This window comes from Bombina bombina, chromosome 10, assembly GCF_027579735.1.
Source record: "Bombina bombina isolate aBomBom1 chromosome 10, aBomBom1.pri, whole genome shotgun sequence".
NCBI classification, from domain to species: domain Eukaryota; kingdom Metazoa; phylum Chordata; class Amphibia; order Anura; family Bombinatoridae; genus Bombina; species Bombina bombina.
This window is the reverse complement of record NC_069508.1, coordinates 182,713,994-182,774,941: the sequence shown is the minus strand read 5'-3', so window position 1 is coordinate 182,774,941 and position 60,948 is coordinate 182,713,994. Positions and strand designations below refer to the sequence as shown.

The following is a 60,948-nucleotide window of genomic DNA, read 5'->3' as shown; positions in this document are numbered from 1 at the left end:
ACAAATAGGTAAATACAAAACATAAATTTCTGTAGCACTAGCAGTGCATTAGCTGCCTACTACAGGGTAATATACTTAGGCAATAAAAAGCTATTTGGCTACCAGAGAAGATTGTAATGCTGTGCAATTCCCCTATGCACTGCAGACAATGAGTTGATAAAAGGAGCACAAGTTGCCTGTGCTGCCCGGGGGAGGGCACAGCACCCACAGACTGTGACATAAGAGAGATGCTTCAGTAAGGAGAGGGAGGGGCAGGCGGTGCTCGCGATATTTCCCGGATATAAAGCCCTTAGAAGGCTGAAGCGTTTCTTCTTCTCCTGCACTGACTGAGCTGCCTGAAGCACCCAGTAAGTAACCGCCAGGCTGATGCCCTGAGACCTAGCTATGTAGGGAGCTTAGTGGCACAATGAATGAATGAATGAACTGCTGGGGGAGTAGCATGACATGGGGGGGAGTAGCATGACATGGGGGGAAGCAGGGAGTAGCATGACATGGGGGGGAGTAGCATGACATGGGGGGAAGCAGGGAGTAGCATGACATGGGGGGGTTACACTGCTATGGGGGGTTACACTGCTATGGGGGGTTACACCGGGGATGGGTGAACTTGAGCAGCTTCTCATTACAAGGAGGGCGCTATTCTCCTACTCCGCCCAGCATCACCCCATCCTTGCAGCACCCTATGGGCACCTGTGTGACTGAGCGTCCGGCTGTAACGTGATGCTCCAGTAACACACAGGTCTGGTCCCGCTGCAGTCACGCGATGGGATTTCCTGTATTATCCTGTGCTTGTTGGGACCTCAAGCTTAACCCCTGAGCTGCCAGAGTGTTTTGTGAATGCATTTGCAGCCTAGGGGTTAAACGTTTTTAGTGTGCTGGTTACACCCCCGTTATTTATCTTTTTCTCCCGAGTATAAGAAATACATTTGTAATATTGCAGATAGTGGGCTATAAGCAAACTTCACTAAACACCTTCAGGTGTAAACTTGTTGTAGGGTTTATGCAATAGCTGGCACGCAGCCAAACGTGTTCATTAAAATGAATGAGATTTTACAACACCCAGTTTGCAGCATAGAATGTTCTAGACTCTTTAGTGGTTCTGAAGGACCTTTTATTTTGTGGGGGGTAGACTACATCTTGCAATTCTTTCTGGTAAGCACATAAGCAGTGTGTGCTTTAAACCTATTTTTATGCTTGTGTTGTGTATTATTCACCTATAGAGATACAGGAGGCGTCTTTATTAGCCAATGAGCAGTTTCCCTATGGATCAGTTGCACACAAACCTATATTGCTGTTAGTTTCAGACACTCCAATGCTCATTGGTTTTGTCTTTGCACTGTTAGTGTTTTACTTATAAAGCTAAAGGGGATTTAAAGTAAAAATTAGAGGGACAGGAAACCCCAACATTTTTTCATGATTTAGATAGAACATATAACTTTCCAATTTACTTCTATTATCAAATTTGATTTGTTATCCTTTGTTGAAGGAACAACATTGCACTACTGGCAGCAAGATGAACATATCTAATCAGCCAACCACAAGAGATGTGTGCAGGCACCAATCGGCAGCTAGCTCCCAGTAGTGTAGGATATATATTTTCCTAACGCATTTAAAAAAAAAAGAGTAATTTAAGTGTCTTAAAACTACCTGCTCTATATGAACAATGCAAGCGTCATTTTAACTTTCCCATCCCTCTAAAATCTCATGATTCAGAGTATGCAGTTTTAAATAACTTAATTTTATTTCTATCTGCTTTGTTTTCTTGGTATAGTTTGTTAAAAAGCATACCTAGGTAGGCTCAGGAGTAGTATTGTACCATTGGGAGCAGGTATTCTGAGAATATAGAGCGGTGAACACCCACGCAGAGTAGAGACTTTCAGAGTTTTTTTTTTTTTTTTTTTTTTTTTGACAACTGTGGAACAGTGATTGCCAGCTTTGACTACAATAAATGAGTAAATTAGAGAGATGCTTCTAAATTGTTTTGTATTCCAATGGTAATTTTGTTTATTATAACTGTTAAATTTTTATGATGATGCAGTTCTCTGCGGCTCCTAAACAATGCTTTTAACTGTTAAACCCATTGGGGGATTAAATGGTCGTGGGGTCACTACATTTAAAATTACCTATGATAACTAACAAGAGCTTGTATGATTTTACAGGTTTCAAGTACTGGTCACCTACAAATGGTGTTTCAGTCGCCCTTTATTTGCTGCCTTTAGACTAGAGTAGTTCAGAAGATGGGTCTGAAACTGTGGGATGAGAAAAAATGGAGGCTATGGGGCCAATTTTTATTAAAAAGTGCAAGTAAAGCGGATCATGTACGCTGTACATCGATAAATGCAGTCAGCATACGCTGTCAACATTTATCATTGCACAAGGATTTTGTGTGAAATGTTTGCAATTCCGCCCCCTGCACATTCACGGCTAATCTGCTAGCAGGGGGTGTCAGCACAATTGTATCCGATCGGGCTGATTGCTGTCTGCCGCCTCAGAGGTAGCGGACGGGTTAAGGAGCGGCGGTCTTAAGACTGCTGCTTAACTCCTGTTTCCGGCGAGCCTGACTGCTCGCACTGAGAGGCATTGGTGCCGATACAGAGCTTGATAAATCTGCTACTAAGTGTCAGATTTACTAAGCTCACCTGTAAGAAATAACTTACTATCCCTTGTGACAGACTAGTGGCTCTAGCTTTAGAGGGTAACGGGGATAAAATCTTGCTAGAGGTTCCTTTTGATTGTTTAGCCTATGAGCGTTTAAGGCCAAAATGAGAACAGAGCATTTTAACCAAGGGCACAATGGATAAATAGATATTGTAGCCTATAAAGTGACATTCTATTGCCCAAACTGCATGTTTGAATTCCATGGAGCATGCAATATTTGCACTAATATTGCTGCAAATGTTTAAACACATAAGTAAAAAACTGTGATCTACAAAGCTTCTGACCTTGAGCAGGAAGAAGTTGGTGAGCCACTCTCTGCAGCAGCATTCGCACAACCAGGCCAATCACCAACTATGTTCAGCTTGGCAGCGCTTGTGGCTCAGAGCTGGAATTTTAAAGGAACTCTTTTTATGTATGCTTTATAAATTATACATTTCTCTCAACATCTGCATATAAAACACCCCTTGATAACTATTTTAAGTTACATGTTGTGGCCAGATAGATATTATGGGGTCGATTTATCAAAGGCTTTTGCCAGCCTTTGAGCCCCTATGGCTGCAGGACATAAAAATAGCGATATTGTGCAATGGTAAATTCCTCCGGGGAAATTCGCCCTGCCGGTAGCGAGCTGCGGCGTGTATATGCGCCCCTGTCTGTCTCAGCTTGATAAATCTAGTTCTATATACACACATTTTGAGGAATGAAGTTGAGTTTCTCGCTAAAGGTACAGGCAACTCATAAAAATGTTGTTTTAAGATAGATAATTCCTTACCTATTCCCCAGTTTTGCACAGAAAACATGGTTATAGTATCACTTTTTACCTCTTATCTTGTATCTAAGCATCTTCTGACAGCCCCTTGATCATGACTTTTTTTTTTTAATCTATTGACTTGCATTTAAGCCAATAAGTGCTGTGTTGTGCAGAACCCACAGCGTGAGAACAATGTTATCTATATGACTCACAATGAAGAACAGTCTCTTGTGAAAATCTGATAATACAGCTTGTGATCAGGGGCTGTCTGTAGTGGCTTAGAAACAGACAGAAATTTAGAGGTTTAAAGGTTATAAAGTATATTAATATAACAATGTTGGTTGTGCAAAGCTGGGGAATGGGTAGTAAAGGCGTTATCTATCTTTTTTTTTAAATTTATTTTTGTGTTGACTGTCCCTTTAACTATATTGTAACCCCTTTTTTGCAGACAGGTTTTGCATTATGTCCCTTTAACAGAAATCAGAGATGAATGGTCTCTGTGACCTGAGGTTTCTGTTTATTTAACGAATTAGAGTGCATTCTGTCTATACACTAATCTCTTCTAAATATAAACTAATTTACTGACTTGCAAAAGAATCGGTAGAAGGAAACAAACCCATTGTTCATAGAATGATGAAATAAAAGTTGAGTTTGCCAGTATATGAAAGGGCTTCCTGTAACTGAGATTTAGTTTTAGTGTAGTATCCATACAACATCGCTTTCCTTGTAGTTAAACACTAACTCGTTGTTGGCTGTATTACAAATGCTGGTGTAGGACTATTTCTGTAATTGCTTTTCAGTAACCATGAAATGCCGAAACAAGGATCGGTTTAGTTGCAAATAAAAGGACATCAAATTTTTTTTTAAATAATGCATAGAAATCCCTTTGCCAAAAAAATTATGTTTTTTTAAAATTCATTTAATTGAAGGATATGAAACCTCCAAAAAATTGGCTTCATACCCATGTTCTTTGAAGATCTACCTAGGTAGTTGTCTGGAACACTACATGTCAGGAAATAGTGCTGCTGTCTAGTGCTCTTCACAAGTGATAACAGTTATGCAAAACTGCTGCCCTCTAGTGCTCTTCACAAGTGATAACAGTTATGCAAAACTGCTGCTATATAGTGCTCCAGACGTGCGCACCCCATAGCTCACCTCCCTGCTTTTCAACAAGTTACCAAAGAAAATTAATTTTTGATAATAGAAGTAAATTAGAAAGTTGTTGTTGTTCCCTTTTTTAAAAGTGGGGACATGACCAAGACTGTAGTGTCTGATTACAGCTCTATAGTCAAAACCTGTAGGACCTGTCATTCCTGACCCTGTTCCTGTCAATTTTTGGCTTTTGGGCAATTTTTAATCAAGTTTAAATAAATTGGACGTTTTATTTTCATTCTGGTATCAGGACTTTTTGCATCCTATCTGAATCATGAGAGAAAAAAAATTAAAGGGGTTTTTCTATACAATCTGCAATTTTACTTGAAGGGACATGAAACCCCAAGTGTGTGTGTTTTTTTTTTTACTTTGGCTACCTGATACGTTACAGTATCCACTGCTTATTGACTGATGGGGCCAGTTGCCACTGTGGGCAAAGTAAACCTCCATTAGCATGGAAAGAAGTGTGTGTGATATAATTATATTCCAGTACAGAATTAATGTCATTTCTTCTTCTAATGCTTAAGGCTTAAAGTGCTTGTAAAGTTTCATGAATAAGTGCCCGGTAACTAAAGTAATCTGAAAAACAGGGGCACTTAACTTTACAATGACTTATTTTCTAAACCTTACCTTTACAATGACTTATTTTCTAAACCTTACCTTTACAATGACTTATTTTCTAAACCTTACCTTTACAATGACTTATTTTCTAAACCTTACCTTTACAATGACTTATTTTCTAAACCTTACCTTTACAATGACTTATTTTCTAAACCTTACCTTTACAATGACTTATTTTCTAAACCTTACCTTTACAATGACTTATTTTCTAAACCTTACCTTTACAATGACTTATTTTCTAAACCTTACCTTTACAATGACTTATTTTCTAAACCTTACCTTTACAATGACTTATTTTCTAAACCTTACCTTTACAATGACTTATTTTCTAAACCTTACCTTTACAATGACTTATTTTCTAAACCTTACCTTTACAATGACTTATTTTCTAAACCTTACCTTTACAATGACTTATTTTCTAAACCTTACCTTTACAATGACTTATTTTCTAAACCTTACCTTTACAATGACTTATTTTCTAAACCTTACCTTTACAATGACTTATTTTCTAAACCTTACCTTTACAATGACTTATGTTTACCATAATGTAAAGTTTAATGAATAAGTGTCCCTGTTTTTCAGATTACTTTTAGTTACCGGGCACTTATTCATTATGCTTTACAATTTGAGGAAAACGGGGCATAAAAAAGCATAAGCTGACTTGCTATGTGTAATTTTAAGCATTTTATATTAAAAGGAAAATAGAGCCATTATTTTTTTTTCATTTTTTTTCTTTACATGATAGCGCAAACCATTTTAAACAACGTTACAATAAAATTTTTAACTTTTGCTTTATTCTCTTGGTATCCTTTATTGAAGTAGCAGCAATGCACTAGTTGGGAGCATGCTGAACACATTGGTAAGCCAATGATAGGAGGAATACATGAGCAGTCACCAATCAGCAGCTTGCTCCTGAGCCTACCTACTTATTCTTTCCAAGAAAGGATTCCAAGAGAATGAAGCAAATTAGATAATTCAATTAGAAAGTTGTTTAAAATTGCATGCGCTATATACCTTGTAAATTTTTTGTGTCTTTGTTTAGTGTCCCTTTTTAAACTGCATTCTGTGACACATTTGACATGTCTGTTTTCAAACAAATGCAGTGCTTTTGAAACCATTTTTTGCATCTGTACTTAATGCATTTCATTAAACAAATGCGGCTTGATACAGTGAGCTGAATTCTTTTCCGTCACAGGAGTTCATTGTTTATTCATGGTTGGTGTAGCCTTTCAGGGTTTCCTTTCAGTGCTGCTGATTTGCTTTAACATTCTGAGGCACTAGAAAGTTCTGAGTGAACTCCTCAATTTCCACAAAAAATATCTGGTCTCCGAATGAAAACTGCCTTGTAATGGTTTATCGGATCCAACTGTATTTTTACTTGGTCATATTTCCTTTACAAAACCGGGATGAATGTGTGGATTACAGCAACCTCATGTGATTTTGAGTTTCATTGTTCATGCTTGGAGATAGTGGTCTCTATTTGCTGATTTATCAGGAATTTTACCCTGATGGCTTTATCTCAGCAGCAAGGTCAAGATAGAGATAAGGCTGTGGCAATTTTAATTGGCAATATTGCATTGCAAGGGGTAAGAATTTCAGTAACCCCTTGGAAGCCAGAGGGGGCTTTTAATGGGAAGTCTTCCTCGCTGCACTTCTCTACCACAACTGATAATTGTTGTAGTTTTTCACTCTTCTCTGGCATTTAAAGGGTTAACCATAATCCTAGCTCTAACAACCAAAATGTCACCAGGTGTGATACAGATTATGACTGGGTGTCACATGGTGATCTGATCTCCAGCCACAGGCAATATATGGTATTTATGCCCCATGAAGTGACTGCTTGTTTTTATATTCAGAATACACGGTTTACTAATTATCCTACCAGATTCAAAAACTAAGGCTTGATTGCGGAGTCTCTCTTTACTATTGCTTCAGCACGTGACGTATAAGATTATTGGTGCCTGGACTATGGGATACTTCTCAGTCAGGGCCTGATCACTCACTGGCAAGTGGCATGAAGAGAAATCTTTTATATTGTAATGTAGCTGTTTCTCCTGCAGAGCTACGTAAACTACTCTCAAGCTGACATTTGCCTTTCTAAACTTCTTTGAAGAACCTCACAGTACTGATGAGACTTCTTAGAAGATCTTACCAGACCAGAGAGCTTTAGATAAGGCCCTCTGCATCAGGCTCATAGCAAAAGGTCATTCATTGCCCTTTGGACTCAAGAAAAGCACAATTTGATGCTTGCACAGCATATAGAGTGGGCTGTGACCACAAGCTCAAGTTAATGATTTAGTCCTTTAAGTTTATGATGTACATAGTTGTGTGAACTGACATTTTCAAAGCTGCAGTAGTTTTGATTTTGTATAAACTCCATCCTGCTGGTTCACAGCCTTAAAATTTCAAGGAAGGTTACAGGGTCAGGGAAGTGTTAATATACAATAGAAATTATTAATTCAAATCTAATATTGTGGAGTCACAAATCCAGACCTCCATAGGCAGCTGTTTTTTGACAATACCCACGCTGGTTTGAGTAGAAGATCATCCTCGCTCCTCCCTCCCCCTGCCAGGGGTACAAGAACATTGTGGTGTGGGTGCTGCTGCCCACTCACGCACCTGCATATCTGTGTGCCCTGTAAGAAAACACTACATATGCACTGCAGATCTGGATGGTTTACTTAAACACACGTGTTTGGAGGTGCATATGGCTGCCACTGCTAAGGAGTAACTTGAATTTGTCAAGGCTAACATACATAAACAACTTTACTATATATTTTTATTATATTGCCCCCTTTTCATGTAATTTAGCTTTGACATGTTCCCTGCTAACATGCTACATATCTGTCCCTAATTGGCTTCAACTAATAACTGCAAAACAATCCAATTTTATACTCGCTGGCTAGCTTTGTCTGCAGACTAAAACAGACTGGCTCCTCCAAATAAGGCAAATGGTGAATGGAGTTAGGCTATTAAAAAAAATTATTGCAATTAAAAGGGATGTAATTTGTGTTAAAAAAAACCTTAAAGGGACATGAAACCCAAATTTAGGTAGAGCATAATTTAAAAAAAATAAAAAAAAAATAAACTTTCCAATTTACTTCTATTAAATTTGCTTAATTCTTTTGGTATCCTTTGTTAAATTAACAGAAATGCACTGTTGGTTTCTAACTGAACACATGGATGAGCCAATTACAAATAATGTATATATGCAGCCACCAATCATCAGCTAGAACCTAGTTTCTTTGCTGCTCCTAAACTTACCTAGATAAACCTATTTAATTTGCTTCTTTCTCTTGTTACCTTTTGTTGAAATAATTCAATTGGAGAGTTTAACGATCTATGACTTTACTTTCCCTTTAAGGCTTGGCTGATATGTTCTATAGCAACACATCAGAAATCCCATTTAATTAAGGTTTTCTGCCCCTTTATCTGAACTTTTTGTACCTTTCTAAGACTGTGGAGAGAGCAAGTGTTGGAACAATGTATCTAGGCCCTGTAGCCTTTGCACACCTCTCATAAAAGTATAAGGCTGATAAACTGATAACCCTTTAACTGCTATACCAACAAGGAAGAAACTTTGTTCCAATGAACTTTCTAACTGTACCAGCCCAATGTACCGGTGTCTTACACATGTGGTAAATACTGTGTTACTGCACTGTATCCGTGTCTTACGCATGAGTGTAAATACTGTGTTGCTGCACTGTACCAGTGTCTTACGCATGAGTGTAAATACTGTGTTGCTGCACTGTACCAGTGTCTTACGCATGGTGTAAATACTGTTGCTGCACTGTACCCGTGTCTTACGCATGAGGTGAATACTGTGTTGCCGCACTGTACCCGTGTCTTACGCATGTGGTAAATACTGTGTTGCTGCAGTGTACCCGTGTCTTACGCATGAGTGTAAATACTGTGTTGCTGCAGTGTACCCGTGTCTTACGCATGAGGTAAATACTGTGTTGCCGTTGCGTCTATAATCCTATCCCTAGCATTCACACATTTCACCACAAGTGGTGATTGCAGGAGGACAGGTCTTCTACTTGCAAACATGTCTGCCTCCAGTCCTGACAAATTTATACTTTCTGATCCTTAATTTGATGGTACATAATCCAGCTACACTACAGCAAGGTTGGCTAATGTAAAACACCAGCGTCCTATGTCATTAATTCATCTTTTAGGATCACATTTCTGATGAGGTGGTACGAAATATACTTAAAGTAACGTGACCAGATTTTTAAAATGAAATCCGGGTTTTTTTTTTTCTGTGCAAATGGTAAGACTATTTTATTAGCATATTTTCCTCAAATTTATATATGCAGTGTATTTGATATGTGTTTATGGAGTGATTGTGTGATCTATACGTTTCTCACATTTTGTCCATGAGATTAAAAAAAAAAAAAAACTACTTAGAATTTCATGATGACTACCAAATGTTAAAGGAACGCTAAACCCCAACATTTTCTTTCATGAATCAGGTAGAGAATACAATTTTAAATAACATTCCAATTTACTTCTATTATCTAATTTGTTTCATTCTTTAGATATCATTTGTTTAAGAAATAGCAATATACATGGGTGAACCAATCACACAAGACATCTATGTTGCAGCCACCAATCAGCAGCTACTGAGCCTATCTAGATATGCTTTTCAGCAAATAATATAAAGAAAATGAAGCAAATTAGATAATAGAAGTAAATTAGAAAGTTGCTTAAAATTGTATGCTCTTTCTAAATCATGAAAGAAAATTTTTGGGTTTCATGTCCCTTTTAAACGTTTCAATGCATATTTTGTATTTTATCCTTAACCAAAGCATTCTAGTTTAACAATATAGATGAACAGTAAAATATTGCATGGTTACAACACATCATAGGTAATCTATCCTAACTGCCAGCCCCCCCTGGTCATAACCCCATTGTTCAATCACACTTCTTAAAATCCATGCTTTATTTACCTGCAGCCTGGCACCACAATAGCAATGCTGTCTGATCTAACTGAGCTCATGTGGGACACAGTGACACAACCAGCTCCTTTCTGCACCACTTTTTAAATGAAGAAATCATATAGGTGTATTATATAGTTATCTTTTGTAGTGAGTATTGTTTTACTCATTAGTAATTTATATAAATCGCCCTTATAGGTTAAATATGTGCTCGGTTAATTAGAAGAGATTTCATTTGCATGGCCCTGAATTCATGCGGAGTTGGACGGCATCTGTTTAATACTTTACACTCATTACACCCCATTGCTTCCTAATATTTTGAATATTAACTCAAATTGAGCAGGCAATGACAGTTTGCAAATATTAGAGGGATAGGAAAGGCCTAATTAAACTGGCATGATTCAGAGCATGCAACGGAGACTTTTTTTAAAATCTTTTTTTTTAACCCCTTAAGGACCAGCGACGTACCCTGTATGTCGCTGGCCTTTTTTTGGGACTTGATTGTTTTATAGCACGGTCTTGCCACCAGCGTTGAGACTGCTCTATTCCACAAAGCCTGCTGGAGGGAGGGTATTAATAGCGTGTTCTTGCTAGACTTGTGCTATTATGTCCTGAAAAAACCCTTAATGACCAGTGACATACAGGGTACATTGTGGTCATTAAGGGGTTAAACTTCGATTTTCAAATGTGCTTGATTCTCTTGCTATCCCTTGTTTAGAAAATACACACATCCTACACTAGTGGGAGCTAGTTGCTTATTGGTGGCTGCACACATTTGTCTCTTGTAATTAGCTAACTAGATGTATTCAGCTAGCTGCCAGTGGTGCAATGCTGTTCCTTCAGCAAAGGATAACAAGAGAATGTATCAAATTTGATAATAGAAGTAAATTGGAAACTTGTTAAATTGTATTCTCTATCTAAATCGTGAGAAATTTTGGGGTTTCCTGTAACTTAAGGAACACTGAACCCAGTTTTTTTTTTTTTTTTTAAATTCAGATAGAGCATGCAAATTTAAGCAACTTTCTAATTTACTCCTATTAATATTTCTTCGTTCTCTTGCTATCTTTATTTTAAAAGCAGGAATGTAAATCTTAGCAGCCAGCCCATTTTAGGTTCAGCACCATGAATAGCGCTTGCTTATTGGTGGCTTACATTTACCCACCAATAAACAAGCATCACATTCCTGCTTTTTAAATAAAGATGGCAAGAGAACAAAGAATAATTGATATTGGGAGTAAATTAGAAAGTTGCTTAAAATTGCACGCTCTATGAATCATAAAATATAAAAAAATATGGCTTTAGTCTCCCTTTAACTTCAAGTGTCATTGCAATTTGTCCCACTCTTCTACTTTACATTTTTTAACTTTTCCAGAAATGGAAGACCAGGCTCTACCTCTATCAGCCAGTCCTCAATTTTTGGGAACAGGAGGTTAGAGCGAACTCTTACTCTGCCTCATTTAACTGGAGGGAATTTATGCATTAGCTGCACCCCCACATATATATTCTGGGGATGTGTCTCCCCCAGTTACTATGCCTAGGTCTTAAACACAGAATATTCAGGGCACAAAACTAATTTGATAATATAAGTATAAAATTTAAAAAAAAAATGCTCTGTCTGAATCACAAGAATTCTTGGCTTCATATCCCTTTAAATGTTCCCTTTTACAATTGTTTATAAAAATGTATCAAATGACGAATCTACAAAAATCACCTTAAAATTGAATGGATTTTCTTTTCTGTAGATCGTCTTTTTATAAATATGATTGACCCTTAAAATAGCTGTTTGAGGATAAGGATTTATTTTTGTTTAACACCCTCTACAGGGAGCTTACCTGCAAGTCCTATTTCACCTGCTCTGTTTATATTAGTGATGGACCGAACCCAAAAATCCAGGATGCAATTGGCCGAAAACAGATAACGAAAATGTCTATTTTTCCAAATTATGATTTTTTTTTTTTTTTTTTTTTATTTTAGACTATTTAATGAATGGATCTGAATTGAAAACCTTCAAGCCAATAAAGTAACCCACTAAAATTGGGCAAAAATATCTTAAAACAATAATATGCTACACAATTTTACCAAGAAAAAAACAGGCATAAAATAATTCAATTATCGGCCAAAATTTCAGTGCATCCCTTCAAACAATATTAAATATCAATGTACTGTATTAAGTTCTTACAGAATGAGATTTAACTTATTTGTTTAAAAAAAAAAAATGGTACAGTCCTAGAAAACTGATATGCAAAACAGTAAGTCAAGAAATGAACTTAAACAGCAGCTCTAGGCTAGCATCAAATTTGAAACATGCTACACAATAACTTTACCGGAAAAAAAGAAATAGCCAAAAATTAAATTTTCGGCACATCCCTAGTTTATATGTAAACATTAGATTTGCGGTTTGTATGCCTAACATAGCTTGTGTGTGCATACAGCAGCAAAGCCATCTGGAAGGAAGGGATGCTTATACACTTTTTTTTTTTTTTTTTTTTTTTTTTTAACCATTTTGCATTAAATTTTGATTACATAGCTGTTCTCATTCTCATATCTAATATTTAACAGACCACTGTAAACCCATAATTGATTTTTAGCGTTATTTCCCCTCTATTTAAAAACATTTTTTTGTTTTTTCTCTAGAAAACTTTAAACCATGTCTGCTGGCAATGCTAAAATTGGGAAACTTGCACCAGACTTCACTGCGAAAGCTGTGATGCCCGATGGACAATTTAAGGACATTAAACTCTCGGATTACAGAGGTTTGTTCATAACTTTTTTTTTTTTTTTTTAAATTTTGAGATGCACATGCGACAATTTCCTATACAGGGAAATCCAATTTTATAAACATAACACTATTGCATACCATGGCAAGTAGATTTCTACCCATTAGTCGGTAGATGAGCATGGCTAGACCAAACCACTAATTTGACTTTAGGGGGGAGACTAAGTAAAAAAAAAATTAGGCTAGTACATTTTTACACTTTAATTCCCTTTTTAACCAATCTGGTAAATACCATTACATATCTAAGAGCTGGGGGACCATTACCCATTAGTAGGCAGAATGGGCTGCACCACATTACATTATACGGTCTATAGGTACTTTGAACATTAACCAGTGTATTTAATTTCACCAACAGGAAAGTATGTTGTGTTTTTCTTCTATCCACTGGATTTCACATTCGTGTGTCCTACGGAAATCATAGCTTTCAGTGACAGAGCTGAGGAATTCAAGAAAATAAACTGCGAAGTTATTGCTGCATCAGTGGATTCACATTTCTGCCACTTGGCTTGGTATGTAACATCTCTCCCTTGATCTATGGACATTAATAAAATGAACCTTATTCCTGTATTGATATAACTAAATATACAGTGTGTATCTGTCGCTCTACTTGCCTATAAAGTATCAGTAGATTTAGCAGATATTATCTATCTCTGTGATGCCAGGCAACATGAGACCCTTGATCTGAGGTTCCATCTAACAGCAGGAATTAAGGGGTTTGGGGAAATCCCACTTACATGTAACTTTAAAATGTCAAAACTGCAGACACCAATTGATAAGAGATCACACTAAGAGCTTAGGGCATTTTTTTTTTTAACTCTCCAGTTCAAATTTTTTGAATAAGGAAGTTGTATTTCTTAAAGACACGATGAGTCCACAAATTTCATCCTTACTTGTGGGATATTCACCTCCTGGTCAGCAGGAGGAGGCAAAGCTGCTATATATAGCTCCTCCCTTCCCTCCCACTCCAGTCATTCTCTTTGCCTACTTTCGTGATAGGAAGAGGTAAAGGGAGGTGTTAAATTGGATTCTTCAATCAAGAGTTTATTATTTCCAATGTGGTGCCAGAGTGTGCTGCTTTGTTCTGGAGTGTAGCCTTGGTCCATATCAGTCTCTACAGTAGAGCCTTTGGTGGCTTTAAAGCAATGGGAACTGGTGGGACATAATTCTCACTGTGCCTCCCATATTTTGATGCTGCCCTGCCTCTGGAAAACCTGAGATTCTAACTCAAGACTTTCTCTTCATTCTCAGGTCCATGGGAGGGATAGGACCTCTTAAACCTGGAGTCTGCCTTGCTGCCAGGCAGAAAATGAGGTAAGTGCTGACTTTTTTTTTTTTTCTGGGGATTTGGAAAATCTCAGAAACAAAGGAGGGCACTTCATTTAATTTATACATAAGACTCATTATTACTTTCATAGTTTCACCTTAGACATAGGGGACATTTGGGCAGTTTTGCAACCGGCACTGGGCTTCAGGTGTCTCAAACATAAAGGAGACTCTATTTTCTTATACACGAGGCTCATGTTTTCACATAGTTTCCCTTTTAGGATAGAGAACAGTCAAAGTGCTGGGGCTTAATGGAAATGGAGACTCTTTATTTACTTGTGCATGGGACGAGATAAAGGAGACACTTTATTACTTTGTACATGTGACACGTCTAATTGTCATTGCATAGCCTCCTCTCAGACATAGGGGATATTTAGGTGACGAGTCAGTGTAGCAGCAGGCCCTGGGATTTATTGGGCAGCGTTGCTACAGTCACTGGAGTCTTTATATTGTTATATTTCTCCCAGCGGGTTGCTAACTTTGTTGCCGACGGGGAGATTTTTTATTAGCCATGGATTATTTACGCGCCATTTTCACTCCGCTTCAGAAAATGCAGTGTTACAGCGCAGTGAGATCTAGACTTTGCTTCTGGCGCCTGTACTGACAAGGGGAACAACCTTGTTGAAATGGTGACCGGGAGTTTACTTGGTGACGCCCACGAGGGGCAGAGTTGAAAAAACCGCCTATGTTTAACTTCCTCCCTGTCAGTTATGAGTAAAGGAGTGGAGAATGGCGCCGTAGACTAATATCTTTTCTGTCACTTCCGGTTATCGGAAGACACAAAGGAATTTCTGTCTAACAGATTGCGCTATTATGTGCTCAGTTCTTGTGGTATAGACAGGCTGTAAATGACGCCTCAGTACTGTCCTTTAGAACAAGCTGAGAGATTGATAGGGTTCTAAGTCCCTCTTACATCTTAAATTTTAGACTTAAGAAAATAAAGGGGTGTTTTTTTGTTTTTTTTTTAACTTTAAAGAGTCAGTGTCACTTGCTATAGGTTGAGCTTTATTAGCAACTGAGTTTATGAACACCAATGTTGACATACCATCATACCATAACATCTTGTTTCTGCACACGAGGCGTTCTTACAAATTTTAAAGAGACAGTCACATGCAGTGCCCTGCGGTTCCTTGTAATTTTCATCTGGAATTGCTGCACAAGACGTTGCTTCTTTAATGTCATGGCAGTATTTATGGACAGCAAGGTTGACATTCTAATTTATTTGCTTCTGCATACAGAAATGAGAAATTACTTAAATTTTAAAGAGACAGTCACATGTAGTGACCTGCGGTTCCTTGCAATTTCCTTCTGGAATTACTGCACAAGATATTTCTTTAATGTCATGGCAATGTCTAAACAACTATATTGGCATGCTAATTTAGCTTGCTTCTGCACACTTTAAACTGAAAAGTAACCACTTTTTTTTTTTTTTTTTTTTTTTTTGTGTGTGACCGTAACTGTTTTAAGTGTTTATTTATTTTTTACTTTTTTCTAACATTACTCCTTCAAAGACGTTTGCTGTTTGGGAGTCTGTGGAAGCTCACATGCAGTGCCCTGCGCTTCCTCACACTCCACCTGGAGTTGCTCTGCATTACATGTGTTTACCACATGGTAGACAACATTTCTAGAGGAATTATTTTCTATCATTTAGGGTGATTGATTCAGTAGTGGCTATTACGAATGGTGTAATCTATTCTAGTGCGTCCAGTGAGTTATAAGGAATGGAAGAAACTGCATTCCCTATATTTGATGTTTCCCATAGCCGCCACTGGAGTAGTTTCCAGCTTAGCTATGAGAGCTTCTATACCCTTAGTGGAGAGTTGGGTTTTTCAAAGGTCCTATGGACAAATAATTAGAAAAGAGATGTACACCAGGTTTTCCAAGGCAATCGGCTGTATACTTTGCTACCGTCACTGGTGCGACAGCATATTGTTTGATGCTACTAAGTCAAACTCCCCTGGATAGTCTCCAGGATAGGATATCCGCTTTCAAATTGGCTAATTCCTCTTGTTTCAAATTCTTCCCTTAAAGTTATCAAACTGGAAGCATAGATTTCAGGTTTCTTTGTTTCAGCTCACAGAGCCTTATGGTTAGAACCTTGTTCTAAGGCTAAGCTTTTAGCGATTCCTTACAAGGGGAAGACCTTGTTGGAACCTGGCTTGACGGAAATATTCTCTTTAAAAATAAAATAAAATAAAAAAAGGATCCATATAGCCTGCTGTTGAATCAAAGACAGCATGACTGACATGCCCCCGATCCGGGATTGAATTTTGTAGGGGGCAGACTTTCAGTCTTCGCTCAGGCTTGGGATCGAGATGTTCAGAATCCCTGGGCAATAGAAAATAATGTTCCAGGGATTCAAATTAGCGTTCAAGAGTTTTTCTTCCCAGAGGCAGGTTTCTGCTTTCAAGATTATCCGCAGATAAGATAAAAGGAGAGGTGTTCTTACACTGTAAGACACCTCAGAACTTGGGATTGGTACTGGGTCTTTTTATTTTTTTTATGCCAATCGGTTTGTGCCTCCCAAAAGAGGGAACCTTCAGTCCACTTTAGGTCTCAAGAGTCTAAACAGATTTTCTTAGTGTACCGTCTTTCAAGATGGCAACTATTCGTTCCATTCTTCCTTCGATCCAGGAGGGTCAATTTTATGTCAACAGTGGATTTAAAGGACGCGTACCTGCAGGTGCCATTCTCTAGTTGGACAAACGCTTCCAGTTCGTGGCCCTTTTCGGTTTTGCCACAGCTCTCTTTACGAAGGCTCTGGGAGCGCTGTTGACAGTGCTTCGGTTATGAAGCATTGCAGTGGCGTCCTATTTGGACGACATCTGGTCCAGGCACCATCCTTACAGCTAACAAGATTTCACACGGACTTGATATCCTTCATATGGTCTTACGGGTGGAAGGTAAATTTGGAAGTGTTTCCTTAGTCCCGTGACAGGGGTAACTTTCTTGGGAACCATAATAGATTCCATATCAAGACTATTTTTTTTGACGGAATGTCAGGAAATCAGAGCTTATCAATACTTGTTTAGCCATTTAATCCACTCCTCAGTCTTCAGTAACTCAGTGCATGGAGGTTATCGGGCTGATGGTGGCGGCGATGGACATCATCCCGTTGGCTCGGTTCCATCTCAGATCTCTGCCGTTAAGATTGCTCAGGCAATGGATCGGAGATTATTTAGATTTTTCTCCTCGAATACTACTGGAGCAGGAGACAAGGGTTCTCTTCTGTGGTGGTTGTCGTTGGATCATCACTTCCAGGGTATCTGCTTTCGCAGACCATCTTTGGTGTTTGCGACAGACGCCAGCCTTCTAGGGTGGGGAGTAGACTGGGGCTCCCTAAGGGCTCAGGGGGATTGGATTTAGCCAGAGTCTTTTCTTCCTATGAACACTCTGGAGCTGAGTGATCTCCCATGTTCTTCTGGCCTCGGCCCAGTTTATCAGGTTCCAGTCAATCAGGGAGGAAAGGAGTTCCTTAGCAATGAGAGGTATCCATAATAATTCAGTGGGCAGAGGCCCATTCTTGCTATCTGTTGGCGAGCTACATCCCAGGGGTGGAACATTTGGGCGGACTTCCTGCGCAGGCAGTCCTTTCATCCAGGGGAGTGGAAACTCCATCCGGGAGTGTTCTCCAGTGTTTATTATTTTACTCTGTTTGCTTTTCTTACTTGGGCCATTGTTCAAATCAAGCAGGAGAGGGCTTCGGTGAATCTCATAGCACCGATTTCATGTTGTAGGATTTGGTATGAAGATCTGGTGGACACGTCGTCTCTGCCACCTGGGAGACTTCTGCAGAGGAAGTACCTTCTAATCAAGGGCTCCTTCAATCTCCAAGCAGTCGGTTCCAGATTTGTGTGAACACTTATTATCCAAGCGGGGTCTTCTGACTAGGTCATTGTGACCATTATTCAGGCTCGAAAGCCTGTTACTAGTAAAATTTATCATAAGAATCTCTATTGGTGTGAATCCATGGACTACTTATGGAGTAGATGGGATTCATAGAATTTTTTTTTTTAATTTTTTTTTATTAAAGGTTTATCGTCAAGTTCCCTAACGGGTAAACACTTTCTCTACTCCGGTAGATTTCCCAGATGTACAGATGTACAATCATTTTGTCAGGATCAGGCCTGTGTTTCATAAGTTACTCCTCCCATGGAGTCTGAATTTATTTTTCAGAGTTCATCAAGGGGATCTGTTTGAGTCTATTCTTTCCTTTGGATATTGAGTTAGCTTGGAAAATGTTTTTTCTTATTTCTTCTGCTCGGAGAGTGTCGGAGTTCTCAGCATGAGTTTCCCCATCTAATTTCCATTCCAATAAGGTAGTTTTACGTACTAACTTGGGATTTCTTCCTAGGGTTATTTTTGTCCGGAACATTAATCAGGAGATTGTTTTGTAGCTACGGCTACTTCATTCTTTTTGTCGGAAGAGCATCATACGTTTAGCATATGAGACTGCTGGATAGCAGCCTCCTAAGAGTTATGGCTCCTTTCACGAGGACTGTTGCTTCCTCATGGGCATTTACAAATGAAGCCTCTGTGGAACAGATTTACAAGGCTTCAACTTGTTCCTCTTCACGCTTTTTCAAGGTTTTACAAATTTGACATTTTGTCTAAGGCTGATTTTGGGAGACAGGTTCTTCAAGCAGGGGTGCCTTCCGTTTAGGTTCCCTGTCTTGTCCCTCCCTTATCATCCGTGTACTCTAGCTTTGGTATTGTATCCCACAAGTAAGGATGAAATCCATGGACTCGTGTCTTTAAAAAGAAAAGAATTTATGCTTACCTGATTTGTTTCTTTTTAGACGCGATGAGTCCACGGCCCGCCCTGTTCTGAGACGGGTTATTCATTTTTGTAAACTTCAGACACCTCTGCACCTTGGCTTTTCCTTTCTCTTCCTAACTTCGGTCGAATGACTGGAGTGGGAGGAGCTATATATAGCAGCTCTGCTGTGGTGCTCTTTGCCTCCTCCTGCTGACCAGGAGGTGAATATCCCACAAGGATGAAATCTGTGGACTCATCGTGTCTAAAGAAACAAATTTATCAGGTAAGCTTTTGTTTTGGTTTTGTTTAACATATATTAAAATGCCTCCCTCCCAGGACTAACACTTCACGTAAGGATGGTGGTTTGGGACCCATGAAGATACCTTTAGTGGCAGACACCCTGCGTACTATCTCACAAGACTATGGTGTTCTTAAGGAGGATGAAGGAATCTCATTCAGGTGAAGACTATGTACAAAAGCGCATTCTAGTTTAAAAAATTATATGCACATTTTATTAAACTTTTCGTTCAGCTATCTTTAAATTGTGTAATTATTTGTACATTAACCAAATGTAATCTTACAAAACTATTTTTGCAGAGGACTCTTTATTGTGGATGACAAGGGAATTCTGCGCCAAATAACCATTAATGACCTACCTGTTGGACGATCTGTAGATGAGACCCTTCGACTTGTACAGGCTTTCCAGCATACAGACAAATATGGAGAGGGTAAGTTAGCTAATTTATTTGCAGCTGCTTTAACACTTACTTATATGGCACCCACTTTGTTTAAAGGTACTTTATAGTGCAAAAATTACACCCTCTAATTTGTTAGAGCATGGGATGTTATCACTAGCAGCAATGCTATGTGCTTACAATAAAAACAAAGTTAAAATACCACTAATGATACTGAGCGGATACAGCTGGTAAGCCAATTAGTAGTAATAGAAACATAGTTCCCTGTGGCTCCTAAGAAGTACCTTTTTTTATATATATATATATATATATATATATATATATATATATATATATATATATATATATATATATATATATATATATATATATATATATATATATATATATATATTTATATTATCCCTTTAAATGGTTTCTTATTGTGGTCTATTCTACCTGCTGGACTTTATTTAATGGTTTTGTAAACGGTACTTTCCATCTTAATGGGAGGAGAGTCCACCAGGAGTAGGCAAAGACTTAAATACCTCTTGCCTCCCCCCCCCCCCAGTCATTCTTTGCCTTTCGTCACAGGAGGTTGGCAGAGAAGTGTCGGAAGATTTGAGTAGTCTCTTATGGAGGGTAGTCCTCTTTGAAATGGGACTGGAGTTTTAAGTAGTCCTGTCAGCCTCTCAGTGAGAGCATGGGTGAAAGTTGGAGTCCGGAGATGCAGGAAGAGCCTTTCTGCAAATCCATCCCGACTCAGACCACTATCATTGTTGCCTAGTTTTACTGCCTGCTTTATACACTCGTCCATGTCAGGAGCGATGCTACTAACCTGTCACACTTGAAGGGCCGTGTTCCTGTTCCATGGCATAGATTCTGGTAAGATCGTTTTGTTTATATACATAACGCAAGAAGACAGGGTCATTGTGTCCTTTTATCTGTATAGGATCAAGGGTTAATATCCCTGGAAAGGGGATTATTGAACATGGGGGATTTATGTGTAATATCTTGTTTGCTAGAGCCTCATCTCACATGACGTAGCATCAATGTGTGAAGTCAGGTGAAGGGCGACATGGATTCTTCTGGCACGTTTTCTCTATAGTGCAGGGGCGGCCCTGTATGGCACTCTGTGTGGCCTCTTCAACATCCTCTGTCTGGGTCATAGGAGGTGGTGAGTGCCCCCGCCATCGTTGTATAAAGGTGCCATTTATTCTATCTAGTCTATATTGAAGCACAAGCTAGGGAGGACTCTGATATGTTAGAGGATACTCCCTCTTTAATTAAAGCTAATATCTGTGTTAGTTGAGCAGGCGGATCAATCTGAACCTCCTCACAACAGTATTCCATATGCTTTGATTGCAATATCTAAAAATAATGATATTTAGTACTGCCAGATTTTGTTGCCCAGTGTCTCTTTCCCCCTTTCCCCCCCCCCCCCTTTCTTTCTTTCCCCAGGTCCCCTGAAGATGGCTACTATTAAGAATGAGTGGGAGAATCTTGGCTCGTCCTTGTTCTCCTACCTCCTTTTTAAAAAATGAAAAAACTGTTACCTGAGCTATGGGGGGCCATTTCTAAGGTGGATGGAGCTATCTCCACCCTTGCTAAGAGGATGCCTATTCCCCTCAAGGCTAGTTCAGTGTTCAAAGAGCCCATGGACAAAAAAAATAGAATTTATGTTGAGAAAGATGTTCCAACGTGGTCGAGGTGGAAACTCCCCTCGGAGATGCAGGAAAAGATTAAGGCCTTAAGGGTCGCAAGTTCTTTTATCTGATGCAAATATTCGGGTTATTAGCCTGAATGCTAAGACATCAGGTTTTTCTGTTCTAGCCTGCAGGGCTCTATTAATGTTGTGGTCTGCTGACATGACTTCCAAGTCTAGATTACCATCCCTCCCGTTTCAGGGGAAAGTTCTTTTTGGTCTGGGCCTGGACTTTATCATATCCACAGTCACGGGAGGCAAGGGTGCTTTCCTTCCACAGGATAATAAGACTAAGGGCTCTACTTTTCGTCCCTTTCGCTCAGACAAGTCTCAACGTAATCAGTCCAAGGTATCTTGGAAGCCGGCTCAATCTTGTAACAAATCCAAGCAGAGCAAGAAGCCCACCGACAGTCGGCATGAGGGGGCGGCCCCCGATCCGTCTCTGGATTGCATAGGGGGCAGACTATCTGTTCGCAGAGCCTTGGATGGAAGACTTACAGGATCCTTGGGTTCTGGAGGTTATCACCCAGGGTTACAGGATTGGGTTCAAGACTCATCCGCCCAGGGGCAGATTCCTCCTGTCAAACCTATTAAGACCAGAGAAGGCACCTTCCTAGAGTGCATGAGGGATCTCTCCTCTCGGAGTAATTGTTCCAGTACCTCTAGAAGAAAGGGGTCAAGGGTACTATTCAAACTTTTTCATGGTCCCAAAGGAGGGGACGTTCTGCCCGATTCTGGACCTAAACTACCTTAAGTTTCTGTCGGTTCCATAGTTCAAAATGGGAAACTATCAGATCGTTTCTGCCCCTAGTTAGAGGGGCAATTTATGACTTTAGACTTAAAGGATGCTTACCTTCATGTGCCAATCCACAAGGACCACTTCAGGTTCCTAATATTCACCTTTCTGGACCAACACTTCCAGTTTGTGGCCCTACCGTTCAGTCTGGCAACTGCCCCAAGAGTCTTTATGAAGGTTCTGAGAGCGCTGCTCATGGTAGCGACAGCCTGAGGTATTGCGGTGGCCCCTTATCTGGACAATATCCTGGTTCAGGCTCCGTCTTGCAGTCTCGTGGAGGACTATTCAAGGGCTCTTCTCCTTCAATCCCATGGATGGAAGATAAACGAGGGAAAGTTCTCTGGTCCACGGCAACAGGGTGGAATTCCTGGGTACAATAATAGATTCAATATCCATGAAGATATTCTTAACGGATCAGACATTCCAAGATTGCATCCAGCTGTCTTGCCAATCAGACCTCCTTAAAGCCATCTGTGGCCAGTGTATGGAGGTGATCGGGGCTCATGGTTTCCAGCATAGATGTCATTCCTTTCGCCAGGTTCCATCTCAGGCCTCAGCCGTTCCATTGTCTCAACATGCATAACTGCAATCGCTCAGATCTATCCCAACAGATATCTCTGGATAATCAAGTGAGGGAATCCCTTTCTCTTGGTGGGTCTGTCCGGGGCAGCTGTCCCAGGGGACATCCTGGGAGATTGTGACCATGTTTCAGGATGGGGAGCTGTTTGCGGTGCCAGAAGGGCACAGAGCAGGTGGACTCGAGAGGAGTCGACCCTACCAATTAAATATCCTGGAACTACAAGCAATATTCAATGCTCTTGAGGGCTTGGCCCCTCTTGGGGTCGTCCAGTTTCGTCAGATTCCAGTCAGACAACATTACCTCATTAGCGTACATAAAACAAGGGGGAATGAGAAGCTCCCTAGCCATGAGGGAGGTGTTTCTGATTCTGGAATGGGCGGAGACCCACAACTGTTCACTCAGCAATCCATATCCTGGGTGTGGACAACTGGGAAGCGGATTTCCTCAGCAGACAATAGTTTCATCTGGGGGAATGGTCTCTCCATCCTGAGGTGTTTGCAGAGATCTGCAATAGATGGACGCCGGAGATGGATCTCATGGCGTCCAGATACGGGTTGTGGTCCAGGGATCCCCAGGCAGAGCTGATGGATGCCTTGGCGGTACCTTGGGAGTTCAACCTAATTCATCTTTCCACCATTGTTGCTTCTCCCTCGAGTGGTAGCCCGCATCCAGTGGCGTCGCTACAGGGGGGCAAGGGGGGGCATTTGCCCACCCGGGCTGCAGTATAGCTGATTTTTATTTTTTTTTAAAAAATGTTTTAACTACGATTGGGCCCTCCACCAAGTGGTCATCACGTGACCACAATTGCACCCAATTTTTCTCAAGTCTGCAGGTCACACGGGGACTGCTTTGCTACTAAGTTGATTTTTTTTCTCTCGCATGTGTGTGTCCACAAAACTTATCGATAGTGACGTAACATGTGGATCGATATAGGCTGGGAGAGAGGAAGGGGTCATGCAATTCAATTAACATGTGTGGCTGGAGATGCTGTGTGTGATAATAAAGTCTCCCCTCCCTCTCGTGCTGCCTGGTGGTATAGACTGTATGCAGGGAACAAACTGGTATAGGGGCAGAGAAGGGTGTATGGCCAATGATGAGTACATGCAAGGATCACAGTGCATTTGGGTAGAAAGGGCTATAGGCATATAAGGTAGTATAGAGATGCAAAGAGCTTATTAGCATTAGAGCAAGGAGGGGTATGGTCAGGGAAGGTGGGATAGAGTACAGACAGGGAGCACAGAGGATTTGGGTAGATGTGGGTATAAAAGGTGGTGTAGAATGTATGAAGGGAGAACAGAGGTATTTGGCAGGGAGGGGTTATGATCAGGGAAAGAAATAGACTGCATGCAGTGATAACAGGGCATTTAAGCAGGGAAAGTGGTATGGCTAAGGAAGGTGGTGTAGTGTGCATAAACAAGGTATTTAATTAACCAAAGTGGGGACATTGCCAGGAAAGAATATGGACTGCAAGCAGGAAGAACAGGGACATTATAGGTAAAATATAGGTAGTACAGGTAAATTGAAGGGAGTAGTTTTATATTCAGGCAATGGCTGAAGTTTCTTAAGGTCTTGTAGGGCATGTGCAGGGGCTTATATGCTGGGTGTATAAAGATATATGGACTGATCAATCAATACATATTTCAGACCAGCATTAGTCACATGGGATGTTTAAAGTTATATTTGTAGGGTATGTACTGTATACAAGAAATGTGCATGATAAAGTGATGTATGCAAGGTGCTATATATTACATGGTTAAAGTGGTGCATATTTAAATGTGCAAAGTTTGTTATCTGCACTCCTGTATGTATTTTTGCATCTTCCTATTAATGTAATCAGCACTACAGAATACATTAACACTTTACTAAGTAATGAATAATGATTGTGAACAGGAGGTGTAAATGTATGATGCATGTAAACAGAAAATTGCAGATAGTGATTTATATGTTTTTGCTCAAGTTTGTGTATTGATTATGTGTAAAGAAGTATGTGTTGGATGATCTCTATATGATGTATATGGAAGAGTAGGGAAGTAGGTATAGGGTTTTTATAGTGGGTTTATACTGTATATGGCATGCAATGTGTAGGGGGCAGGGGGATATATATGGCAAAGAGAACTAGTGTTCGGATTTGGCTTGAAGAAAAGGTGGCAACCCTACACGAGGCAGCCGCCTAATTATTAGTGCCCCCCCAGTTTTGACTGTTCTATCTTATGTGCCCCCCCTATATTTTGTTCCTAGAGTCGCCACTGCCCGCATCAAACAGGAGAAAGCCTCGACCATTCTGATTGCACCATGGAGGACGTGGTTTGCTGATCTGGTGGGAATGTAGTCTCCTCCATGGAGGTTACCCTGTTGCAGAGATCTGCTAGTGCAGGGTCCCTTTCTTCGCCAAAATCTTGATTCTTGGAGGCTGACTGCGTGGAGATTGAACCTCTAGTCTTGGCCAAGAGAGGGTTCTCGGAGAGAGTGATACTCTTTCAGGCCAGGAAACCGGTCACTTGTCTCATCTATCATAAGATGTGGAGGACCAATTTATCATGGTGTGAGGAACGTAGATATCCCTGGTACATGATTAGGGTATCCAGGATTCTGGCTTATCTTTAAGATGGTTTGGCTAAAGGCCTTGCCGCTAGTTCCTTAAATGGACAGATTTCGGCCTTATCAGTCCTTTTACACAAGCTTGTGGTGTTTTTTTGTTTCAGGCTCTGTCCAGAATCAGGCTGGTATCTAGACCTTCTGCTCCTCGGAGCTCAAACTTGGTTCTTAAGGATTTGCAGAGTGCTCTATTTGAGCCTATGCATGTGCTTGACATTAAGATTCTCTCCTGGAAGGTTCTGTTCTGGCTATTGCATTGGCTTGCAGAGTCTAAGTTAGCGGCCTTGCAATATGAGCCCCTTTAGCTGGGTTGGGATTTCTTCCCAAGGTGGTGTATCTTAACATCAATCAGGAGATATTAGTTCCTGTGTCCTAACCCTTCTTTGCCTAAGGAAAGGTTACTTCATAACTTGGATGTGGTTCGTGCCTTGAAGTTTTACCTTCAGGCCACAAAGGATTTCAGACAGACTTAGTCTTTGTTTGTGGTGTATTCAGGAAAGCGTAGGGGCAGAGGGCCTCCACTTCACTGTCCTTTTGGTTGAGGAGCATTATCCGTTTGGTCTATGAGACAGCGGGAAATAAGCCTCCTCAGGATTACGGCTCACTCAACTAGAGCTGGGGCCTTTAGGAACAAGGCCTCTATGGAGCAGATTTGTAAGGCGGCTACTTGGTCTTTACATACATTTGTAAAAATTTTACAAAATTAATGTTTTTGCTTTGGCAGAAGCTGGGGTTGTTGTTTTTTTTTTTTTTTGGGTTTGTTTTTTTTTTTTGTCTCCTCTAGAGCTTAGGTATTTGTTCCCACATGTAATGAATGAAGTTGTGGACTCTCCTCCCATTAAGATGGGGAAAACAAATTGTGCTTACCTGATAATTGAATTTCCATCTGTGGGAGGAGAGTCCACTGCTCCCGCCAGTTTGCTCCAGTGGGCGGACCTAAATTTCTCTTCTGGCACCCTTTATACCCTGATATTTCTCCTAATGTTTGTTGTTCCCATGGCAGAATTACTGGGGATGAGGGAAGTGGGAGAGGTATTTAAGCCTTTGGCTGGGGTGTCTTTGCCTCCTCCTGGTGGCCAGGTTCTTAATTCCCACAAGTAATGAATGAAGCCGTATTATTTATCAGTGTGAGCAGACATGATAGAAGTAAATAAAATAAAAAATCTTATCAAATTTGCTTAGTATCCAAGATATTTTGTTTTGAAGAGATACCTAGGTAGGCATCTGGAGCACATGGCAGGAAATGGTGTTTGCAAATGGAGAACATTCTTGCAAAACTGCTGCCATATAGTGCTTCAGAAAAGGGCCAGCTAAACATAGCCCTGTAAATTTGAAAGTGGTTATAAAATCGCATGCTCCACTGAATCTTGAAACCCATTTTGGGTTACATTTCCCATTAAATTCTTTCATGATTCAGATAGAGAATACAATTTTAAACAACATTGCAATTTTACTTTTTATGTTTTAATTTTTCATTCTCTTCTTTGCTGAAAGGTTTATCTAAGCAAGCTCAGAAACTAGGTTCTCTGCTGCTCCTAACTTTTAATTGGTGGCTGCATATATATCAATTGTGATTGGCTCACCCATGCGTTCAGTTAGAAACCAGTAGTGCATTGCTGCTCCTTCAACAAATGAAACAAATTAGATAATAGAAGTAAATTAGAAAGTTAGTGAACAAAATTGTAACCATCTGAATCATGAGAATAAAATGGGGTTCATTTCCCTTTAACCCTTTGGCTGCTAAGCCATTTCCCACCTGGGTGATGAGCTGAATTTGAGATTTTATTTTTTTAACTTTTTTATTTTTTAAATATATTTTACTTTTTCCCAGATCCCCAAGACTTGTATAGTTGGAAAGATTACCTATCCAACGGGTCTTGGGGGTCTGTAGTTGCTTAGATGCCTGAGATACAGGCTTTTAAGTAGTCTGCCCCCATTTCCCTATACTGTCCTTTTTTAAAGGGCCAGTAAACCCACAAAATGTTATATAATTCTGCACAGTGCAGAATTATATAACATCAGCTTAGCGCAAACTTTGTACTTTTTTTTTTTTTTTTTTTTTTTTAATTTCGTAGCATTTTTTCACTTTAATCTTTTCTTTCACAGTACGCTGCTCCTGGCTCTGAGCGGGTCTGTTTCCTCTAAGCACATCGGGCATTCTGTCTATTCACGAGCGATCGGGCCGACTGAATAGACAGCGTGCCCGATGGCTTAGGGAAAACAAACAGACCCGCTCAGTAGAGACAGGAGCGGCGTACAGTGAAAGTAAATTTAGTAGCATTTTTTTCACTTATCTTTTAAGGTACAAAGTTTGTGCTAAGCTGATATATAATTCTGCACTATGTGCAGAATTATATAACATTTTGTGGGTTTACTGGCACTTTAAGTTTTAATAAAGTTGTGCAGTGACGTCATTGCGCGTGACTTCACCGCGTAAATCGTGAACCCCAGCGATGCCTCACTTTTCAGGCCAGTTCACCGGGGTGGGAGCCACCAGATTGTCCTCAAGGTGGGTGCTAGCGACGGCTCTGAGCCATAGTCAGCACCTGACTGGGACATTTTGTGACTGCTCAGAGCCGTCATTAGCACTCAAAGGGTTAAGCTTACAATTTATAGGTAATGTGTGCAGACTTGCTAGGCCTTTTTGGCCTTATCTGTCTTCAGAATCTGTTTATACAATTTTTTAATTTTTTATTTTTTTCAAACCCTCTACAGTGTGCCCTGCAGGATGGAAGCCAGGAAGTGACACCATTAAGCCTGATGTACAGAGAAGTAAAGAGTACTTCTCCAAACAAAAATAAAAGCTGTGCATTCCATCCATCATAACATTTCTCACCCTTGTCTCCTGCATTTAAGAAAATGAGATTCTTCCTTAGTAGGGAGCGTGTGAACATGCATTTTGTTTTTTTTTAATGCCAACTGACATGGACTATGTGGTTTTTGGCTACTTACTTTAGTTTACTAGAACCCTGGTAGACCACAAGACATTTAACATTCGGCAAGCTGTCCTATTTTGTGATAACTATTAAAACTATTTGTAAAAGGTAAATGTTTGATTCTATTCATTTCACAGCTCTGTGGTTTGACTTATTTTTTGTTAATTCAAAACTGAGTTGATGTGTGTAGCACTCTCCTCCTCCCCTGCCTGCTTGCCTGCCTGCAAATCAATCTCACTTTAGTAGCGTTACTGATCCAAATAGTTGTTTAATTTTTATGAAGTTAAAATAGAACCATATCACTATCTGTTCTCTTGCCAAATTAAGTGTACAAAAATATATAGAAGACTTGCATTTTAAAATTACTTTATTTTTTTTTTTGTAAGATAGCGGCCAAGATTTTGGGGGGAAAATATTCAGGGGTGCTCTACATCATATTAAAGGATCAGTCAAAATTATAAAATTTCATAAATCAGATGGGACATACAATGTTTAAAAAATACTTTTATTCTCTTGGTATCCTTTGAAAATCAATGCACTACTGTTGATAGCTGCACATGTCTTACCAAAAGTGCTCTGGTATCTCCCAGTAGTGCTCTGCTGCTTCAACGAGATACTAAAAGAATGAAGCAAATTTAATAGCATACAAATGAATACATTTCCATTTTACTTCTGTCTGAATCCTGAAAAAGCTTAATGCCCCTTTAATCAACAAAAGTAGGTTATGGGAGTAGTGATTAAACACATCAAGCAATAGTCTCCACCCAAACACCAAATGTAAATTGCATACAATATGCACAAAATATTCAGTTTAATCTTTTTATACTGTCATTGTAATGTAAAATGCAGGAGACTCAGATGCCAAAGTGAAGAAGTTATAGATGACATCAATAAAGACCTCCTGTCTGATTCCCGCAGTTGGGACAAATACCAAGCCCAAAACACAAAGCAGATTTTTTTTTCTCTTATGGCATGAAGAGTCCACAACGTCATTCCAATTAGTAGTGGGATATTCAACTCCTGGCCAGCAGGAGGAGGCAAAGAGCACCCCAGCAAAGCTGTTAAGTGAAACTTCCCTTACCCATAATCCTAGTCATTCTCTTTGCCTTTGTTAATGGAGGATGTGCGGAGATGGTGTTTGAAAAGATTTAATCCTTTCATGGGTACTTTCCCTGCAAGCAAGAATTGGGGTCTAGCTGTGTCCATGGCTATATATTTAGTAATAGTAGTGGCTTTTAGAAGTAAAGCAAAGACCACCTTGCCGCCTTTTAATAAGTTTGCTACCCCTTGGCAGAAAGCCAGGGTTGGTTACTGTTTTTTACTACAGGTCCATGACAGGGAGTGCAGTGCCTGTCACACCTCAGTAGCTGCTATCTACCCTGCAGCAGGATCCACAGATAAGTGCCTTTGCCTTCTAGGTACTGAAGGACAGCACTTCAGAGGTTAACCCTCAAGTGGATCACTTTCTGGGACATAGCTATCCTGTTTGGTTTATGGGTACATATTTGCGACGGCTTTATGGGCATAAGTGTCACTAAATGGAGGCACTTTATTAGTGTTACGGTACCAACAGTGTACCAAGGGTTAATACCAGATGAACAATGTCCTGCATAGGGAATCAGCAATTCACAACCCAGCCAGTTTCCCTGCAAACATGAGACCAAGCTCCACATTTCAGGTTTAAAAAAGAATAACTACTTTATTTGAAGGCAGCACACAGATTTATACACCCTGGCTTCAGGTTACAGAGGGCATTGGTTTAACAGTAAAGCAAACATATGAACAATGCATCAAACCTCTAACAATTGTCTATTCACAGGTAAAACAGATTAACATATTAAGTTAATTAACTAGGGAAGAACGTTTACTCAGACAATCTGATGTTGGGCAGTCTAGTTAACATAATCACACAAGGACACAATCAGTTTACCCAGACAGACTCCTGAGACACAATCAGATCTGAAACATACATAGAATACATCTTATTACAGAATATAGGAACAGTTCTTATTAGCTATAAAGTCTTTTATGCCCACTTGGCTTATAGAGTCACAATTGCTCCCAAAAGGTGCACTCACACCCTGTACCCATCCTGTATTTATGGATACAGGGTGACATAGACATAAGACAGAGTTATGAAAGTACATGGGGTGTCCAGCATATAAAATTCCATATTTTCATGCAGTCTCTGGGTATCCTTAAGCCCATGTACCTCCAGCCCAAAGAATGTTCCATAACAGGCCCTCCAATGTACAGTGGCGAGATTGGTTTCGTCACATCTCTCCCCTTTTCCAAACAGACTAACAGGGTATCTGACCTCCTGCCGGTCAGTGCCCTGGTTAGTCCAGCAACCCACCCATAAAACACAATTAGTAGTACAGCCCACCCACAATAAATGGTTACTACACCTGAGTACGGGGAAAACTTGTCCATGTCCAGGTGCCTCACCACAGCTGTGTGGGGGACTGGTACGCTGAATTGGTGGGTTGCGAGGTGGGCAGAGACCAGCTGTACTCTGCCCGGGTGCCAGCACTACCATGGAAGTAGCCTGGTGGGAGCCTGGTTGCTGGAGGGGGAGACCGACTGTCTCCCCTTTGGATACATAGCTGTGCTGCTGGAGGGGGAGACCAATCGTCTCCCCTTTGGCTAAACAGCCGTGTTGCTGGGGGACAGGACCATCAAACTCCTCTCCCTCTGGTTTGTCATGCTCGGCTGTCCAGGGTATGTACTGTGCCATATACCACCAGAGCGCCTGGTAGGCATGTCAGTTTGCTGGGACAATCCATCTGTATTCCCGTTATGAGAGAGAATTCCTGTCCATACAAACAAGGGTTCAAATTCCTCAGTGCCCAGACCAGGGCCAAACAGTCCTTCAAAATCACATCAGCTTCTTTACGAGTTTTCTGTACCTGCTCTTTATAGGTATCCACAATCCCTTCATACTGACATAGGGTGCCCTTGAGTTGCAGCACCTCACTATGAGCCAGCGTCAGCTTCTCCTCCAGTGTCACTAAGTTTTTCTTTAATGTTTCATGTTCCACTCTCAAGCTGGTGTTTTCTGCAGTCTGTCGGTGCAGCTTGTCTAGCAGAGATTCCTGTTCTAAACGTGCTTTTTCCTCTGCGCTCCTCTTCTCCTTCATCAGCGCATTGTAACGGGACCTCCACATATCAATAGCGGATAGAGATTTACTGAGCTCAGCGTCCTGGGGCTTAGCAGCAGGTGGGTCAGTCTCTGCTGCACGGATCTGGGCACGGGTAGTCACAGAGTTAACATCAGCGGGACCCATAGGAGCGTAGGCAGAAACAAGGGGGGCCAAGTCATTTCCAAGAAGAACATCAGCAGGTAAGTCCTTCTTGACCCCCACATTCACAGGTCTAGCGCCCACTCCCCAATCCAAATGTACCCTGGCAACAGGTAGGCTGAACACATCGCCCCCTGCTACCCTCACAGCCACAGTGTCTCCAGTGTACTGTTTCTCAGACACCAAGTTCTTTTGAAGCAAGGTCATGGTAGCACCAGTATCCCGTAGACCACTGACCTTCTTCCCATTCACTTTAACCAGTTGCCGGTTATTCCGGTGGGCAGCTTGCACAAGGTCTGCCTCATGTAGGATGCTCCAGCATTCTTGCGCCTCTACGTAGCGGGCCGCAGGCTGAGGATTACGTGGGATTCCGCCGGCGGGTCTTCTCCAGGACTGCGCTTGGTTCGCTGCGTTTAGGGGACACTCTGGTCTTTTGTGCCCTAGTTGCTTACATCTAAAGCACTGAATAGGTTGTGAGTAGCACCGCAGGGCTCTCTGAGGGTAGTTTGTGGCCGGAGGCCGTGTGGTATAGTGGTGCGCCGGGGTTTGGTAACTGGCAGCTGCTGGGGTGACTGGGGGTCTGTACTCCACTCTAGCAGGGGGCTTAGTGGTAGCAGTGTCCAGTTTGCGGGCATCCGTATACTCATCTGCCAAGCGAGCCGCTTCCTGCAGGGTGGAGGGTTTACGGTCCCGAACCCACTCTCGAACTCCTGCGGGTAATTTGTCGAAGCAATGTTCCAACAGGAATAGCTGCAGCACCTCTTCCCCAGATATGGCTTGGCACCCCGCTATCCAGTGAGCTGCTGTGCGGTGCACCTTACATGCCCACTCAAGGTAGGAATCTCCAGCTAATTTAACAGTGTCTCTGAACCGCCTCCTGTATGCCTCTGGTGTAACCGCATACCTGGAGAGCAGAGCCTTTTACAGTATTATAATCCCTGACTTCCTCATCTGGAATGGCCCGAAAAGCCTCTCTGGCCCGGCCGGATAATTTTCCAGATAATATCGTGACCCAGTCCTCTGCGGGTACCTTGTGTAGTGCACATTGCCTCTCAAAATCCGCAAGGTACCCATCAATCTCTCCTTCTGTTTCCAGGAAGTTTTTAAAAGCTGCAAAATGTACTTTTCTCTTTTCCATCTTAGTCAGTATTGTAATAATCCCCCTCTTCCTGAGGTTACTGGCTTGTGTAGTTGCTCTTCTGGGCGATAAGGTTCATTCCGTCGCTGCCACCAATGTTACGGTACCAACAGTGTACCAAGGGTTAATACCAGATGAACAATGTCCTGCATAGGGAATCAGCAATTCACAACCCAGCCAGTTTCCCTGCAAACATGAGACCAAGCTCCACATTTCAGGTTTAAAAAAGAATAACTACTTTATTTGAAGGCAGCACACAGATTTATACACCCTGGCTTCAGGTTACAGAGGGCATTGGTTTAACAGTAAAGCAAACATATGAACAATGCATCAAACCTCTAACAATTGTCTATTCACAGGTAAAACAGATTAACATATTAAGTTAATTAACTAGGGAAGAACGTTTACTCAGACAATCTGATGTTGGGCAGTCTAGTTAACATAATCACACAAGGACACAATCAGTTTACCCAGACAGACTCCTGAGACACAATCAGATCTGAAACATACATAGAATACATCTTATTACAGAATATAGGAACAGTTCTTATTAGCTATAAAGTCTTTTATGCCCACTTGGCTTATAGAGTCACAATTGCTCCCAAAAGGTGCACTCACACCCTGTACCCATCCTGTATTTATGGATACAGGGTGACATAGACATAAGACAGAGTTATGAAAGTACATGGGGTGTCCAGCATATAAAATTCCATATTTTCATGCAGTCTCTGGGTATCCTTAAGCCCATGTACCTCCAGCCCAAAGAATGTTCCATAACAGGCCCTCCAATGTACAGTGGCGAGATTGGTTTCGTCACAATTAGTATGAGACAGTATGGAGAGACTTTAGTTAATTTTCCTTGATTCTTGGCAGAAGGTGTTAAGAGGTTTTACTTCAGTTACACCCACAACATAAGAGCCATCCTAATGTTCCTGAAGTATGAGGGCCGTTTCTTTTTGAGATCTCATATTTGATATTTAAATTTGTCATTGATATTTGAGTTTTAATGAGAGATTTTGATTTTTTTTATTTTTCATCTAATCTGTTATTGCTAACGGGATCTGTTCTAAGCTACAGACTGGATCAGCCTTACTCTATGGATAAATGTGTACGATGTTTAGAGGCCCAAATTGTCCTGCCAATGCAATTTTGTTCCTCATGCTTAGGTAAAACTTTAAAATTGTGAAGACAAATTACTCCCTTCTGAGCCAAGTGTCTCTCAGGATACTGCTGTGTCTTAATGGTTTCTCATACTGTGTCCTCACAACCTCCTGGGGGTGTTTATTTACTTGGTGATTTTGCCAATCAGATCACTTCTGCAGTATCGGCGGCTTTGTCAGCTTTCCCTTCTTTGGGTAAGCGTAAAGTGAAATCTAAACCTTTGTCTGTTAGCAAGGTTTCCGACTCTAAAACTGCGCTGGTCAACCTTTCTCAGATGTCTGAGAATACTTCAGTAGCTTCTGAATGTGAAATATCAGAATCTGATACTATGGGAGATAAATCTTGGTGAATCTAAAGAAGTTAATGTCAGATTTTAAGCTTGAACATCTGTTTACTACTGAAGGATGTGCTAGCTACTTTGGATGACTAAACCTTCGGTTGCTGTCAACCCTAAAAAGTCTTCTAAACTTAAGTTTATGATTCTCCCTCTGAGTTTTTTTTTTTTTTTTTTTTTTTCCCTGTTCCAGGCATAATGTCTGAAATTATAATTTGGGAATGGGATAAGCCAGGGTTTCCCTTTACCCCTGTTTTTAAAAAGATGTTTACTGTTGACTCCCATTCATGACTCATGGTGCACTGTACCTAAAGGAGCCATTTCTACTCTAGCTAAAAACTACTATTCTTATAGAGGGTGCTGCTGTTGTCCTGCAGTAAGTGGTGGTGGTGCTGTTGTCCTGCAGTAAGTGTTACAGGTTGTGGGAGCAGCATCTTACTGTTGCGACGCCCTGTCTGATTTAATATCAGAGGAGACTACGATTGAGGAGAGCCAAGATAGGATCAAGGCTCTTAAATTGGCTAATTCTTTTATCTGTGATGCCAACATGCAGGTAATTAGACTGGGAGCTAAGCTGTCTAGCTTCACTGTTCTAGCTCGCAGAGCTCTGTGGTCTAAAATCTTGGTTGGCTGATGTTTCTTCAAAGGCCAAGCTTTTGGCTTTACCTTATAAGGGTAAAACTCTGTTTGGGACTGGTCTGGCGGAAATCATTTCAGAGATTATGGGTGGAAAAGTATCTTTTCCAACCTCAGAACAGTAGACCTAAGGGTCGACCGACTTCTGCACTTTAAAAGTGTGAAAGGAACAAAAGAGTTACTTTCCAGGTTCATTTGGAAATCAAGCCAACCCTGGAACAAGGAAAAACAGAACAAAAAGCCTTCTGACTCTAACTCGGCATGAAGGGTCTGCCCAATCCGATTTTTGCATCGGGGGGAGGGGCAGGCTTCCTCTTTCGACAGGCTTGGATACGCGATGCCCCAGATTCTTGGGCTGTGGACATAGTATCCCAGGGTTACAAAATAGGATTCAAGTCTTGCCCTCCAAGGGGCAGATTTCTCCTGTCAAGACTATCCTCAAACCAGGTAAAGAGGGGAGGCCTTCTTAAATTGCCTATCCTCCCTGGGAGTTATTGTACCAGTCCCTCTAGAGGAACAAGGTCTAAGATTCTATTCAAATCTATTTGTGGTTCCCAAAAAGGAGGGAACTTTGTGTCCCATCCTAGATCTAAAGTGCCTCAGGGTTCCGTCCTTCAAGATGGAAACTATTTGTTCCATTGGTTCAGGAAGGTCAGTTAAGGACTACCATAGACCTGAAGGACGTGTATTTACACGTTGTTATTCACAGGGATCATTACCAGTTTCTAAGGTATGCATTTCCAGTTTATTGCCCTTCCGGTTTGGTCTTGCCACAGCTCCCAGAATATTCACAAAGGTTCTGGGAGCCCTATTGGCAGTGATCAGATCCCAGGGAATTGTTGTGGCACCTTATCTAGACTACATCTTGGTTCAGGCATCCTCTTTTCAGCTAGCAGAATCTCATACAGTGTTGTCTTTTCTACGTTCCCACGGGTGGAAGGTGAATCTTGGAACGTTCTCTAGTTCCTACTACAAAAGTGTTTCCTAGGGACAATCATAGATTCCCTGTCCATAAAGATTTTCCAGACTAACGTCAGAAATATCCAAACTTCTGTCTTCTTGCCTTTCCCTCCAGTCTGCATTTCGTCCATCAGTGGATCAATGCATTGATGTGATTGGTCTGATGGTGGCCTCCATGGACTTCTTTCTCACAATTGTCCATGCCCTGTCAGCGTGGCCTCAACTATCTTTAGTCTGGTTCATCAGATTCCAGTCGGACAACATCACCTCAGTGGTTTACATCAACCACCAGGGATGAACAGTGTTCCTTCACCACGAAGGTGACTCAGACAATCGTGAGCTTCCACCCACTGCAGAATGTATCTGCCATCCGCATTCCATGAGTGGACAATTGGGAAGCAGATTTCCTTAACAGACACTTTTCATCCAGAAGTGTTCTAACCCTCAGATGGGGAGTTCCGGAGTTGTATCTAATGGTATCTTGTCAAAACGCCAAGCTTCCAAAGTACGGTTTAAGGTCAAGAGATCAGGCTCGGTCCCTTGGGATTTCAGGCTTGCATACCTGTTTCCTCTGTTTGCTCTCCTTCCACGAGTCATTGCTCGTATCAAGCAGGAGAGTGTCTGTCTGATTTTAATAGCTCCTGCCTGGCCTTGCAGGATCTAGTGAGGATGTAGACTCTTCCTCCTTGGAGGTTACCTCAGAGGAAAGACCTTCTATCCAAACCTAGATTCTCTGAAGCTGACTGCATGGAGATTGGACTAGTCTTGTCTAGACGTGGTTTTTCGGAGGCAGTTATTGATACTATGCTTCAAGCTCATAAACCTGTTATTCGTAGGATTTACCATAAGATATGGTGTAAATTTTTTTTTTTTTGTGTGAAGCTAAAGGTTTTTCTTGGTCGGGTAAGGCTTCCCCAAATTGTATCTTTTCTTCAGGATGTCCTGGAGAAAGGTTTGTCTGTCAGTACTCTGTAAAAGGACAGTGCAGAAATCTGACCTTTCAAACGTGTGGCAGAATTATCAGATGTTCTAGCTTTTGTTCAGGCCCTGGTCAGACTCAGACCTGTGTTTAAGAACCAGGTTAAGGCTCCAAGGAGAAGCAACAGGTTTAAAGTTTTGCATCAGGCTCCATTTGAGCCGATGCATTTTGTTCGAAAATTATCTTGGAAGGTTTTGTTTCTTCTGCTCAATTTCTAAACTTTCAGCTCTGCAGTGTTTTTTTTTTTTTTTCCCTGACCTTATTATTTAAAAAAAAAAAAAAAAATTTTTATGCAGATAAGGCGGTCCTTCGTACTAAATTGGGGTTTCTCCATAAGGTGGTGTCGGATCGAAACATTAATCAGGAAATTGTTGTTTGCCCGTTTTCGTGCTAATCATTCTTATAAGGAACGTCTTTTTTTTTGCATAACTTGTATGTTGTGCATGCTCTAAAAATTTTACTTGCAAGCTACTAAAGATATTCGACCATCTTCTGCCCTGTTTGCTTTCTCTGGAAAGCGTAAGCAGGCCACTTCCACTATTCTTTCCCTCCAAGACATATGATTTGTTTTGCTTATAAGACTGCTGGACAGCAGTCTCCTGACAATTACTGCTCATTCCACTAGGGTTGTCTCCTCATCTTGGGCTTTCAAAAATGAAGTTTCTGTGGAACAAATGTGCAAGGTGGCAACATGGTCCTCTTTACTTACTTTTCAAAATTCTACAATACTTTTGCCTCGGCTGAGGCCTCTCTTGGCAGAGAGGTTCTTGAAGTGGTGGTGCCTTCTGTTTCGGTCCTCCTGCCTTGTACTCCCTCTTCATTTTGTGTCCTCTAGCTTTGGTATTGGTTTCCACTAGTAATTGGAATGACATCATGGACTCTGCCATCAGAAAGAAAACAATGTATGCTTGCCTGAAATTTCTTTCCAGGCATGGAGACTCCACAAACCCGCCCTCTTTGTCAATTATAGTTCAGCAGTTTTTTAGTAAACCTCAGGCACCTTTGTTCTTTTTCCTTCGGCTAAATGACTGGGGATTATGGGTAACAGAAGTTACACTTAACAGTTTTGCTGGGGTGCTCTTTACCGCCTCCTGGTGGTCAGGAGTTGTATATCTTACTAGTAATTGGAATGACGTTGTGGACTCTCCATACCCATAAATAAATTTATCAGGTAAGCATAAATTAGTTTTTTACGACTTGGGATGACTACTAGGGGACAGGAGGCCAAAATCTGTCACTGCCCCTTGAAAAATGGGCTAGTCAATTCAAAATTAAACTGTCATGATTTAGATTAAGCATGCAACATTCTAATTTACTATTTTTCTTTGTTCGCTTGGTATCCTTATTTTAAAAAGTTGGAATGGAGCCAGCCCATTTTTGGTTCAGCACCTTGCTTATTGGTGTCTAAATGTAGCTACCAATCAGCAAGCACTACCCAGGTGCTTAACAAAAAATGGGCAGCTCTGCATGTTCACACTGGGCGCCGCCATCTTAGACCTTTTTATAGTTTAACTTTTAAACTGTGCAAAAATGAACACATCTGCTCTCTGAGCTAAGCTGAAGTTAAAGGTACAACTGTCAACTGTGCAAAAACATTATGGGACTTCCGGTGGGAGGGGCTAAGCGGAACATGCCGAGCTAAGCGTGGTGCTAGACAATCTACCTCCCTGTTCACTATCCGTTGGGGGCGGGACCGCACTCTTAGATAACGGCCTGCTTCAACCTGACCATGAAGTCTCCAAGATCCACGTCAGGCTCACATTGCTAGAGCTACAAGTTGTAACCCAGCATTGCCACGGGCAGCCTCTCATGCATGGGCAATAAACGTTGTTGGTGCAGTAACGCTCCCTAGGGTATTGCTGTGCCTGACTTTTCTGAGAGAACCTTTTTGAGCCGAGAGGCAATTTTGCTAGAGCTACAAATCTAAATTCCGGCAGATAAGAGTCCACGTCATAACACAATGTGAGGATATACTAAGATTTCCCTACACTGCAGCACCACACTGGTGGCGCAGAGGCTTCTGTAGCTAGTGCCGCAGACCCAGTGATAAGTGGGAATGGACGTGGAGCAGTATAACTCGAGGGGAAAGGCTAAACTACCTCTAGTCAATAGACCTGCTAAAAGCAAAACCAGAGAGTGTGACCCAAATAGAGCTGGTGAGACTTCAGCTCCCTTGGGGTGTACAAGTTGAAACAGCAAGTATCCCTGGCCCTTTATATGTTGTCTTAACACTATTCATATGATGTGGTTCAATAAGGTTTTGGATCCTTAAATCCTTCTGTGAGCAATTTGCAGATGCTTTGGGAAGCAGTGAACTGTAAGCTGTGTTTTTTATTTTTATTTATTTGCTGCCCATCCACTATTATGATAGTGTGTAAACAGCATTAATGCTAGCTGTGAAGAATATAGCTGGAAGAACTTCCAATCTGTTAGCTTGCCATATATCTGTGCTAAACTGTTTATTAGAGGTTGGTCTGCTCTATAAACAGCAGTCCGCTAAAGAGAGCAGTTTGCTCTATATTGAGCTTCTAAAAGGAGCTGAAAAAGAAACTTTATAAATTTACGCTAGCTGGGATTTTTAGCCTGAATAAACTTACAAGTTTCATCATATAAATCTGAATAAGTGACGAGCGCCTCTAAGCTACTATTTGTCATTTATGTTATTTGTTCCTAATTCTTTTTAAGAGGAAAAATCAAGATTTTTTTTTTTTTTACTGGTACAGTATTCTATAAATTGCTAATTTGGTTTCTGTTTTTTTTTATCTGATGTCATCAGAGGTGACTTACAGAGAAGGCTATTACTCTAATCTCACTTTATATTGATTACTTGAGCTATTGAAACAGTTACTGGTCCCTGGAATATTTTCTCTAATCACAGTTTGCAGCTTGGTTTATTTTTATTTTTTTTATACGGTTTATTTTTCTTTCTCTCCTTTTTTCTTTCTAATGACACGGTAAATCCACGGATCATCAATTACTGTAGGAAATCACTCCTGACCAGCAGGAGGCAGTAAAGAGCACCACAGCAAAGCTGTTAAATATCACTCCCCTACCCACAAACCCAGTCATTCTCTTTGAATGTAACAGTTGCATGGAGGTGGTAAAGTTTAGGTGTCTGAAAGAATTTCTTCAATCAAGAGTTTATTTTAAAGCAGAGCAGATTTGCTCTGATCTTTTTCTGGGATTTAGCCATAGTCCATGTCGGTCTCTTCGGTAGGGCAGTAGTGGCTTTTAAGCATTGGGAACCTGTGGGGTATAATCTCCACACTGCCTCTCAAAGTTTGTTGCTGCCCTATTTTGAAAGCCTATGTGGGTTTATACGGTCTTTCTTTATTTTCCACATGTACATGTGAGGTGAATGCCTCTCAAACTTTGTGTGCTGCCCTGCTACCAGGCAGATTCATTTTATGGTAAGAGCTACGTTTATTTTTTATGTTAGTGCCAACCCCTCTTTTTTTTTTTTTTTTTTTAAACTGTTAATGCTGTTTAATATGTGACGTGACTACATTTCTCCGGTGAACAGGATATTGTAGGGCACTGGGACGTTAGTTTTTGTTTTATTAATCATGAGGGCTCAGTGGTGTGTTCCGTTCACTGTAGAAGGATGTATGTCAAGTGCTACTACTCTCGGCGGTTGGCTTCCCCATAATAGGAGTAATGCCGGCCGGGAGGTTTAGTAAGGGTGATGGGCAGGGCTTGTCGGGGGCGGCAAAGATTTGCACGCTTTTGTTATTTCCAGAGTGCTGGAAGGGTTTTGGTGCGGCTCCGTTTGGTGTGAGTGGCTGTTTTGCTGTCTGGAGGGGTTGAGTCCGGATCGTTCTTGTAGTTGCTCCGGTTTGCCAGCAGGACAGGTAGGCACCTCAGCAGGGATTGCTGAGGTGTAGAGGTTGCCTGTTTTTTATTTTTAATTGCTCTGCATAAAATATAAAGTGTCATTTTAAAGGGGCAGTAACGTTTTTTTTTTTTTTTAATTTTGTATTAATTTTTAAAGTGTCAGTTTATTTAAGGCTTTTCCTTAATGTTTTGTTAATTTTTGAGTAAGCATTGTGTTTTGATGCTAATGTGGAACCACCAATCCCTTTTTGTTCCTCATGTATATTGAGAGAACATTGCATTACAGGGATAGACTTTTTGAATCTGAGCCATCATTGTCTAAGGTGGATGCTGTTCAAGGGTCTCCTGTTCAGGCTATGCCGCAGCTTTCTCCTCAGGCGTCCCAAACCTTGTCGTCTTCACATGCAGTGCCCTGCGTTTCCTCACACTCCGGTTGGGGTTACTTTGCAAGACATGGTTACCGACATATCTTCTGCGGTTTCTGAGGCTTTGTCTGCTTTCCCTTTTCTGCAAGGGAAGTGTAATAGGAAGCATAAGGATTCAGTAAGTAAGGTTTCTGATTCAGTTGTGGCTATGTTGAATGTTTCTTTCCATAAGTCTGAGGAAGAAGATACTTCTATAGCGTCTGAGGGTGAAATCTCCGACTCTGACAGTGTAATTCCTCTGGATGCTGAAGTTGTATCTTTCAGGTTTAAGCTAGAGCACCTCCGTTTGTTGCTTAAAGGATTACTAACTTTTACTAAATTTAGTATAAAAACAACACAAGTTACATGTATAAAATTTACTGACTTATAACTTTTGCAAATCGAAGCCGCATAACCTTAGAAAATGCATCCTTTATTTTTTGACGATTACGTCATGATATCCAGCCCGCAATTTACAACCAATCCGATTAGCTGTTTATGCATGTCATTATGACACAAATTAGTCCTCATTCGCATGTTCACAAAATCGACTGAAATAGCGCATGCACATTTGCAACTATTGAAGCCGAAATTGCCAGCAGCTAGATTGTAATAACACATGCGCCTTTAAGACTGAAATCTATGCAATCGGTTCTCCAGGGTTTCTACATAGAATCATAATACTATTAGCCTACATGTCATTATCTGCAATGAATCTCTGGCAGGGAGTGATGTTTGCAGTGATGCTGTGCAATCTTGCGCATGCTCAGTCAGAATTTTAGGCGCCATATTCCAACTGCAGTTGTCGGCCAGGATTGGATAGGAGAGAAAGATACCCACGGAGTGGGTCTGGAAAAAATTAATTTTTGGAATGAAGATTACGGCAATACGGTAAAGATCTCCTAATGAGATCCTATTGAGAAGATGCTTATTTCTTTTTTATGACATAATGAGTCCACGGATCATCTCAATTACTAATGGGATATTCACCTCCTGTTCAGCAGGAGGCGGCAAAGAGCACCACAGCAGAGCTGTTAAATAGCTCCTCCCTTCCCTCCCACCCCAGTCATTCTCTTTGCCTGCGTTAGTGTTAGAAAGTGGCAAAGTGAGGTGTTAGAATAGATTCTTCAATCAAGAGTTTATTTTTAATGGTGGTACAGGATTGTGCTGCTTTGTCCTAGGGTGTAGCCGTAGTCCATATCAGTCTCTTCAGTAGAGCTTTGGTGGCTTTAGAGTAATGGAAACTTGTGGGACATAATTCTCACTGCGCCTCCCATATTTAATACTGCCCTACCTTTCTATAGTCTGAGGGATATGACTCGGTCTTTATTTTTCTACAGGTCTATGTGAGGAAGAGAACCTCTCACACCTGTGAACTGCCTTGCTGTCCGGCAGTATTATGAGGTAAGTGCTTTTTTCTTTTTCTGGTGACATTGTTAAAGAGCTCAGAAAAGAGGGGCACACACTACTACCTTTATATATTTCAAAGGGGCTTCATTGTACTGGGGCACGTTATATAGCACTATCTCTCTTGGCTCATGGGGGAGTGCTAGGCAGCAATATGTGGGACACTGGAGGGCTGGTCTGAGCGCTGGGGAGCAACAGCTTGTCAGGGCAGCACTGTTGGTCTGTGATTACGTTATTCACATTTTCTTTCATGTAATTAGCAAGAGTCCATGAGCTAGTGACGTATGGGATATACATTCCTACCAGGAGGGGCAAAGTTTCCCAAACCTCAAAATGCCTATAAATACACCCCTCACCACACCCACAAATCAGTTTTACTATGGAGGTGGTGAAGTAAGTTTGTGCTAGATTCTACGTTGATATGCGCTCCGCAGCAGGTTGGAGCCCGGTTTTCCTCTCAGCGTGCAGTGAATGTCAGAGGGATGTGAGGAGAGTATTGCCTATTTGAATTCAATGATCTCCTTCTACGAGGTCTATTTCATAGGTTCTCTGTTATCGGTCGTAGAGATTCATCTCTTACCTCCCTTTTCAGATCGACGATATACTCTTATTTATATACCATTACCTCTGCTGATTTTCGTTTCAGTACTGGTTTGGCTTTCTACAACATGTAGATGAGTGTCCTGGGGTAAGTAAGTCTTATTTTCTGTGACACTCTAAGCTATGGTTGGGCACTTTTTTATAAAGTTCTAAATATATGTATTCAAACATTTATTTGCCTTGACTCAGGATGTTCAACATTCCTTATTTCAGACAGTCAGTTTCATATTTGGGATAATGCATATGAATAAATAGATTTTTTTTCTTACCTTAAAATTTGACTTTTTCCCTGTGGGCTGTTAGGCTCGCGGGTGCTGAAAATGCTTCATTTTATTGCGTCATTCTTGGCGCGGACTTTTTTGGCGCAAATTTTTTTTTCTGTTTCCGGCGTCATACGTGTCGCCGGAAGTTGCGTCATTTTTGACGTTCTTTTGCGCCAAAAGTGTCGGCGTTCCGGATGTGGCGTCATTTTTGGCGCCAAAAGCTTTTAGGCGCCAAATAATGTGGGCGTCATTTTTGGCGCTAAAAAAATATGGGCATCACTATTGTCTCCACATTATTTAAGTCTCATTATTTATTGCTTCTGGTTGCTAGAAGCTTGTTCACTGGCATTTTTTCCCATTCCTGAAACTGTCATTTAAGGAATTTGATCAATTTTGCTTTATATGTTGTTTTTTCTATTACATATTGCAAGATGTCCCACGTTGATACTGAGTCAGAAGATACTTCTGGAAAATCGCTGCCTGGAGCTACCAAAGCTAAGTGTATCTGCTGTAAACTTATGGTATCTGTTCCTCCAGCTGTTGTTTGTACTGTTTGTCATGACAAACTTGTTAATGCAGATATTTCTTTTAGTACTGTTACATTACCTGTTGCTGTTCCGTCAACATCTAATACTCAGAGTGTTCCTGATAACATAAGAGATTTTGTTTCTAAATCCATTAAGAAGGCTATGTCTGTTATTCCTCCTAGTAAACGTAAAAGGTCTTTTAAAACTTCTCATTTTTCAGATGAATTTTTAAATGAACATCATCATTCTGATTCTGATAATGGTTCTTCTGGTTCAGAGGATTCTGTCTCAGAGGTTGATGCTGATAAATCTTCATATTTATTTAAAATGGAATTTATTCGTTCTTTACTTAAAGAAGTCCTAATTGCATTAGAAATTGAGGATTCTGGTCCTCTTGATACTAAATCTAAAACGTTTAGATAAGGTTTTTAAATCTCCTGTAGTTATTCCAGAAGTTTTTCCTGTCCCTAGTGCTATTTCTGAAGTAATTTCCAGGGAATGGAATAATTTGGGTAATTCATTTACTCCTTCTAAACGTTTTAAGCAATTATATCCTGTGCCATCTGACAGATTAGAATTTTGGGACAAAATCCCTAAGGTTGATGGGGCTGTCTCTACTCTTGCTAAGCGTACTACTATTCCTACGGCAGATGGTACTTCCTTTAAGGATCCTTTAGATAGGAAAATTGAATCCTTTCTAAGAAAAGCTTACTTGTGTTCAGGTAATCTTCTTAGACCTGCTATATCTTTAGCGGATGTTAGAAGCTTTAGCGCAACAAGTAACAGATCATAATTCTCATAGCATTATTATTATTCTTATTCAACATGCTAATAATTTTATTTGTGATGCCATCTTTGATATCATTAGAGTTGATGTCAGGTATATGTCTCTAGCTATTTTAGCTAGAAGAGCTTTATGGCTTAAAACTTGGAATGCTGATATGTCTTCTAAGTCTACTCTGCTTTCCCTTTCTTTCCAGGGTAATAAATTGTTTGGTTCTCAGTTGGATTCTATTATCTCAACTGTTACTGGAGGGAAAGGAACTTTTTTACCACAGGATAAAAAATCTAAAGGTAAATTTAGGTCTAATAATCGTTTTTCGTTCCTTTTCGTCACAACAAGGAACAAAAACCTGATCCTTCATCCTCAGGAGCAGTATCAGTTTGGAAACCATCTCCAGTCTGGAATAAATCCAAGCCTTTTAGAAAATCTAAGCCAGCTCCTAAGTCCACATGAAGGTGCGGCCCTCATTCCAGCTCAGCTGGTAGGGGGCAGATTACGTTTTTTCAAAGAAATTTGGATCAATTCCGTTCAGTCTTTGGATTCAGAACATTGTTTCAGAAGGGTACAGAATTGGCTTCAAGATAAGGCCTCCTGCAAAGAGATTTTTTCTTTCCTGTGTCCCAGTAAACCCAGCGAAGGCTCAAGCATTTCTGAAATGTGTTTCAGATCTAGAGTTGGCTGGAGTAATTATGCCAGTTCCAGTTCTGGAACAGGGACTGGGGTTTTATTCAAATCTCTTTATTGTACCAAAGAAGGAGAATTCCTTCAGACCAGTTCTGGATCTAAAAATATTGAATCGTTATGTAAGGATACCAACATTCAAAATGGTAACTGTAAGGACTATCCTGCCTTTTGTTCAGCAAGGGCATTATATGTCTACAATAGATTTACAGGATGCATATCTGCATATTCCGATTCATCCAGATCACTATCAGTTTCTGAGATTCTCTTTCCTAGACAAGCTTTACCAGTTTGTGGCTCTGCCGTTTGGCCTAGCTACAGTTCCAAGAATTTTTACGAAGGTTCTCGGTGCCCTTCTGTCTGTAATCAGAGAACAGGGTATTGTGGTATTTCCTTATTTGGACGATATCTTGGTACTTGCTCAGTCATCTCATACGAATCGACTTGTGTTGTTTCTTCAACATCATGGTTGGAGGATCAATTTACCAAAAAGTTCATTGATTCCTCAGACACAGGTAACCTTTTTAGGTTTCCAGATAGATTCAGTGTTACACAAAGATATCTCAATTAATATCTTTAAAACCGATTGTACGACACTCTCTGACGTGGTGGACAGATCACAATCGTTTAGTTCAGGGGGCTTCTTTTGTTCTTCCGACCTGGACTGTAATTTCAACAGATGCAAGTCTTACAGGTTGGGGAGCTGTGTGGGGGTCTCTGACAGCACAAGGGGTTTGGGAATCTCAGGAGGTGAGATTACCGATCAATATTTTGGAACTCTGTGCAATTTTCAGAGCTCTTCAGTCTTGGCCTCTTCTAAAGAGAGAATCGTTCATTTGTTTTCAGACAATGTCACAACTGTGGCATACATCAATTATCAAGGAGGGACTCACAGTCCTCTGGCTATGAAAGAAGTATCTCGAATTCTGGTATAGGCGGAATCCAGCTCCTGTCTAGTTTCTGCGGTTCATATCCCAGGTATAGACAATTGGGAAGCGGATTATCTCAGTCGCCAAACGTTACATCCGGGCGAATGGTCTCTTCACCCAGAGGTATTTCTTCAGATTGTTCAAATGTGGGGACTTCCAGAAATAGATTTGATGGCCTCTCATCTAAACAAGAAACTTCCCAGGTATCTGTCCAGATCCAGGGATCCTCAAGCGGTAGCAGTGGATGCATTGTCACTTCCTTGGAAGTATCATCCTGCCTATATCTTTCCGCCTCTAGTTCTTCCAAGAGTAATCTCCAAAATTCTGAAGGAAAGCTCGTTTGTTCTGCTGGTAGCTCCAGCATGGCCTCACAGGTTTTGGTATGCGGATCTTGTCCGGATGGCCTCTTGCCAACGTGGACTCTTCCGTTAAGGCCAGACCTTCTGTCGCAAGGTCCTTTTTTCCATCAGGATCTCAAATCCTTAAATTTAAAGGTATGGAGATTGAACGCTTGATTCTTAGTCAAAGAGGTTTCTCTGACTCTGTGATTAATACTATGTTACAGGCTCGTAAATCTGTATCTAGCGAGATATATTATAGAGTCTGGAAGACTTATATTTCTTGGTGTCTTATCATTTTTCCTGGCATTCTTTTAGAATTCCGAGAATTTTACAGTTTCTTCAGGATGGTTTGGATAAGGTTTGTCTGCAAGTTCCTTGAAAGGACAAATCTCTGCTCTTTCTGTTCTTTTTCACAGAAAGATTGCTAATCTTCCTGATATTCATTGTTTTGTACAAGCTTTGGTTCGTATAAAACCTGTCATTAAGTCAATTTCTCCTCCTTGGAGTTTGAATTTGGTTCTGAGGGCTCTTCAAGCTCCTCCGTTTGAACCTATGCATTCATTGGACATTAAATTACTTTCTTGGAAAGTTTTGTTCCTTTTGGCCATCTCTCTGCCAGAAGAGTTTCTGAATTATCTGCTCTTTCTTGTGAGTCTCCTTTTCTGATTTTTCACCAGGATAAGGCGGTGTTGCGAATGTCCAACAACATTAGTAGAGAAATTGTGGTTCCTTCATTATGTCCTAATCCTAAGAATTCTAAGGAGAAATCATTGCATTCTTTGGATGTAGTTAGAGCTTTGAAATATTAGGTTGAAGCTACTAAAAATTTCCGAAATACTTCTAGTCTATTTGTTATCTTTTCCGGTTCTAGGAAAGGTCAGAAGGCCTCTGCCATTTCTTTGTCATCTTGGTTGAAATCTTTAATTCATCATGCTTATGTCGATTCGGGTAAAACTCCGCCTCAAAGGATTACAGCTCATTCTACTAGGTCAGTTTCTACTTCCTGGGCGTTTAGGAATGAAGCTTCGGTTGATCAGATTTGCAAAGCAGCAACTTGGTCTTCTTTGCATACTTTTACTAAATTCTACCATTTTGATGTGTTTTCTTCTTCTGAAGCTGTCTTTGGTAGAAAAGTACTTAAGGCAGCTGTTTCAGTTTGAATCTTCTGCTTATATTTTCAGTTTTTTTCTTTATAAGATTTAAACTTTATTTTTGGGTGTGGATTTTTTTCAGCGGAATTGGCTGTCTTTATTTTATCCCTCCCTCTCTAGTGACTCTTGCGTGGAAGATCCACATCTTGGGTAGTCATTATCCCATACGTCACTAGCTCATGGACTCTTGCTAATTACATGAAAGAAAACATAATTTATGTAAGAACTTACCTGATAAATTCATTTCTTTCATATTAGCAAGAGTCCATGAGGCCCACCCTTTTTTGTGGTGGTTATGATTTTTTTATATAAAGCACAATTATTCCAATTCCTTATATTTATGCTTCGCACTTTTTTCTTATCACCCCACTTGGCTATTCGTTAAACTGATTTGTGGGTGTGGTGAGGGGTGTATTTATAGGCATTTTGAGGTTTGGGAAACTTTGTCCCTCCTGGTAGGAATGTATATCCCATACGTCACTAGCTCATGGACTCTTGCTAATATGAAAGAAATTAATTTATCAGGTAAGTTCTTACATAAATTATGTTTTTTATAACATCTGACAGTCTACTTTATTTCTGTAGATTGATTTTCTGTGGTGTATTTGGTACTTTTGTGGTTCCTTCTCCACGTGGGTTAATATTTCCCAGAGAGAAGACAGGTTGGTTCACGCCCATGATGGGCGGTTCTGTTTTTCCCGCGCTCCTCTTCTTGCACCTTCAGAGGAAGTCAGTCTAGGCTGCAAGAGAGGAAGCTCCGGTCTGTGTTTGCTAGGAATGCATGTTTGCTACTATTGACATGCGTTCCTAGGACCGGACTGCTTCCGTCGGTTCTGGGCATCTAGCCAGGTCTTCCGTTGCACTGGGGGAACTTCCTGGATGTTTTGGAGTAAGGTAGGCACCTCAGCAGGGCTGCTGAGGTGTGGAGGTGACTGGGAGGTTTAGTTCTATTTGTTTTTTTGAGTAATTTGCAGTGCGCAGTAAAATAGTTGTGCTTTTGAAATTTAAAGGCACAGTATCGGGTTTTTTTTAACATTAAAGGGACACTGAACCCAAATTTTCTTTATTCTCTTGGTATCTTTATTTGAAATGCAAGAATGTAAGTTTAGATGCCGGCCCATTTTTGGTGAACAACCTGGGTTGTCCTTGCTGATTGGTGGATAAATTCATCCACCAATAAAAAAGTGCTGTCCAGAGTGAACTAAGAAAAAAGCTTAGATGCCTTATTTTCCAAATAAAGATAGCAAGAGAATGAAGACAAATTGTTAATAGGAGTAAATTAGAAAGTTGCTTAAAATTGCATGCTCTATCTGAATCACAAAAGAAAAGATTTGGGTTCAGTGTTCCTTTAAGAATTAAATTTACATTTTTTGTATTGGAATCTTACTAAAATGTGAGCAGATATGGATCAAGGGACTTTACAAAGTGTTTCTTGCTCTTTGTGTGGCGATGCTCTTGTGGAACCACCGATACCTTTCTGTCCTACTTGTAATAAGGAGTGGGAGAAACCGGGTATTCCTTTTTCTCCATCTCCTATTTTCAAGAAGAGGTTTCACATAGCTGACTCTATCAAGCAAGCTTGGCAAACAGTACCTAAGGTGGAAGGGGCTATTTCCAGTTTAGCCAAGATAACTACTATCCCCATAGAGGATAGTTGTGCTTTCAAAGATCCTATGGACAAGAAATTGGAGGGCCTTCTAAAAAAGGTGTACGTACACCAGGGTCTACAATGGCAACCTGACGTGTGCATTGCTACCGTCACCAGTGCGGCTGCATATTGGTTTGATGCCCTGTCTGATGCTATCAGAACGGAGACATCCTTGGATGAGATTCAAGATAGGATACAGGCTCTCAAGTTATCTAATTCCTTTATCACAGACGCTTCCCTTCAAATTATCAAACTGGGAGCTAAGATATCAGGTTTTTCTTTTGCATGATGTACCGAGTCCACGGTTTCATCCTTACTTGTGGGATATTATCCTTCCTAACAGGAAGTGGCAAAGAGCACCCACAGCAGAGCTGTCTATATAGCTCCCCCCTTAACTCCACCCCCCAGTCATTCTCTTTGCCGGCTCTAAGCAGGAAGGGTAAAGTGAAAGAGGTGTTAAACTGTTAGTTTTATTTTATCTTCAATCAAGAGTTTATTTTTAAATGGTACCGGTGTTGTACTATTTACTCTCAGGCAGGACATAGATGAAGATTTCTGCCTGGAGGATGATCTTAGCATTTGTAACTAAGGTCCACTGCTGTTCCCATAGAAGCTGAGGAGTATAGGAAAACTTCAGTGTGAGGAATGGTTTCTTGCTATACAGCAATGAGGTATGTTCAGTAATTTTTTTTTGCAGAGACTGTGTTAACTCAGAAAGGCTGACAGTATCCCAATTATGGGAAGGGTAAGCAGTAATCCTAGTTGATAAGGGGGATTACTAGCTTGCATGAAGGGCTAATTTTATGGGCACTCAGTTTGTATATGATATATTGGGCAAACGTTTGTGTGTTCTGGGTGTAACGTTTTTATTTTCTGATGGGACATGTTTGAGGGTTCATTTGGCTTATTTAGGGGTTTTTATAACCCACATGGCTTGCAAACAGGGTTTGATGGATTTTTGTATAGGCCCCAGCAACATCGAGTAAGATGGGCGGGGCCTATTTTCGCGCCTCAGTTGCGCATTTAGTTTATACAGCAAGCAACATCTCCAGAGGTCCTGGTACTCTTCTGGGGCCTAATCGAAGCTTTATCCTCATATTATCGTCCCCTAAGGGCAGGTAGGCGCCACAGCAGAGCTGTGGCAAGGTGCTGACAGGGGTTTTTATCGGTTTTGGGCATTTATCAATCCGGTTTTCTCATTTGGGGGTTTAATGCTTATTTACTTGTGGTGCAATCTTTCCCAAGCTTAGTGGGTACACTGTTAAAATTTCTGAAAATTTGAAGCAATTTTAAACAGTTTTGCAGTTTGTGTATGCCTTTTTTTCTCTAAAAGGCACAGTACCGTTTTTGAAAATTGTGGTTTTTTTTCATTAAATAAAGTGTTTTCCAAGCTTCCTTGTCTCATTACTAGCCTGTTAAACATGTCTAACATTGAGGAAACTCATTGCTCAATTTGTTTAGAAGCCATTGTGGAACCCCCTCTTAGAATGTGTCCCACTTGTACTGATATGTCTATAAATTGCAAACCGCATATTTTGACTAAAAGTTTGGCATTGGATGATTCTCAGACAGAAGGTAATCAGGTTTTGCCATCTAGTTCTCCCCAAGTGTCACAACCAGTAACGCCCGCACAAGCAACGCCAAGTACTTATAGTGCGTCTAATTCTTTCACCTTGCAAGATATGGCTTCAGTTATGAATACTACCCTCACAGAGGTTTTTATCTAAGCTGCCAGGGTTGCAAGGGAAGCGCAGTAGCTCTGGGTTAAGATCAAATGCTGAGCCTTCTGACGCTATCAGAAGTAGCCGTATCCGATATTCCCTCACAATGTTCTGAGGTAGGGATGAGGGATTAGCTATCTGAGGGAGAGATTTCTGATTCAGGAAGGATGTTCCCTCAGACAGATTCAGATATGACGGCATTTAAATTTAAGCTAGAACACCTCTGCTTATTGCTCAGGGAGGTTTTAGCGACTCTGGATGTTTTTCCGGTCCCTAAGAGGATTTCGGACATTGTTACTAAGGAGTGGGATAGACCAGGTATTCCGTTTGCTCCCCCTCCTGTTTTTAAGAAAATATTTCCCATATCTGACACCATTACGGTCCCTAAAGTGGAGGGAGCTATTTCTACTCTGGCTAAGCGTACAACTATACCTATTGAAGACAGTTGTGCTTTCATTGATCCTATGGATAAAAAATTAGAGGGTCTCCTAAAGAAAATTTTTGTTCATCAAGGTTTTCTTCAACCTATAGCGTGCATTGTTCCTGTAACCACTGTAGCTGCCTTTTGGTAAGAGGCTCTTCAGATGGAGACCCCACTAGATGATATTCTGGACAGAATTAAGGCTCTTAAGTTAGCTAATTCTTTTATTACAGACACCGCTTTTCATCTTGCTAAGTTAGCGGCAAAGAATACAGGTTTTGCCATTTTAGCGCATAGAGCGTTATGGCTTAAGTCCTGGTCGGCTGATGTGTCATCTAAATCTAAGCTTTTGACCATCCCTTTCAAAGGTAAGACCCTATTTGGCCCTGCATTGAAAGAGATCATTTCAGACATCACTGGGGGAAGGGTCATGCCCTCCCTCAAGATAAGTCAAATAAGACAAGGACCAAACAAAATAATTTTTGTTCCTTTCGAAACTTCAAGAGTGGTCCCACTTCCTCTTCCTCTGCTGCAAAGCAAGAGGGGAATTTTGCACAATCCAAGCCAACCTGGAGACCTAATCAGGCTTGGAACAAGGATAAACAGGCCAAAAAGCCTGCTGCTGCTACTGACAGCATGAAGGGGTAGCCCCCGATCCGGGACCAGATATAGTAGGGGGCAGACTCTCTTTGCTCAGGCCTGGGCAAGAGACTTCAGGATTCCTGGGCAGTAGAAATCGTAACCCAGGGATATCTTCTAGATTTCAAGTATTCTCCTCCAAGGGGGAGGTTCCATCTTTCTCAATTGTCTGTAAACCCGACAAAAAGAGAGGAGTTCTTATGCTGTGTAGAAGACCTTTTTACCATGGGAGTGATCTGCCCAGTTCCGAAAGCAGAACAGGGGCAGGGGTTCTACTCCAATCTGTGGTTCCCAAGAAAGAGGGAACCTTCAGACCAATTCTAGATCTCAAGATCCTAAACCGATTCCTAAGAGTCCCATCTTTCAAGATGGAGACCATTCGGACTATTTTACCATTGATCCAGGAGGGTCAATATATGACCACCGTGGACTTAAAGGATGCATATCTACACATTCCTATCCACAAAGATCATCACCAATTCATCAGGTTTGCCTATCTGGACAAGCATTACCAGTTTGTGGCTCTTCCCTTCGGGTTGGCCACGGCGCCACAAATCTTCACAAAGGTGCTAGGGTCCCTTCTGGCGGTTCTAAGGCCGCAGGGCATAGCAGTGGCGCCTTATCTAGACAACATTCTAATTCAAGCGTCGACTTTCCAACTAGCCAAGTCTCACACGAACTTAGTGTTGGCCTTTCTAATATCTCACGGGTGGAAGGTGAACGTAAAAAAAAGAGTTCTTTCCCCCCTCACAAGAGTTTCATTTCTAGGGACTATGATCGACTCGGTGGACATGAAAATATTTCTGACTGAGGTCAGGAAATCAAAGATTTTGTCCACCTGCCGAGCTCTTCATTCCATTCCTCGGCCGTCAGTGGCTCAGTGTATGGAGGTAATTGGTCTAATGGTAGCGGCAATGGATATAGTTCCGTTTGCTCACTTGCATCTCAGACCACTGCAACTATGCATGCTCAATCAGTGGAATGGGGATTATGCAGATTTATCTCCTCAGATAAATCTGGATCAAGAGACCAGAGACTCTCTTCTTTGGTGGTTGTCACAGGATCATCTGTCCCAGGGAATGTGTTTCCACAGGCCAGATTGGGTTATAGTGACGACAGACGCCAGCCTTCTGGGCTGGGGTGCAGTCTGGAATTCCCTGAAAGCACAGGGTTTGTGGACTCGGGAGGAGGCCCTCCTACCGATTAAATATTCTGGAATTAAGAGCGATATTCAATGCTCTTCAGGCATGGCCTCAGCTGGCTTCGGCCAGATTCATCAGATTTCAGTCGGACAACATCACGACTGTGCCTTATATCAATCATCAGGGGGGAACAAAGAGTTCCTTAGCGATGATAGAAGTTTCAAGGATAATCTGATGGGCAGAGGCTCACTCTTGCCATCTGTCAGCAATCTATATCCCAGGAGTAGAGAACTGGGAGGCAGAATTTCTAAGTCGTCAGACTTTTCATCCGGGGGAGTGGGAACTCCATCCGGAGGTTTTTGCTCAACTGGTTCAGCTATGGGGCACACCAGAATTGGATCTGATGGCGTCTCGTCAGAACGCCAAACTTCCTCGTTACGGATCCAGGTCAAGGGATCCTCAGGCAGTACTTATAGATGCTCTAGCAGTACCCTGGTTGTTCAACCTGGCTTATGTGTTTCCACCTTTCCCTCTCCTTCCGCGTCTGATTGCCAGAATCAAACAGGAGAGAGCGTTGGTGATTTTGATAGCTCCTGCGTGGCCACGCAGGACTTGGTATGCAGATCTGGTGGACATGTCATCTCTGCCACCATGGACTCTGCCACTGAGACAGGATGTTCTCATTCAAGGTCCATTCAAGCATCCAAATCTAATTTCTCTGCAACTGACTGCCGGGTTTCTCTGAGTCAGTCATAGATACCTTGATTCAGGCTTGAAAGCCTGTTACCAGGAAAATCTATCATAAGATATAGCGTAAATATCTTTTTTTTGGTGCGAATCCAAGGGCTACTCCTGGAGTAAAATCAGGATTCCTAGGATTTTGTCTTTTCTCCAAGAGGGATTGGAGAAAGGATTGTCAGCTAGTTCCCTAAAAGGACAGATATCTGCTCTGTCTATTCTGTTGCACAAGCGTCTGGCAGATGTCCCAGACGTTCTGGCCTTTTGTCAGGCTTTAGCTAGGATTAAGCCTGTGATTAAACCTGTTACTCTGCCATGGAGTCTAAATTTAGTTCTTCAAGGGGTTCCGTTTGAACCCATGCATTCCATAGATATTAAGCTTTTCTCCTACATTGGTGTGTCCGGTCCACGGCTTCATCCTTACTTGTGGGATATTCTCTTCCCCTACAGGAAGTGGCAAAGAGAAACACCCAGCAGAGCTGTGCATATAGCTCCCCTTAGGCTCCGCCCCCCCAGTCATTCTCTTTGCCGCTCTGAACAAGTAGCATCTTCACGGGGGTGGTAAAGAGTATATGGTGTTAGTTGTAGTTTTATTTCTTCTATCAAGAGTTTATTTTAAAATAGTGCCGGTTTGTACTATTTACTCTACAACAGAAAATGATGAAGATTTCTGTTAAAAGAGGAGTATGATTTTAGCACCAGTAATTAAAATCCATTGCTGTTCCCACACAGGACTGTTGAAACCAGAGAACTTCAGTTGGGGGGAACAGTTTGCAGGCTTATCTGCTTCAGGTATGATCAGTCATTTTTCTAACAAGACCAAGTAATGCTAGAAGACTGTCAGTTATCCATTCTGGGATAGGTAAGCCATTTTCTTAGACTCAGTAACAGAATTAAGGCTTATAACTAGGGCTCAATGCTGGTTGACACTATTGTGGGCTAAGTCGATTACTTTTTATTATGTTTATGTGACATTTTAAGTGTTTTTCAAACTTAAACACTTTTGGGGATCTTTATTTTCGCCTGGCAGTTGTTTAGACGCCTAATCTTGTCAGAAAGGCCCCTTCACTCTGGAATGCAGAGGGAGGAGGCCTCATTTTCGCGCCTCAGTTGCGCAGTTGCTTTTCACTAGGCAGTTCATGCAGCTTCACATAGAGTATCTAGATTGGAAAAGGACTTCAGAGAGGCTTATTACTTACTTGAATAACCCCTAAGGAAGGTAAAACGCCGCAGTAGAGACACTGGTGTGGGACTGTAGTGTCTTTAACAGGTTAATTATTGTTATAGCTCCGGTTTGGGCATTTAAGGGTTAAATTGTCTGAAAATTGGTGTGCAATACTTTCTAAGCATTAAGACACTGATGAAAATCGGATATTTCTTTGATGGTTTTCTGACATTTCTATAATAAAGTGTACACTTTTATTATTTAAAAAGACAGTAACGGTTTTGTATAAAATAATTTTTATTGCATTAAAACTCTGCCTAAGTCTGTCTAACATGTCTGTGCCTTCAGATAGCCTATGTTCTGTGTGCATGGATGCCAAGGTGGTTCCCCCATTAAATGTATGTGTAAAGTGCGCAATAGCGTCCAAACAGATAAAGGACAGTACTGTCACTTTTAAAGATGTTGCCCAAGATGAGACTTTAAATGAAGGTAGTGGGGATAGTTCATAATCCTCTCCTTCTGTGTCAATGCCAGCTTTGCCCGCGCAATCGATACCTAGTACATCTGACGCGCCTATGGCTGTTACTATGCAGCAGTTAGCAGCAGTAATGAATAATTCTCTAGCAGCCTTTTTAGCCAAAATGCCAGTTTTCCCTAGAAAGCATGATTGCTCAGTTTTAAATACAGAGGAGGGACGCATGGCAGACGGTCCCTAAGGTTGAGGGGGCAGTTTCAACATTAGCTAAGCGCACAACTATACCGATAGAGGACAGTTACGCTTTCAAAGATCCTATGGATAAAAAACTAGAAGGGTTACTTAAGAAAATTTTTGTTCAGCAAGGTTTCCTTCTGCAACCAATTTCGTGCATTATTCCTGTCACCACGGCGGCGTCTTTTTGGTTCAATGAACTAGAACATTCGCTCCAGAAGGAGACTCCTTATGATGAGGTCATGGACAGAATTCACGCACTGAAGTTGGCTAATTCCTTTATTTTAGATGCCGCTTTTCAATTAGCAAAATTAGCGGCGAAAAATTCAGGTTTTGCAATACTGGCGCGCAGAGCGCTTTGGCTAAAATCTTGGTCGGCAGATGTGTCGTCCAAAACAAAATTGCTTAATATTCCTTTCAAGGGTAAGACCCTATTCGGGCCAGAATTGAAAGAGATTATTTCAGACATCACTGGGGGAAAGGGCCATGCCCTCCCACAGGATAGACCTTTCAAAGCAAAAAATAAGTCTAATTTTCGTTCCTTTCGCAATTTCAGGAATGGACCGGCCCCTAGCTCTACAGCCTCTAGACAAGAGGGTAATGCATCCCAGCCCAAGCCAGCATGGAAACCATTGCAAGGCTGGAACAAGGGAAAACAGGCCAAAAAGCCTGCTGCTGCTACCAAATCAGCATGAAAGGATAGCCCCCGATCCGGGACCGGATCTGGTAGGGGGCAGACTCTCTCTCTTTGCTCAGGCTTGGGCAAGAGATGTCCCAGGCCCCTGGGCTTTAGAGATTGTCTCTCAGGGGTATCTCCTAGAATTCAAGGACCTTCCTCCAAAGGGAAGGTTTCACATGTCTCGCTTGTCTTTAGACCAGACAAAGAGACAGGGATTCTTACATTGCGTAGAAGACCTTTTAAAGATGGGAGTGATACACCCAGTTCCAAAAGCAGAACAAGGACTGGGTTTTTACTCAAACCTGTTTGTGGTTCCCAAAAAGGAGGGAACGTTCAGGCCAATTCTGGATTTGAAAATCCTAAACAAATTCCTCAGAGTTCCATCATTCAAAATGGAAACTATTCGAACAATTTTACCAATGATCCAGAAGGGTCAATACATGACTACAGTGGACCTAAAGGATGCATACCTGCATATTCCGATCCACAAGGTTCACCATCAGTTCCTAAGGTTCGCCTTCCTGGACAAACATTATCAGTTTGTGGCTCTTCCCTTCTGATTGGCCACTGCTCCAAGAATTTTCACAAAGGTGTTAGGGTCCCTTCTTGCGGTGCTAAGGCCAAGGGGCATTGCGGTAGCACCTTACCTCAACGACATCCTAATTCAGGCTTCGTCCTTCCACAAAGCAAAGGCTCATACGGATATTGTTCTAGCCTTTCTAAGGTCTCACGGGTGGAAGGTGAACGTAGAAAAAAGTTCTCTGTCCCCGGTCACAAGGGTTCCCTTCCTGGGAACAATAATAGACTCGGTAGAGATGAAAATCTTTCTGACGGAGGTCAGGAAGTCAAAACTTTCAAATGCTTGTCGAGTTCTTCATGCCATTCCTCAGCCTTCTGTGGCTCAGTGCATGGAGGTAATCGGTCTAATGGTTGCGGCAATGGACGTAGTCCCTTTTGCCAGAATTCATCTCAGACCACTGCAACTGTGCATGCTCAAGCAGTGGAATGGGGATTATGCAGATTTGTCTCCCCAGATACAAATGGACCAGGAAACCAGAGACTCGCTCCGCTGGTGGTTGTTTCAGGATCACCTGTCTCAGGGAATGAGTTTCCGCAGACCGGAGTGGATCACGACCGACGCCAGTCTCATAGGCTGGTGCGCGGTCTGGGACTCTCTGAAAACTCAGGGTCTATGGTCTCGGGAAGAATCTCTTCTCCCGATAAACATTTTGGAACTAAGAGCGATATTCAATGCGCTCCTGGGGTGGCCTCAACTAGCGGAGGCCAAATTCATAAGATTTCAGTCGGACAACATGACTGTAGCGTACATCAATCATCAGGGGGGAACAAAGAGTTCCCTGGCGATGATGGAGTTATCCAAGATCATCAAATGGGCGGAGGATCACTCCTGCCATCTATCAGCAATTCACATCCCAGGAGTGGACAACTGGGAAGCGGATTATCTGAGTCGTCAGACTTTCCATCCGGGGGAGTGGGAACTTCACCCGGAGGTTTTTGCCCAGTTAACTCAACTGTGGGGCATTCTGGATCTGATGGCGTCACGTCAGAACTCCAAAGTTCCACGTTACGGGTCCAGGTCCAGGGATCCCAAAGCAACATTAGTAGTATCCCAGGTGTAGAGAACTGGGAGGCAGATTTTCTAAGTCGACAGACTTTTCATCCGGGGGAGTGGGAACTCCAGCCGGAGGTGTTTGCACAATTGGTTCTTCGTTGGGGCGAACCAGAACTGGATCTCATGGCGTCTCGCCAGAATGCCAAGCTTCCTTGTTATGGATCCAGGTCTAGGGACCCCAAGGCAACGCTGATAGATGCTCTAGCAGCACCTTGGTCCTTCAACCTGGCTTATGTGTTTCCACTGTTTCCTCTGCTCCCTCGTCTGATTGCCAAAGTTAAGCAGGAGAGAGCATCGGTGATCTTGATAGCGCCTGCGTGGCCACGCAGGACTTGGTATGCAGATCTGGTGGACATGTCATCCTTTCCACCATGGACTCTGCCGCTGAGACAGGACCTTCTACTTCAAGGTCCTTTCAAACATCCAAATCTAATTTCTCTGAGGCTGACTGCCTGGAGATTGAACGCTTGATTTTATCAAAGCGTGGTTTCTCCGTGTCAGTCATTGATACCTTGATTCAGGCACGGAAGCCTGTCACCAGGAAAATCTATCATAAAATATGGCGTAAATATCTTTATTGGTGTGAATCTAAGGGCTACTCGTGCAGTAAGGTCAGGATTCCCAGGATATTATCTTTTCTCCAAGAAGGATTGGAGAAAGGATTGTCAGCTAGTTCCTTAAAGGGACAGATTTCTGCGCTATCTATTCTTTTGCACAAGCGTCTGGCGGATGCCCCAGACGTTCAGGCATTTTGTCAGGCTTTAGTTAGAATCAAGCCTGTGTTTAAACCTGTTGCTCCATCTTGGAACTTAAATTTGGTTCTTAAAGTTCTTCAGGGGGTTCCGTTTGAACCTCTTCATTCCATAGATATCAAACTTATCTTGGAAAGTTCTTTTTTTGGTAGCTATTTCCTCGGCTCGTAGAGTTTCCGAGTTATCTGCCTTACAATGTGATTCTCCTTATCTGATCTTCCATGCAGATAAGGTAGTTCTGCGTACCAAACCTGGGTTTTTACCTAAGGTGGTATCTAATAAGAATATCAATCAAGAGATTGTTGTTCCGTCTTTGTGTCCTAATCCGTCTTCAAAGAAGGAGCGTCTATTACACAATCTGGACGTGGTTCATGCTTTAAAGTTTTACTTACAAGCTACTAAAGATTTTCGTCAAACATCTGCTTTGTTTGTTGTCTACTTTGGACAGAGGAGAGGTCAAAAGGCTTCGGCAACCTCTTTCTTTTGGCTAAGAAGCATAATCCGCTTAGCCTATGAGACTGCTGGCCAGCAGCCTCCAGAAAGGATTACAGCTCATTCTACTAGAGCTGTGGCTTCCACATGAGCCTTTAAAAATGAGGCTTCTGTTGAACAGATTTGCAAGGCGGCGACTTGGTCTTCGCTTCATACTTTTTCAAAATTCTACAAATTTGATTCTTTTGCTTCTTCGGAGGCTATTTTTGGGAGAAAGGTTTTACAGGCAGTGGTACCTTCCATTTAAGTACCTGCCTTGTCCCTCCCTTCATCCGTGTACTTTAGCTTTGGTATTGGTATCCCACAAGTAATGGATGATCCGTGGACTGGATACACCTTACAAGAGAAAACACAATTTATGCTTACCTGATAAATTTATTTCTCTTGTGGTGTATCCAGTCCACGGCTCGCCCTGTCATTTTAAGGCAGGTATTTTTTTCATTTAAACTACAGTCACCACTGCACCCTATGGTTTCTCCTTTCTCTGCGTGTTTTCGGACGAATGACTGGATATGGCAGTTAGGGGAGGAGCTATATAACAGCTCTGCTGTGGGTGTCCTCTTGCAACTTCCTGTTGGGAATGAGAATATCCAACAAGTAATGGATGATCCGTGGACTGGATACACCACAAAAGAAATAAATTTATCAGGTAATCATAAATTGTGTTTTTTTAATTGAAAAATTAAGGTGTTATATTAATTTATAAGAAAATCGCGATCGCAATTTTTTGGGTCCAAAATCGCCCAGCCCTAGTACATATGTATTTATATGTGTCTATATGTATTTACAGACCTATATAAACACATGAATACACATATATAGACATATATATATATATATATATATATATATATATATATATATATATATATATATATATATATATATATATATATATATATATATATATATACATACATATATATGTGCATTGCAGCCCTTGGCAGTTAACAAAATGAAAACATGAAAGATCATATTAATGCAGTTTTCATATTTAATAAAGTGTTATGTTGTGCATTTACTTTAAATATGTCACAGTTCAATGTTTTGCTCATAGCAGAATATGTTCTATGTATTAATAAATATATATTCCTATATTTATCTGTATATATCCATATTTATATATATATATATATATATATATATATTCTACTACTACTCATTCTACTAGAGCTGTGGCTTCCACATGGGCCTTTAAAAATGAGGCTTCTGTTGAACAGATTTGCAAGGCGGCGACTTGGTCTTCGCTTCATACTGTTTCAAAATTCTACAAATTTGATACTTTTGCTTCTTCGGAGGCTATTTTTGGGAGAAAGGTTTTACAGGCAGTGGTACCTTCCGTTTAAGTACCTGCCTTGTCCCTCCTTTCATCCGTGTACTTTAGCTTTGGTATTGGTATCCCACAAGTAATGGATGATCCGTGGACTGGATACACCTTACAAGAGAAAACATAATTTATGCTTACCTGATAAATTTATTTCTCTTGTGGTGTATCCAGTCCACGGCCCGCCCTGT

The 60,948-nt window shown here is 41.2% G+C and overlaps 1 protein-coding gene across 1 annotated transcript; it reads left to right on the top strand.

Annotated features, from left to right (window-relative positions):
* The first annotated feature begins 228 nt into the window (after positions 1 to 228).
* Positions 229 to 28,376, top strand: PRDX1 (peroxiredoxin 1). Its single transcript, XM_053693578.1, has 6 exons — positions 229 to 347; positions 12,754 to 12,872; positions 13,251 to 13,404; positions 19,314 to 19,436; positions 19,575 to 19,705; positions 28,043 to 28,376. The coding sequence occupies exons 2-6, from the start codon at positions 12,767 to 12,769 to the stop codon at positions 28,126 to 28,128; spliced, it is 600 nt and encodes a 199-aa protein (XP_053549553.1). The 5' UTR covers positions 229 to 347; positions 12,754 to 12,766; the 3' UTR covers positions 28,129 to 28,376.
* The last annotated feature ends 32,572 nt before the right edge of the window (positions 28,377 to 60,948 follow it).

Bases quoted from the DNA above. Each gene is read 5' to 3' on its own strand.
- PRDX1 (XM_053693578.1), top strand. From the start codon at position 12,767: ATGTCTGCTGGCAATGCTAAAATTGGGAAACTTGCACCAGACTTCACT. The intron at 19,437-19,574 runs GTGAAGACTATG...CTATTTTTGCAG, and splicing joins GATGAAGGAATCTCATTCAG to AGGACTCTTTATTGTGGATG. The intron at 19,706-28,042 runs GTAAGTTAGCTA...AACCCTCTACAG, and splicing joins TACAGACAAATATGGAGAGG to TGTGCCCTGCAGGATGGAAG.